The following is a 71760-nucleotide window of genomic DNA, read 5'->3' as shown; positions in this document are numbered from 1 at the left end:
TAAGAGATATATAAATATTTTATTGCAACCATAAAATACAAGTTTGAAGAATCTACAGCAAATTAAACTGTCAAGTACCAACTACCAACTGTCTATGCAGCCATGCTGCTTGAAAAAAAAAAAAAAAAAGATCATGACAGACAATTAAAGAAGCACAACTTCATAAGTTGCATCCTTGAAAGTAACACACACACACACACAACTGTCTCTGCATTTCAGGCTTCTTCCACCGGCCTGCTGGAAGCATCACCAACTTTCATATCGCAATTCATGGAGCAATTACGGCTCTTGAGGAACACATAAATTATGAAAGCAAGAAGCAGAAAGAGGAGGCCCCCAGCAACTCCTCCTTTAACAGCCAAGGATTGGCCTCCGGTGGCGAAGTCTTGGGCAGGCGGGTATAGGTTGTAGCCGTCCATAACTCAACTAATTAAAAAAAAGAATGATTAAAAGACAATTAATAATGCTCAAAGAGAGATTACAAATAGATAGGATTCATAACATTATATCATTACCTAATTCAGGCAAAAATGCAGGAGTTTAGCAGAAGCAAAGAGTTGGAGGGATTGTGGATATTGTATGGTAGGGAAAGTTGGCAAATTGAGGGCTTATAAATAGCCATTGCTTGACTGTATATCACGCACTATTATATCTTAAAAAGCACAAGCGCCTAACTTTTCGATCGGAATAACGTTTTCATTTTTATATATTTTTAAGTAAAGAACAACGGTGTGTTTGTGGGGCTCCTCAAGAAATACTTCCTAGATTCTGTACGACACAAACAGAAACACTTCAAAATTAAGCCAGTCCACACGAAAGCAGAGAGAGAGACTAAACAAATAATTGCTGCGGCTCCCTCACATATGGATAGAAACATCTATATTTTGGAATAGTCGTCGGCATGATTAGCTGTAGTGGCAGTTTTGCTCTTTTTCTTTCTCTTTCTTTACGGCTCCCTTGCGTGTGAATGGTAACCTTTAGATTTCCCACTTGACTGGTTTGAGCGATTTTGTTTCCGACGAGTGGAAAATTTGGAGATTTTTGCTTGAGGTTGTTGGGCGCGATAAGAGTTCTTCTGCCTTTTGACTCCGTTTGGCTGATTTTCCCCTCGTTTTCGTTCTCTTCTTTGCTGGTTCAGTTGACTTTCAACGTTAAGAGTCGGTGTTTATCAGTTCTCGTCGCCATTGTTTTTCTTCTCTGTATGTGTTTTTTTTTTATTTTTCTGGGGAGTGATGTCGATGATTATCTGGCTAGAGAATTTTAATTATTTTTTAATTGGATTTGTGAGGATTTGTCGGCTCTTTGATTTTGGTTGGTGTTGCTGGCTGGCTATTTGTCTCGCTGTTTATTGTCTGGTCTTCCTAGTGCTTACTAATAATTTATTCTTTGGCCCCTTTTTTCTAGAAGATTTCAATTCAGTCCTTGCAAACTAAATATTTTTACCGTGTGCTTTTTTTTCTCCTTCGGAAAGATATCTTTTCAATGAATTTCACTTTTTTATGAATTGAGATCTTCATCCAGTTTCTTTTCTCTAGAAAGTTCTACACGGATTCCTGAAAAACAATTATTCATTTTTGTCCCTGTAAAGACAAATTATTTACCTTTCATCCGGTCAACTTAGTCAAAATTCAATTTTTTTAAAAGAAAAATTATATCATTCTATTTTTTAAAAAAAAAATATTAAAACTATATGTTTTATATTTACTCAAATCAACCTTTATTAACTAAGTGATTCATTCAAGACTTAGGTACCGTTTGGGAACGCGGCTGCGGCCGCGTTCCCAAAAAATTTGAAAATTTTTTGTTTTTTTTTTTTACTAAAATTTAATATGGTTTGTACGTTTTGGATCGTTTTGATGTGCTGATGTCAAAAATGATTTTTAAAAAATGAAAAAACATCGTTGACATACATTTTGGCACGAAAAGTTATTTGAAAAGCACCCGCAACCACACTGCCAAACACGCTCTTAGTCTGGTGATGTGCGGACCAGGTGTAATAACTTTGTCTCCAAGTGTTGGTGCATATAAGGCTATCTGTCGCATAGCAAGTCAAAAACATACCCTCACCCTCACGTTCTTGGTCCATCATGATTGATTTAACTGTCAAACTACTGTATACACGTGTTTATTATGGGATATTTAAGAGCGCAGTGAGGGTTATTTTTTTGAAGATTTTTTTATTTATAAATATATTAAAATAATATTTTTTATTTTAAAAAATTATTTTAAACATTAACGCATCAAAATAATTTAAAAAATACAAAAATAATTTTAAATAAAAAAACTTAAAATTCAAAGAAACATCGTTTTTAATGCAGTTTGTTTTACAATTTAAAAATATTTTTGAAAAAATTAGAATTTTTTTATTTTAAATTAATTTTTTATATATATTTTCAAATTATATAATGTTAAAAATAACTTTTTTAAAATAAATAAATATTATGTTAATATATTTTTAAATAAAAAAAATTAAAAAAATAAAAACTGCAGGATGGGATGGATAAACGCTTCCAAATACACGTGCCTATTATATAAGATTTTAACTGTCAAACCACCAAATACACGTGCCTATTATATAAGATTTAACTGTCAAACCACCGTGTTCACCGCGGTACGAGAATTTAATGCCTTTACGAGCCGGTTTGGCTACGCGTTAGAGGTTATGTTTTTTCAAAAATATAGAAAGCAAATATTTGATTAACAAAAAAAATTATTTATTATGCATGGTCCTATAATAAATTGCGTGCAAAACACAGTAAGATGGAAAGCAAAAAAATACTACTTTTCTTGCATGACAAAATTCAACCATAATACACTATTCACTTAACAGTATATCATGTCTTTACTGTTCACTAAACAGTGGAGGCATGTGTTCACTGTTCAGTGAGCAGGAGAGGCATACTCCATTGTTCACTGAACAGCGAAGCATGTGAACAGTGTGAGAATTGCACTGTTCACGTGAAATTCTTTTTTTTTCAGTGTTAATTTTTTTAATATTTTTTTTTTAAAAAAACACTAATATAAAATGAATTAAATTCACTCGCACTGTAATATCAATTTTATACCTGATAATATTTTATCTACGCTCAAAAAATTATAAAAATTGTAGTTCTTATCAGATGAATTCTGTACATAATGGAATTATAAATAGTTTAATGGAATAATAAAAAGTATTTTTTATTTTATGATGTAATAGGAGTAATTAATTCTACAATATTCAAATTTAAAACCATTAATATTAATATATATATTTTTAAATTATTTTATAATCTTAATTTCAAAAGCATTCTTAACCAAACACATTAAATTATTTTTTCTTCAACCTCAATATCAACCACAGTTTTAACCAATCATCTATTTTTTTAAACTAACCTCAACTAAAATTACTTTTTATAAAATAATTTTTTTAAAATTATAACTACAATATCTATCACAATACCAAACACACTCTACATGAATTATAAGCATGGGGATCTCTACATGAATTATAAGCATGGGGATCGTAGACTCGGTCCACACATTTATCAACTTCATTTTACTTCATCATCTTTACAAAGCATTTTGTTACGTATATCAAATGACATGAGACTAATTGTACTTAACTTTAGCACTCTCTGTCTCTCTCTCTCTAAATATATATTTTTATTTTATTATATATAATATTTTTGAGTTAATTTATACATGAATAGCAAATACAACTTGTATTTCTCAACTCACTGTAAATATAAATATATAATTAACTAGGGATTTCAATTTGACCAATTTTTTCCTATGATTTAGCTCTTAGAAACAATTATCTATCACGTGAATAGTATATCCATGATATAGAAAAATATACTTGAATAGAGAATAATTTTTTTTTTTGAGTAATATAATGACTGAAATGATATTAATTATCGTGTTTGAGAGTGTAGTTGCGGTTGTTTTTTAAAATATTTTTTATTTGAAAATACATTAAAATAATATTTTTTTTATTTTTTTGAAATTATTTTTGATATTAATACATCAAAATGATCTGAAAATAAAAAAAAATATTAATTTAAAATAAAAAAATTAAATTTTTTTTAAAATATTTTTGAAACAAAAAAATAAATAGGATGATTCATCTTAAATTTTTAACTGACCGACATTAATCCGTCCATATCTGTCTCAAGCCAACACAGTCCACAGTCCAGCAAAGCTAATGATAAACTATGACACGAAAATATCAGTGCTTGATTTGAATAAAGAAAAAAATTACATTAACCAAAGCTAAAAAGAAAGGTTTTACTATAGCAGCTTGTAAATGAAAGTACTATTTACCGAAATAGTATTTTAACGGTTTGCATGCTAAAAATTTAACATTGACTCATTAATTATTACTAAATTGATGAATAATAAATATTTTATTATTATCTTAATTGTATAATGAAATAATTAAAATATCTTTGAAATTAAAAAATTTAGAATCAGAGTCAAGGAGTATTTTTTGTATTTTGACAATGATTTTATAATAATTATTAAGTCAGATGATTAACAATTTAATATTTAATCAGACATAAAAATAAAATAAAAATGTATAAGAAAACGATCAAATTATTCTTGGAAGCAAAAAAACTAAAATTATTCTCAATGTGTTCTTTCATATTTTTAGCAATTTAAAATTTTATCAAGCATAAAAAAAAAAGTTATGGCACATGTGACACACTTTCCAGCATGTAGGAGGCGCCCCCGCTTTTTAGGCGATGCGTGCAATGCCTTCTGATATTAAAAAAATCCTTCTACGGTATTTTTAAAAGGGCCGTCATGTTCTTTTCTTAGTAGTGTGACGTGTGTTAGTGATGATTGTCCACTTTATTGTCAATAGACCCCCTCCACTTTTTTCTCTCACATTCCTCAAAAAATACAATTTAGTCATTTTTATTGTTGATATTTTAACTTTAGTTCTTATTCTTTTTATTTTTAAATTTTATTCTTAGCCCCTTTCCTCCCTTATTTTCCATCACATTCCACCATCCTTTTGTTTAATTAATTTTTATTTTCAATCTCACCCTTCAATAAAAAAAAATTATCTTGATTTCAATTTTGATCGTCATCTTTTTAATTGATTTGTTTTTTGTTTCGAATCATTTTGTGTAATTGATATTCTTTTTTCAAGTTAATCCTTCAACATTTCACTAGATGATAATTGAGTTCTGTGGTTTTTCCAAATATGATGCTTCTGGTCTAATACCTTGGATTACATGTTTGGAAAACTAACACATGTTGAATTTTTTTTTCTACTTATGTTGTTTTCAACTCAGTAATTTCTTACATTTTCTTTTCCATCATATTATTTTAATTTTATGATTTAGACCATGGGTTAACTTGAATTAATATGCTTCTTACTCTTCAAGTTACAAATTTGTTATGCTAATTCGTATTGACTTGATTTGTTTTTTTTTCCTCGTTTTATTCTATTTTAGTTTTTCATATTTAATGGGCTACCAATTGAGCTACGCCATTTATTGTCATGTTTTTTTTAATATAATCTATTTGATAGTATTATTTATTTTTTATCACTTGATTAAAAAAAATCAATTTATTTATCTTTTATCTCTAACATGAATCGCAATATTTTTTCCTTTTAAAAATGCTTGCGCGCTACTTCAATATTATTTTTAACATAAAATAGAACTTGTGGCATAGCATTGATAAGCGGCTAGTTTATATCCACTCACTTAACTATTAACTATTAAAAATTGAAGTACACTTTAAATTTGAGAGATTTAAAGCAATAAATTATATATATAATATTATTTTAACATTTAAGAAATTAAAAATATATTATTTTAACTTATCGAGCTAATTTGTCTTGCCTCATGACACAAATTTTAGACCATATCATGTTCCAGCTGGGTTTAAATTATGCTTCAAAGCCCACGTACACTTTAATTGTAGGCCAAGACATGATATTTTTTTAAAAAAATTAATAATTCGTAGATATATCAATTCATTAAAAAGGTAGACAGTCAATGATATAACTTTTTGAAATGAATGTGAAATCTTGTTTTTTTTAAAAAATTATTTTAATATACTGATGTAGAAATAATTTTTTAAAAAATTAAAAAATATTTTTTAAAAAATAACTACTACGTTCCTTTTTAAACATTTTTTTAATAATTAATATTAAATAATTATTTTAATTATCTTGAAAATATTTTATAATTATAAACTTGCAGTGTAACTCATCAAGGGGTAGAGAAACTTTCAATTTTTCATATTTAGAGATGTGAATTTGGATAGCATGTTTAAAACGTAAATCTTAATTAATTTTGAAACGGTCTAGGTGCTTAAAATTTATTAATAGTTCAAATTAAATTAGTAAATAAGAGAGCTTTTTATATGATCCTTAAAAATAAACTTTAATTATTTCAATTCCAATTTTAACGAAATTCGTAGTTCAGTGGTAAAATTAATATTGTTAATTCATCTGTAAATGATTAAATTGTAATTTAAACAAATTCTTCGCACGGACATTTTTACCCTACATCAAAATTTATCGTGACTCTCTTACCCTTCTATTCCAATCATATTACTCTTCCAGTGCCTAGTACTCTCATCTAAAGAGCTTAATACCGACCCGTCGGCAGAAATAGAAAAATCATCCGCAAAAGGTTTGTGCATCGCTTTTTCTCTCTGCGAAACCCTAAATAAAAATAATCGCAAAATCAATAATTACGCTCTGTGAGTTTTCTGAGGTATTTCACTACTAATACTCTTCAATTTATTGTTGTTGTTGTAGTAGTTGCTGTTTCGTAATTGCAACAAACTACGCACAATCTTTTAATGAAAAAAATATATAATCGCGGAATCTCTTTCTTTATTATTGGTTAAATTCCAATTATGTTAATGTGATTTTGTGTGTTAACTATTTGTTTTATGAATTAAAGTTGCTTTCTTTTTTTATGGGTTTTTTCAATTCTGTTTATTCTTCAAGTTTTCACTTAGAAAGGCACTGCCTTTTGTTACAATTTCGTCGAAGTTTTATTTCTTGACATCCTTCCCTAGTGGAAGATAAAAACTATGTTAGTTTCATCTTGGGCATAAATCCCTGTTTTATTATGTACTTTAAAAAAAAATGAAAATTGATGTTTTTTATGGAGAAATTTGTGTTCTGATATGGGGTTTTGTATTGCATTGTTGGAGGGAATACAGATTATTGAAGTGTAGTGTCAGTTGGGGGAATAATGTCATCTGTATCGAGTCAGTCGCAATTCCGTCTTACCCAACCGCCATCGAAGGTGTTGCATTTGAGAAACTTGCCATGGGAGTGCACTGAAGAGGAATTGGTTGAGCTTGGGAAGCCGTTTGGTAATGTTGTTAATACCAAGTGTAATGTTGGACCGAATAGAAATCAAGCTTTCATTGAATTTGTGAGTGTAATTGGTTTTCGTTTCTTGTTGGTTCTTGAGAATTTTTTTGTTATTCCTAATATTGTTTGGTGGTGTTTTTTTAGGCGGATCTGAATCAAGCTATTGCGATGATATCGTATTATGCATCATCCTCAGAGCCTGCTCAAGTTCGAGGGAAGACAGTTTACTTGCAGTATTCTAATAGGCAAGAAATAGTGAACAACAAAACGACTGCTGATGCTGGTGGAAATGTGTTGTTGATTACCATTGAAGGGGCAGATGCACGCCTGGTCAGCATTGATGTCTTGCACCTGGTAAGAAAATTGTAGTTAGAAGAGGTAAAAACGTATTCTCCTGAGGATGTTGTCGATTCTGTTCTTGGGTTGTAGTTTGTCATGCTTTGGATAGCTTTTGTTTGACATGAATTGAATGGATCAGCAGGCCCATGTCAAGGGAATATCTTCGATGGCAGCTTAGTGCTTTGGGAGAAAGAGCGCATGTGTGTTTGTCTCCTTTCTCCTTTCCTTAACACTGCCTCTTTCCTCCCTAATCTTCCTCCTCAACTTCCTATTGCTACCATAGAAATAGTTTAGGATGCTTCATTTCTTTTCTCCTCTGCTACCCTCTACCTTTAATTTCTGCATGATCTGTGCTAGTTTAGAGGTTTTTTCTTGTTCGTGATGCATATTATTCTGCTGTTTTGTGTATACACAGGGTAAGTCTATATGATGTATTCATGTTTTTTAAAAATCTTCCTTGAAAAATTAGGATTTTGCGTCCAATTTTACGCCAGCTTCATGATGTTGATTAGTTATTTTAGATCCTAATTTTTTATTTATGTTGAATGGTTGGATAAAACCATGACTTCATTTTCTTGGACAAGGATACATAGGATGTTAAGTTTTTGTTTATGGTGGAGGATAGAAACAACTTTTAATGTCCTTGGATAAAGATTCATAGATCAGATGCAAGCAGTTTTTTGTTGGTGTTCAGAGTAATGTCATGCTGGTATTTATGGAAATGGTATTAATTTGATCCCTTGAATTGCATATTAGTTCTATAATCTGAAGTCGAGAAAGTAATTCATTCTGTGAAACCTTGGCATAAAGTGAAGTGGCCAACAACCATGCAAGCCAGCCATTCTGATGGGTAGCATTTATGGTTTTCTACATATGTTTGATCTTTTACTGTTCGTGTTATATACTATTGGTTATGGTTGGGCTTTTTTGGGAGGGATATTTCTGAGCTCACAGTAGCACCACCTATAGGATTTCCTAGCTTCGTCTTGGAAGTTTAAAAATTCTTCAGAGATCTTTAGTCTATGGCATCTATATTTTGATAATCCTAGTTTTCCACTGAATTGTATTTTTAATTATGATTGAAATGTTATGTAAAGTATATGTAGATGACAAAACTGCTGGTTTTACCTGTTTGTACAGTAGTAATTATTTATTATTATTATTATTGTTGTTGTTATTATTGCTTTACAGATTTTGGATCTAAGTAGCCTTCTTAGCTCAAAGATTGTTTTTGTGCCAGTCTAGTTCTTAAAAGAAAATTTTCATTGATGCAGGTATTTTCTGCCTTTGGGTTTGTTCATAAGATTACTACCTTTGAGAAGATGGATAGATTCCAGGTCTATATGTTAAAACTTATCCACAAATTATCTTGGCTTTGTTTTGGCTTCCACACAAGTTCATTTTGTGTGTGGTCTTTGTAGGCTTTGGTGCAATTCTCCGATGTGGAAACTGCCTCTTCTGCGAAAAATGCCCTGGATGGAAGAAACATCCCTAGGTGACAGTTGTTTAATTGTTTGACATGTTATTTAGTCTAATTGTTATGGGTGTAGATGAATTAAAAATAAACACTAATTTGCTATACTTTTGACAGACTGTCACCTTCGTGACAACCTATTTAACCTTGTTCAACACAGCTTTAAAAAACCACAGAATTATTTGCCTGAAAACAATGTTTCCACTCAAAAAGATGTCAACTCAGGCCATAAGTGAACGAACATTAAATGCTTCATAAATACACCTGTCCTTTTGATGTGCTTTATAATTGCACAGTATTTGTATTAGTTTTAACTGTCTGTGTTTGATGATCTAGTGACTTCTCTTGTCCTATGTTTCAGTTATCTGCTTCCTGAACATCTTGGGCCCTGTACTCTTAGGATCGCATATTCTGGTCATACAGATTTGAGTGTAAAATTTCAGAGCCATCGGAGCAGGTACTCCCTAGCCCTTTCTTTTTGGTATCTTGACAATTGCAGGTATTCTATGTGCAATGTATTTTTGCTTTGGAAATCATGTCTTGTTGGTTGTTACCATGCTGTTTGTGGTACTGCTTGTCCTCCAAACTAAAATTTCATCTATTTATGTTGTTTGTAGCTTGAACTCCTTGTTGTCATCCTGTTTTCCTGATTTTCTGTATTTGAACTTTTGTTGATTCAGGGACTACACTAATCCAAACCTTCCTGTTGCACAATCAGCTATAGATGCAAATGGAATGGTAAGATGCTGTAAACACACTTCACACTTCAAGAAGTGGCAGTTTGCTAATTCCATATAATGACAAGCCTTATGAATTTTTCTCTTTAAAAGTACCTGTGATTATGCATTTGGCGTTTTCACAAGGGTTATAGTGGCTCCATTTCCTTATTTTGCTCCAGCCTCCCATTTGCATACAGTTGTTTTTTTCATTTATGGGTTAATCATATATTGTGCTGCTCTCTTGACAGTTCTTAACATAACCCTCTACCATATTTTTTTAATTAAATTCATCCTCGTACTCTAGAAAACTAAGAATTTAGTCTCTATATCTACCCCTATCAGTAATAGTGTTACTTTTCTGTTAGTTTGAGAAAGGGAAGCACCTAAAATAAAATATACAACCATGATTAAATTTTTTTTATGTATTTAATAAGGATGGAGAAAAAATGAAGATTGCTATAAAAAGATCTGATAAAAGAAATGACTGCATGAGAAAAAAAAAGACTCCAATTCCCTCATAAACACATCTCTCCCCCATCATCATCGTTGTTGTCACTCTTCCTTGAATTGTTGTTACCACCTTAATTCGCTCACATCGTTGATGCATTCTTGCTGTGTTATTGGCGTCTATGGTTAGGTCAAACTTCTCTTTGATTGGGCAACTTTTCTTCTTCACTAGCTTGACAAAAGAGAGAAGTGAGGATCAAGGCAAACTGGGGAGAGCAAGATTTGTGGCTCATAAAGGCCAGTAGGTCCTCTATTGGATGCCCTGTTTTGTTTGCAGCCCGTAAAATCAAAATTCTATGGCGTCATATCTGTGCCTGGATTGGGTACTTGTGGTGAAAATGATTTTTATGTTCAAAGTTTTCTTGGCCAAGTCTCTTTGACCTGGGTATCTTTTCCTTCTGACAAACCTGCCTCCAATCACCATTACATAACCCTCTCTCAATTTTCTTTATTTCTAGTTTGATTTTTCTTTGTTTTTTTCTTTGGTAAATACTGATGAGGACAACATTTGGGTTTGAGCTTGCAACAACAATATTCTCCACACTGTGTAGGACTTCCTACATGGCTTCTTTTTTGCCATGAATAATGTGCCAAAATGTTAACCTGAGATCTTTTTTGGATCTTTGAATTAGAGGAGACAGAATGGGTACGCGTATCTTTTATAGTAGAAATTTTTGGTGAATAGTTTCTTGGTGGAGATATGGTAGTTGAACTGTGTTTTTGTGGTGTTTTGATGGCCTAGATTCTGTGGGAACTACTGGTAGGGATGGCTGTGGTGTGTATGACAGCAGACGGTTTATTTTGGGCCGCGATGGTGGTTATTTAGGTTGGGCTGAGGTGGCACACTGGTAGTTGAGGATCTTCATGTATTTCTATTTACTGAATACATGCTTTAGTTTCTGTCTTATCAACTTACTAAATTTATCTGATTTAATTTCTTTTATTTGGGTATGTTTTCTTTTCTAAATGTATAACTTCTTGTTTCTTTATTTTCCTCTACTAAATATGTATATATTTTTTTGTTATTGCTTATCTTTTGATACCTGCCTTAAAACTAACGGAAAGGTAACACTGTTAATAACCAGGGTCGGCTGAGGGACTGCATTTCTAACATCCCTTGGGTGGCGTTTGGTTATTGTCTCGAGACAGAAAAGATGGAGACAAACTTTTTTGGTTGAAGAGGCAGAGACAAAATAAATCTGTCTTTGTGATAATTTTAGAGTGAATTCCTGTATTTTCAAAACAAGAAGTATAAGGAGACATGTCTTATCTACCCCCACTGTCTCTGTCTCTTATGTTTCGATACAGTAACCAAACACTACCTTGAGTACAAGGATGAAGCTGATAAAAAAAATGTACGGATCACTTTAAGAAAATGTCAATGAGTCCAAGGATGGAATATACAATTATAAACATCATATGGCCCTATTTTCATCGTAAGATGCTTGTGTGCACAGAAGCATATAGTGACAATTTAACCATGCCATGGTTTTCAGATATAAATATGTTTTTTCAATTCCATGTACTTCTGTTAGCGCATGCAGGCATTGTTATCAAAGTTGAAAACTTCAGTTTGATTTTTTTTTCACTGCAGTTCAGCATGGGCCTTGATGGGAAAAAACTAGAACCTGAGAGCAATGTTCTTCTTGCATCAATCGAGAACATGCAGTATGCTGTCACATTGGATGTTTTACACATGGTATAAACACTCCTTATAACAGTTGTGGAAATTCCTAGTTCACCAAGCCTTCCTCAGTGCTGATATTTTTTTCCTTCAATGCTGTGCTAGGTCTTTTCTTCTTTTGGTCCTGTCCAGAAGATTGCCATGTTTGATAAAAACAGTGGACTTCAGGCTTTAATTCAATACCCTGGTATTGTTCAAATATCTAAATACTTTTGTTAACAGATAGAGTAATTATCAAGACGTCGAAAAGTGTAATTATCGGGATGTCCCAAATCTTATTGCTCTTGAAACACTTGTTTATACATGCCTGGGATTTAACAGTTGCATTTCAGAATTTGTTCAGGGAATGTTTCCAACAGCTAACTTTGAGAGTATTTGAGGTTGTGGATGTGTAGTCATAAAGTAGGTTTGAAGTCACAAACTGCAATTTTTAAGGTGGTTTGATCACCTTTCTGTAACATGGCATAAGTTTGTACCACTATTTTTGAAAACCCAATTTCAAAACATTTTTTTTTTTGCAAGGACATAGTAAATAGTAGAGGTAAGACTTGATGAGTTTCCATGGACGAAACTCAGGTGTTTGCCATAATTTTTTTCCCATTAGATGTTTTTACTAAATATGGATGAAGATTATAGGGAAGAATTGGCATTGGACTATCCCTTTGCTTTTTTGCTGGAGTTGGGGGAAACTGTCTTAGTATTTTTCTTCCTTTTCTTGATTTTTTTTCCAGATTTTGGAATCCAGTATGAGCAATAAGTTAATAATCTTAAATGCTGCCTTAACGAAGTTGACTTGCAGATTTATTGTTACTCTACATGTAATTCTGAAGATACTAAATTGCTGTTCCCATGTTGCCATGGGTTGCAGATGTCCAGACAGCTGTTGTTGCCAAGGAAGCATTGGAAGGACACTGTATCTATGATGGAGGATTTTGCAAGCTTCACCTTTCATACTCACGCCATAATGATCTTAGTATTAAGGTAACCAGCCATGCCTTGGGAATATAATATTATTTTTGTGCTCGCTATAATAGTGAGCACATTCTTATAAACTCACAGTGCTCTTCTGTCTAATTGTTTTAATCCTTTTGAAAGAACTGGGAGAAAATCTGATTCTAGACATACACGGAGATGTTTCTTTAAGTCTTTAGTTTAAACAGCACAGGCTGTATTTTTCAAAACTTGGTACATTGATTACAGGTCAATAATGATAGGAGCAGAGACTACACGATTCCCAACAATGTAACGGTGAACCCCCAGCCTTCAATTCTTGGGCAGCAGCCAGTTGCAACACATGGTCCTCCTTCTCATCTATACACTGGAGCTCAGTTTGCTCCAACTTCAGAGCATTCAATGATTCCTCAGCCTTCTTCTGGATGGGCCACTGGCTTTCCACCAGTACCCAATTCCATGCCTGGCCAGATGAATAATAATCCTTACTTGCCACCTGGAACTATGCCACCTCAAATGGGCCATGGAATGATGCAGATGCCTAGCCATGGTGGCCCACCACATACTCATGCAATGCCCCCTTACAGACCTTATCATATGCAATAGCAAGTACTCTATTCAGTTCTATTAATCTATTTCGCGTACCAGAGTTTGCAGAAGTGGAGGAAGCTATTCTGAGGAGAATACCACTGTTGAAAACCAGTTACTTACCCGAGATCTCAAGGTTTTAAAGCTGAAGTGCCTATAACATTTCTTCTCCTTCAGCTATTTTGCAGGTGAGATCGATGTAAACAGCAAGCTCCAGCACCTTCGTTTGGTTCTAGGATTGTTGTTAACTGCGGTTGTCTGTTGATTCCATTGTGAAATATTATGACTGCCACAATTTGTTTATTACTGGAAAGTTAATGGGCGTAAGTTGATAGAAATATTTTACTTTCTGTGCCCGCGAATGAGGCTGTATCGGTTGATTTTCTTCACCGGAAGCTTTCTAGCCAGCATGCATGAGTGTTATTCATTTTAAGTTATTTGTTTAAGCAAACTTCTATGGTGACATTAGGAACTGAAAAGTTTTCCCAGGACATTACCAGCCATTCAATAGGATCTTGAAGAGGAGTGGCTGTGGATTGTGATCTTGCTTTTATTTACACTTTTTGAACTCTTTCGCATTCCTTTATTAGCAGTTTGCTAAATACAATTTGGTATAAAACCTGTCCATTATTGATCCATTTCGATCTGTTTTGGTGGCCCAATAAGTTATGAACCTTATTTCTGGCTTGTGTAACAGGGCATCTTGCCTTGGCTACCTGACTAATAATTCTCATTCCGAACCTGGGTGGTTCATTTTTCTGAAAAGGGTAAGGAAAATACTTTAGAACATGCGAGCCAATTTAATTTTACACATCTTAGGCATCGCATTCTATTTTTATGGGTGGAAAGGGAAGGATTCTTTGTTTGGAATTTGGACAGGAAATGGGAAGGAAATGAATATAATTATTACCATTTTAGTTGGAAGAGAGAATGAAGTGTCAAGTAGCTGGTTAAATGAAAGATGATGTCACATATAAACCAGCTCCATTATTCTCCATTTAACCTCAATTTGGGAATGAGACTTCCACTCCTATGAAAAAAAAAAAAGCCTTCCCGCACAAGGTTAACATCTAATTCTTCTTCCTTCTCTATTTACTTCTTTCCTAAAAAAAATTGTTACAAAATCAAAGAAAAGAGTCTTCTTCAATTATACAAAATTATAAACTACTTGAAAATGGTTGGGATACATACATGTATAAAAAACCATGTCATTCATATGTTGTTAGGTTCTTGGTTAAGTTTACAGACTTTTTATATCAGATACTATTAATTCAATATTTTTTATCATAGTTTTAAACTAGGTAGCCTGCACTATACGTCGGGCCAGATTAATTTTTTTTCAACATAAAAAAAGATAATAAGATGATGCCTGAGCTTTTAAAAAATCAAGAAAAATATGAGATTAATGTAATTGAGTCAATTAGATTTGATAAACTTGGTTAATCTAATAATATGATTATATAAAAAAAAGACATCTAATAATATGTTTGTTAATGCCATGAAAATCTATCTTTTCAATATTCTTAACAGGTCTCTATAATCTTATTTGTTAACAAAAAAAAATTAAATAAGAACGAGATGACTATATAAAAAGCAAAATGAGAAAAATTATGAATCTTAATTCTTAGCAAATAAAATGTCGAACAACAAAATTGAAAAAAAAAACAAACCTAGTATATTCAAGCTAGCAAGCCAAATCTGCAATCTAGTTGTGAGATCGAGATAACTTCATAGAAAATAAATAAAAAAAATCATGAAGATTGATTCTCAAATTAATCATCGTTGAAGGCATGAAATAGAAAAATAATAATAAAACTTTCTAAAAAAGCAACGTAAAAAAGACATGAATCAACCCTAAAAAAACCTTCTAAATCCTTGATTTGGGACATGAGATTAGGATAAATCCATACAAGAAAAAATAAAAAAAAACAATGAATACAAATCCCCAACCAATATAATGTCAAAAGATGAAATTAAAAAAAAAATAATTTTAAAAAAGACTGAATACAACCTGGACTAATCTCTTAAATCCATGACATGGGTTATGGGGTCTCATTGAACCATCAAAATCAAACCCAAAAAAATCATGAAGCTAAATTCTCAATCAACCAAATAATAAAAGACAAAATTAAAAAAAACATTTAACAAAAAATGATCCAAAAGAAAATAGAATTGAAAAGAATGTGGACCAAATTGACATAACAAGAAAATTAAGTTAAATGTTTAGGGATGAAATTTGAAAAAAAATCAATCAAGAAAAGTAAAAGAAAAAAATAAAAATTAAGGAACAAATTTCATATAAAAATCAAATGATAAAGGATGAAATTAAAAAACAAAATATAATCAAATTTGATACAATCAAAAGAATAAGGACTAAAATTAAAACTTAAAAAAAAGCAACATAAAAAAAAGACCCGAGCAAACCCTAGTATATAGGTCGAATTTATGAACTGAGATATGAAATTGAGATAAGTCTATAGAAAGGAAAATGAAAAATAACGAATGCAAATCTCCAACCAACACAATATTGAAGTATAAAATTTTAAAAAAGACTGAATTCAACCCGGTTTAATCTCTTAAACTCGTAACATAAATCATAAGGTTAGATTAAACCATAAAAGGAAAACAATAAATAAATCATAAAGCTAAATTTTCAATCAACTAGATAATGAGGGGTAAAGTTAAAAAGAAAATCAACAAAAAAGATCCAAAAAAAAAAATAGAAGTGAAAATAATGAGGACCAAAATTGATATATAAAAAATCAAATTATAAGGGATGAAATTGAAAAAAAATCAACCAAGAAATGCATAAAAATAAGCATTAAATTTGATATAAAAATTAAATATTAAGGGATGAAATTAAAAAATAAATAAATAAGATAAATTATTTTCTTGTAGTTATCAAAATAAATAAAATAACAAATACAAATGTGTAGACATGACAATTGGCATAATCAAAATAAATAAAATAAGAACCAAATAATAAATGACCACACTTTCTTTTGATTTTTTTAAAGGATAATGTGTTTTTAAAGGTTGAAGAGAGAGAAAAAATAGTGAGAAAAAAAACATTGTTGTAACTTCACTGTATAGAGGGATGCGACATACACCTCACTGCTATGGTGTTTGGCTGCCAAGAAACATCACACACAACTCTCATTTGAATGCACGCGTTATCAACTTCTTATTTAAATAATATTATATTTTAATTAAAAGACTTAAATGTCCCTAAGTTAATTTTCCAATTACAAAAAAATTTATATGAAAATGATGAAAACGCCCTTAAACTTGACTTTAGGAAAATCTAATTTTAAGAGTAATATGAATATTTTACCATGCAAAAAAAATTAAAATGCCTGAAAAGCACCTCATCTTTAAGTTTAATTAATTTAGCTTTTAAAGGTAGTTTAACCATTTTACTGTGCAACTAGAATATGAAAAGTACTATATACTGCTATAAACTTGAAATTGACAATTTAATCCTATAGAATAGATCATTTTACCTCTATAACTAAGTTATAAATTTTGTATTATCATGGGAAAAATGATAATTCTACTATGTGAATCCAGAGTAAAATAAAAAAGAGTCTACAATGTCTAATCAATTTTATTTTTTAATAATAAATTTGATCACGATTGTAGTCATAGTGAAGGAACACAAACTTTCCTAGTATTAAATAATAATCACAACTATCATTCTCATGGATTCATTAGCAATTCCTAACAAACTTTCATAGTACATGATTTTTCTAATAATTCTATTAAAGAAAAAATTACCTTGAATATATTGTAGTTTGATTAATTTTACAGTTGCCAGCTATATTTTAAAAAATTACAGTTTATATATAAACTTTTTACACGCATTAACACTTAACATCCTTGCTAATAAAAAATTATATACATGATTACCATTATTTTTTATTTAATGATCAAATAATTATTTTGTGTTAAAAGAACGAAAATGCTACACATACTCTTTTCTTATTTTTTATGTTAAAATTATAAAATTGCCATAACTGCAATATATATTGCTATTTAATTTTGAACTTTTATCAACATGTGATTTTCATTGTGCCGAAGAATTAACTTTTCAGATTGTAGATTGATGGATCTTCAAACAAACATGCAAGGACCAGGTAAAGTCACGGAGTCCAGCCAATCTAGAGGTCTTCCATCATCACTTGCCAAGACTACGGCCATCAATGCATCAGCTTCCATGATCCATGACAGTGGATTCCACATAAAACCCACATACTTGAGAATCTTGCTCTAATTTTCATAAAACATGAAAGCTACACAGTACCACCGGGCGGCTCGCCTGAATGCGGAGTCTTTCTCCGCCGCCAACTCGACGTCGTCGTCACCTGCAAGCCATGGGAATCTTGCTATCCCGGTGAAAGCTCAAAAAAAGAGCACTCCTGTAACTGGCAAACCATTAATTCTGTCTTTTTCTAGATGTCTTCGTCACATTGAGTAACCCTTAAAACTAACAAATCCAAAGACATATCATTCAAAGCTTGCAAAAACAACTCTCCTCCTGACAAATCCAAAGACATGAGTTTTAAGGAGACATGCCAGCAGCTTATAGATCCTTCGCCATTGATTTCTAGAACCAGAACTTATTTCAGTCATCAATAACTACATAACAAGCCAATTTTATCTCTCCATTCCCTCTCTCAACTATTCAGCTTTTAATTTCTCGCAACTCCTTCTGGGATTTGATAATGCCACGCCACTTTGGACAAGCCAAAACACAGTTGCTCATAGGCTGTAGAAAACTCACCATCTCTTTCCTTGCTCACATTTTGCTCAGAAGATGACGAGAAGCTTGTCAATTAATGTAGTGAGTTCACAGACCAATTCAAAACTGACAAAACACCAGGGAAATTGTCTAGAAATAAACATGATCGCCAAATAATCACCACCGATGAGGTAGGAGAGCATTGCTTTCTTAAAATCATAGTCTGGATACATGGAGAGTCGGGACAGGCCCTCCATCGGAAATAACTTCCTTGATCTTGCATCGCCACATTTTTCAAGCAACGAGAACATATGTTTGGGCAAGAGAACTGGTCTAGAAGTAAACATGATCGTCAAATAATCACCACCGAGCATTGCTTTCTTAAAATCATAGTCTGGATACATGGAGAGTGGAGACAGGTCCTCCATCGGAAATAACTTCCGTGATCCTTGCATCGCCACATTTTTCAAGCAACGAGAACATATGTTTGGGCAAGAGAACTGTCTGTAAAGATTTTGGGTCCAAGATGGACCCGAGTACCTGATAAAATGTGAGAAACATTTTAAGCACAGAACTAAACTGAAAATCGGAAAAGAGTGAAAAACCAACCATCTGCAGAAATGAGTTTTGAGGACAGAACACTAGACCGATAAGAAATTAGGGTTTAAAGGAGAGATTAATGGGTGGATTAAAATAATTGAACATGATTAAACAAATTAGGGTGTTTCCTAAGTTTCAATTTGAGGTTTTTATTTTTTAAGTTTTTTTTTAAAAACATGACTAATTGCTTTTCAATAAAAAAAACATTAAATTTTGATTTTAATCTGGATTTAGATCATAAAAAAAATGATATACAAAGAGAATAAAATATGCTTGAAGAGAGGGAATTTTCGATATGATCTTTGTTTGAGTTTCTAATTTTCTAATATATTATATACGAGAGTATTTTGATATTTTTATTTAAATTAAAATTTTATATTGAAACAAGATATGAATTGTAATTTTTCATAACTATAAAATTGACCTTTATTAAATATAAAAGATAATTTTTTTCTTTATTAAATAATTTTTATCATTATTTTCTTTATTAAATATAGACAAAAACTATACTTTTAGTTGGTAGAAGTCATATAAACAACATATATTATAACTATATAAGTACGTGAAAAACATGAAAATATGAACTAATTAGAATACAAAGTTTTGCAAAAAAATAAAAAAATTCATTTTTGTAAATTGGTCGTTATTAGACCATATTTTCAATGTAATAGCCAGTAACAATTGTTATCATTATATATAACCGCGTTATAATCATTGAATCACCAATAACGTTATTATAAGGAAAAACTACCTTTAATTTCCAGTAGATTAATATATTTTTTATTTACTCTTATACTTTAAAAACTTATTATTTATATTATAAACTTTATACCCCTGATTATACCTAACATCCTCACAAAAAAAATATATTATTTACATCATTACTATTATTTTCTATTTAAAGGCTAAGAAGTCCTTGAAACAATAATATTATAATTTTATTATCAAACTAATATTAAAACTTTATAAAAAAAAAAACAGGTGTTGACTTAAGTTTTTTTCATTGATTTAACTTTAATTTTTTTTAATTTTTTAATCTTAATCTTAATCTTGTATTGCATTTAGAATTTAGAAGATTGGTAGAGATAATTATAATTCAAGTTTTTTTTGGATGTTTTTTATTTTTATTATTTAATATTAGATTATTAGATCATAATTTTTTCTGTTATTATAATTTAATAATCTAGATTTAATTTATAATTATTTAAATAATTTTTTTATATTAAAAAAAATTAATTTTACCAGTGGCTTGAGCGACCATAGTCTAGCTCTAATATCAAACAATAACAACAAATTATTCTAATAACTTGAATAAGAATTTGAGCGTGTTTGTTTTTTAGCTGTGATAAATTTTTTAAAATGTTTTTTTATTTAAAAAATATTAAATAAATGTTCTTACATGATTTTCACATTATCGTTAAAAACAAATTTGACCTCCAAAGAAGCAAATCACTGGAAAAAATGGCAATGCAAAATTGATGTGATATAATTAGAGTAAAAAAAAAAAAAACTCATCCCTGATCCCTGGAGATAGTTTGAGTTCCAACTTCCAAGGTCAACCCAAAGTGAAAAAAGAGACCAAACTAAACATAAGTAAAAGTAGAAAAGATTGCAATCACACAAAAAAGACGGCGCCAATTTCAATCAAAATCCAATTACAAGCTCAAAGATAAGATAACTTTCCTTCCTTTCCTTTCCTTTGTGGTTCTCAAAACTCCCCCCTCTCTCTTCGAAACCATAGAGAGGGAACCCATAATTTTTTTTCTTTGATAGATTTATTCATAAACCCTAAAAGTTTCATCGTTATCAACAACAATGGCTATCACTTTACAAGCTACCCTTCTTTGCAGACCTTCATTCTCTCTCTATTCTCCTTCAAAACGACGCAGCTTTCACCACCCCATCAACTCCCCTCTTTCTCTCTCTAAAACCCCATCTTCTCCTTCTTTAAACCTCCGACTCCGCCCTTTCTTAATACCTTGTACATTGCACCCTGACAATGCTGACCCTGTTTCGGAAACAGTCCCTCCGATTTCAAATTCCGATAAAACACAAGAGGTGGTGGATGTAGTGGAGAGCAATGAGAGTGGAAGGCAGGAGGAGGAAGGGCAGGGAGGTAACTTAGTGGAGGAGAAAGAAGGTGGTGGTGGGGTTTATGATAGTAATGGGAGAATAAGAGTGGCGGTGTTTTTAATGGGGTTATGGACTAAAATGAAAAATGGGTTTCAGAAATTGTTGATGTTAATGGGTTCTTATTCTTCTAATTGGTTTAGTTTTAGTTGGTGGCCATTTTGGAAACAAGAGAAGAAATTAGAGAAATTGATTGCTGAAGCTGAAGCTCATCCTAAAGATGCTGAAAAACAGACTGCTCTTTTAGTTGAGCTTAATAAGCACAGGTTTGGCTTTAGATTTTGATAATTTTGTGTGGGTTTGTTTTGAGCTTTGGTTTCTGTTTGTTTTATGGGAGATTGATAAAGGAAATGAATTATTGATAAAGGAAATGAATTTGATGGGTTTTTGTTGAAGTTATGAGCTTTAATATGTTTGGTTTCTGAGAAATTGGTAAAGGAATTGAACTTTGTGGTGTTTGTTATATTTTCGACTTTGCTATGTTATTTGCTCGGTGAATGAGAAATTGGTTAATTCATTAATTAAAATTACTGGTTTTTTTTTTTCTCTGGGGTTTCGAATTTTATCTGTATGGTTTATGAGAAATTTATAGAAGAATTGAATTTTATGGGCTGTTTGTTTAAAGTTTTAAGAGTACTTTTTTGGTTAAATATACTGTCTTCTTTTTGGATGCTTAGAAATTGATTGAGGAACATGTTTTGGCCCTTTCTTGTTAAATTTTAAGCCTTCTGTTTTTAGTTTAGTGTTTGTGTGATTGTTGAAAAATAGGTATGAAAAGTGAATTTGATTGTCTGTCTTTCATTTACTGATTTTTTTTAATTAATTTTTTTTTGCAGTCCTGAGTCTGTGATTAAGAGGTTTGAACAAAGAGACCATGCAGTGGATAGCAAAGGAGTCGCTGAGTATCTTAGAGCTCTTGTGGTTACTAATTCTATTGCAGATTATCTTCCTGATGAACAATCTGGAAAGCCTTCCAGTCTTCCTGCTTTGGTAGATTAAAGCACATGTTTGTTTGTCATTCAGTTAGTTGGATATGTGATGTTTGATGCCGCAGTTTTCTGCACTATATTTGATCGATTAATGTTTAATCTGTAGTTGCAAGAATTGAAGCAGCGTGCATCAGGGGACACAGATAAGCAATTTATGAACCCTGGCATATCTGAAAAGCAGCCATTGCATGTGGTGATGGTAAGAGTTAACTGTAAAAATGATTGTGCTGGAGACCTTGTATATGGAGCAAGGTGGTTTAATACTTTCTGCCTTCTATTTTAGAAGATAAATGTGAATAACTTGATGTTTCTAAAAGTTCTTTTTTTTTCCTGTTGGTTTTTGGTAGGTTGATCCAAAAGTATCCAACAAGTCACGGTTTGCTCAAGAGCTTATATCCACAATCTTGTTCACTGTTGCAGTTGGATTAGTTTGGTACGAGGTCTTGCATTTCCTCTTGCACTTTGTTTCACCATTCCCATCTCTATTTCTCTACCTTATCAGATACGGAATTCATTTTTCAGGATAATGGGTGCTGCTGCACTTCAAAAGTATATAGGGAGTCTGGGTGGAATAGGAGCTTCAGGAGTTGGCTCAAGTTCTTCTTATACTCCAAAAGAGCTGAATAAAGAAGTTATGCCAGAGAAAGTGAGTTTTGAACATTTTGTGCCTGAAGTATTTGGGGGTGTTTTTTAGAATCCTGCTACCTTCAGTTACACGATTGCTTCTTTTTTTTTTGTATTTCTTTAAGGGGTGGATAGCAGATCAATAGAATTTGTTTAACTTGTTGGATGTGTTCCTGTTCCTGTGTCTCTTAGTAAGGGAGATAAAGCAAGATTAGAGACATGAAGTTGGAATAGTAGGGAAGAAAAATGGGAACTTTGGTTTAGCGTTGAAACTTTTATCCCAGACCAACATTTACTTGATTGGAGAAATTATATCTTGGAAAGCCATATTCTTTTATTGTATATTACTCTTGTATTTAGCATATAATGGTTGGTCTTAACTTTTATTTGCAGAATGTTAAAACCTTTAAGGATGTTAAAGGTTGTGACGATGCAAAACAAGAGCTTGAGGAAGTAGTGGAGTATCTAAAAAACCCAACAAAATTTACTCGCCTTGGTGGGAAGTTGCCGAAGGTTTGTGCAAAATATTTTTGTTATCATACGTAACATGTGGTTTCGTGTACTTTGTATGAACCCTACAGCGTGGAATATACTAGTCATAGTTCATATACTAGAATGATAGGTTTTGTGTTCCAATTGTCATGAATAACTTCAATCATTTCCTTTCTGTTTCTATTCAGCAATCACACTCATTTCTGTACATGGGAGAAATCAATTACTATTATCTCATCTTCTTGTTGTACCTTTCTCTGTATGTAAAAAACTCATTACAAGAGAAGTTTTACTTCAGAATTTGAATTGTTTCTGAAAACATGAGTTTAACAACATTCCAATGCAGGGAATCCTTTTGACAGGAGCCCCTGGTACAGGAAAAACATTGCTTGCCAAGGTAACTTTTACTTGTATATTTTTTAAGATGGGTTTTTGACTTGTGCATTTCTTGTCCTTCGATATTTGTCTTTAGCTGTTGACCACTTTTATTTTCTGTTATTGAACTTCTATCTTTGAAGCTTGTGATGAATAAATAGCAACCCTTGTGTCATTTGATCATAAATATCAAAATGACGTGTTGAGAGAAAGTATAGATTCTTTTGGATGCTCACTGGAACAAATCAACCTTGTCTTTTCCTATGTTCAAGATTGTATTTTACAAATTGTCCTATTGGATGCTCATCCTTTTTTGAATTTATGGTCACGAGTACTAGTCATCTATGCTTATATTCATGTACTTCTTCTGATAATTGTATTATCTTGAACCTCAAGGCCATTGCTGGAGAAGCTGGAGTGCCTTTTTTCTATAGAGCAGGATCTGAATTTGAGGAAATGTGAGTCATCTTTACCTTAAATAGATTACCTCATTTACTTGTAATAATAAAAAGAGAATTTACATAGTATCTTATACCAATGCTGTTTTTTCTTTGGGAAAACAATGCAGCTAAGTTCTTTTATGCTCCAATTATTAATGGTAAATTTTTTTAAGTGGAATAAAAAATTTATATTTTTACTGCTGATTAATATCTGGTAGAAGTGGAGAATATGATAGCTATCTTACTTCGCAGCAAGAATTAAGAAAAGATGCAGTAGGGTGCTGGTGAGATGGCCCTGCCATGTTCACCAACTGTTGTCTGTTGAGTAGCACTCTATGATGTTTGAGTAGTTGATGCATATCTAGAAACAGCTAGAGATGAGTTGGTTCTTTCACTTGGTTGTGTTTGGTAGCAATCAGTGAAGTGTTGAAGAATTTGCTGGTGGCAAGAATGAGAAAGAAGTGATTTGGCTTGTATTTATGAGAAAAGCTGCAGCTTCAACATGTTAAGTTGCAGAAGTTGCTGGTGGTAGAGGATGAGGTGACAATGATTTGGCCATGTATTTTCGAGGAAAGGCTGCAGGGAAGCTGCAGAATCTGCTTTTTAAAGCATAAAATTGAGTGATGATATTGGGTTGAACTGCCATGCCATCATGGTCCTTTGATTCTCGTGGAGCACCTAATGGCCAATCCAACAATAAAGTGGCCACAGCATTCTGGCAACATTTTAAATTGAACAATTGTATCAAGTATGGATGGTTTCTTGGACAGGAAGGCTGCTGGATTGTGGCAAAGATTGCTTGCATTTGTTAGGGTGTTTTGCATGATCTGGAGGAGGGTTTAACAATTTTTGTTGGCGTCTTTTGTGGGTTTGAGAAGGTAGATAGATTATAAGATTTTAGGAAATGTGTTGTTACTGCAATATCTTGGTGCATTTGGATGGAGATGGGTGCAAGGTTTTCTGATGATCTTCATATTGAAGCAGTTGTTGGGGGATTGGATAGTCTTTTTGGCACCTCTCTAGTGGATAGATATACAATGGGATTGGAGTGCTTTGTTACTTTGAACTAGATTGTTGTTTCTTTTCACCTTTTGGAAGGATGTCTAATTCTCCTATTTTTGCTATTGAAACTCCATCTTCTAGTAAGATTAAGCTTGCTTTTAGGAGTAATCCCATCCTTCAGCATTCTCATATTAAAAAAAAAAAGTCTCATCTTACTTTTTGTACTGCAGGTTTGTTGGCGTTGGTGCTCGGCGTGTAAGATCCTTATTTCAAGCTGCTAAGAAAAAGGTTTGTTGTTCTGTGATGTTTTTTGGCAGTTTAGTAGGGGAGAAACAAACAAAAACACAGAAAAATTTAAAATCATCTTGGCAACCATTTGTAGGACTTCTTCTCTTCTGGCTGAACAAATATGCACTTCTGTACATGACATTGCATTATGTTTCTTTTATGTATTCATGATTTCCTAGACGTACAAAATGGGTCTCCAACAGGCATAGACAACTTTGAGGGCATTTTCTTGAAATAAAGGAGTTTTTGTTATGATATTGGAGATCTTTGCACAAAGAATGTGTATAAAAATTGGTGTTATCCTTTTCCCTGTCTGCTTGTCAGCTAACTGTGAATAATCAATAGGAATATACAAATATAGAAATTGTCTGCTTTGTTTTAGTGAAATTTATAGCTAGCTGTATAATGCTAAAAAAAAAAAAAAAAAAAAAAAAAGAAGAGTATAATTCAATAGGAATATGTTAGTTTCTAAGAGAATCATCTATACCTCGACTTTAATTACATTCATGATTGAAACTCTGAAATCTGAGCTGTATAGTGATGCCTTAATACTGTGCTTTTCCTTTTCATTGTATGATTAACACCATTTTTCATTTTTTAGGCTCCTTGTATCATTTTTATTGATGAAATTGATGCTGTTGGGTCAACAAGGAAACAATGGGAAGGCCATACAAAGAAGACATTGCATCAACTACTTGTTGAAATGGATGGTTTCGAACAAAATGAGGTATCTATAGATAAGCTTGTAATATAATGTGTCAGTTCACTGCCACCTTTCTAACCTTGTTTAATTTTTCCTCTGCAGGGAATAATATTGATGGCTGCAACAAACTTGCCTGATATTCTTGATCCAGCTTTGACTAGGCCTGGTAGATTTGACCGGCATGTATGTTGTATTATTCTCTAAGCTTTCAAAGTTAAAATGACATTGTGTTTTAAGGTGAATATGTTTTACTGAATCGTCATACTCGTGGTTCTACTTGTAAATTCTACTTTCTAGGTTAGAGTTTAAGGATGAGTTTCCATAAATGGTTTCACTCAAATAAATGCATGAATGATTGGACAAACCCAGAGTGTCTGTCTATGTGCTTATATGTCATCTATTTTTTATTTGAATTAATATCCTTGGTTATGACTGACAAGAACTCTTTTTAGATCGTTGTTCCAAATCCTGACGTTAAAGGCCGACAAGAGATTTTGGAGCTCTACCTGGAAGATAAGCCTATGGCTGATGATGTAGATGTTAAAACAATTGCTCGTGGCACACCAGGCTTCAATGGAGCTGGTGGTTCATTTGATTGAAGCTGCATATTTTGTTTTCTGGCAGAAGTTTATTCAATTTTACCAACAAATTTTTCCATTGCTTCTTGTTTTGCAATCAGATCTCGCAAACTTAGTGAACATTGCTGCTATTAAAGCTGCTGTAGAAGGCGCTGAGAAGTTAACTGCTGCACAATTGGAGTTTGCAAAAGATAGGATACTTATGGGTACTGAGCGGAAAACAATGTTCATTTCTGAAGAGTCAAAGAAGGTATGTATAAATCAGTCAATAGGCAATCTCTAGAGTTGTAGGTTTGGATGATTTCCTTGCATGGTTGACATTTTGCTACATATTCTTGGAACCCATCTTTTTAGTGCTTAATCTATTGGCCTAAGCTTGAACTATCTTGTCTCGTTCTACTTCCATTTTAAGTTTGTACAGACTTGGGGAGGGGGTTATTATTAATTTATTATCACATATGGCAAGCAAACGAGACCTTTGCATGCCATGCATAAAGTCTTCAGCAGTTCAGCTTACTTGGAAACATCCAGTGAGATTCATCACTGTTAATTGCTATGCTATTACACTTGTTTCCAGTTAACAGCATATCATGAGAGTGGCCATGCTATTGTAGCTTTCAATACCGAGGGTGCACACCCGATACACAAGGCAACTATAATGCCACGAGGATCTGCTTTAGGAATGGTCACCCAGCTTCCTTCAAGCGATGAGACATCAATTAGCAAAAAGCAGTTATTAGCTCGGCTTGATGTTTGTATGGGAGGAAGAGTTGCGGAAGAGCTCATATTTGGTCAGGACCATGTCACTACTGGAGCAAGTAGTGATCTTCACACAGCTACAGAGCTTGCGCAGTATATGGTATGTGTTTGTATGCTAAAGTCGCATTTCCTTTGGTTTATAGAGCTCCCAAACCACAATGAGTAAAATGGTTACATCTAAGTTGGATTCAATCCATTGACACAAAATGCATTCTAATGCTATCTTCATCTTTCCAAGGTATCAAATTGTGGGATGAGCGATGCAATTGGACCAATACATATTAAAGAAAGACCAAGTTCAGAATTGCAGTCACGTGTTGATGCTGAAGTATGTTTTTGAATGCCTTGTCTTGTTTATGGAATATTTTTTGTGAATCCCTGGTCATGGTTTCGGAATGATTGTGATTTGTTTGGTCGTTTCTGTAGGTCATGAAACTCCTAAAAGAAGCATATGATCGTGTGAAAGCCTTGCTAAAGAAGGTTTGTTCATATGATTCAGTATTGTTTATGAGGACACATCCACCAATATCAGGCATTACTTTTTGTTGTTTTTTCCCTTGGTAAAATGTGCACTGGGCACATTATGTTAGTGGAGCTTAGACAAGAGACTTGAAACGCCCCTAATATTCTCTGTCCAGCTCCTTCACCTAGAATTGTTTTGGAAAGAGTTCCTTTTGAACATTATCATATGGTGGAGAGTTCTGAATCTGTCAGCAGTTAAAATCTTTCTGCTGTTGTTCCTATGTACCCTCACTACATGAGATTCGTTGCTGATAGTTAACTTTCTAGTTTACTAGAATTAGATCCCTTGGGTGACAGGCCATTCTTATGCTGAACCTTCTATTCAAGTTGTCCTGTCGTATCTTGAAGACTCTTGCAAGCTTAACTAGTTTTGATGATTTTGAAGAAATAGCTTCTGTGTGCCTTTAGTGCTTGAATAGACTAAAGTAACCTTTTGAAGTTCTGTATAGCAAATTCTAGCAGTCACTGACATTCTTGTTTGATTATTTGCAGCACGAGATGGCATTACATGCACTAGCAAACTCTCTTTTAGAGTATGAAACACTTAGTGCAGAAGAAATAAAGCGCATTCTTCTTCCCTACCGGGAAGGACGGCAACCCGAGCAGCAAGAAGCAGCGCAAGAAGAAGGGGAGCTTGTATTGGCTTAATAATCATGTAATCTAATCGACCATGGGGGAGATTCTGTACAGTATATTTAAAGCAGTACAGGTGATTATTTATACAATCCCTCTCCAATCATCCGCCTTCATGTTTCGTACTACGATGTGCAATAGAAATTCTTTCCGTACACCCTCAACCTGACAGACAGCGATAGATCATGTACTATTTTCGTACATGTATTATTTGAACGTTTACCCCAACTGTGGGTAGAATTTTGAACATACAATATTCGATATTATAGGCAGGGCGCGGCAAGCTTTATGGTATTTTTTGAACTTAATCTTTAGCGCTCCACCCCTTTTACCATTTCTTGCGCATGATTTTGCCAAGATCGCTGTACTCCTTGCTGTTCACTATCCATTTTACGCGCTTCGACGAGGAAATTGTCACCGGACTGCCCCCTTCATGAACTATACACTAATGTGACCCTTTGAATTATCCAAACTGAGTTTTTCTCTACGGAGACACCACCCCCAAAATATTTTTTATCGTAATTATCGACACAAGGATGGTCTAAAGCTCACTGTCCTCCATCAATAATGCATAGTTGTATACAACATGCTTACAAAATAGCAAGATCACAAATATTTTCTCGAGCACACGCACAAATACCTCCAAATTAAGTGGAAGTCATATATTCTTTTTCCGTACATATCTTAGAGTATTTTTACTCAAGTATATATAATGAGATTATTAACATAACTTGATAATTTACAAATATTTTTCCAATGATGAAATGACCACAAGTATCTGAAATACAATATCATGATTATTATGATGGATGAAATATACCTATGATATTGAAAACGTTGAAAAATAGGATAAACATGTCTGCATTCATTACCACTAATATCTTTAATATAACTCTTGAAATAAACACAAATCATTAATCTTTTTCGAGTATATTAATACTATGCTAAATTTTTAATTTATTATATTCCCTTCATCAACCGATAGTAATTACCGTAGTGAATACCTTAAAACCTCATGAATTATACGTTCAATAATTTATTGATCTATTGCATTTCTCGAGGCCAGTGCTCATGTCAACCATACACTTGGAACAATTTCAATAATTATAGTTTGTGTTTTACATCAGTCATGTTCATTGATTTGTTTCATTACTCGTAATCTCATGCTACAAGGCATTATTGTCAAAGCAACAACCCCCTCCATTGCGGCCAGTTTAATTTTTACATAATAGCCACCGTCATGGTGGCCGGCTTAATTTCAATTAATAACCCTCGCCGTTATTACTAGCTTAATTTTAATTAATATTCACTGCCATTATAGCCAACTAGATTTTTCAAAGTATCCCCCTGCTCATGAAGCAAAATTAGTTTATATTCTGAAATTCGCATCGAGTTTATATTCCATACTTCACATTAAATTTATGTAGAAACAAATAGACAAAATATTTCTTTAAAAGATGAGGTATCCACTTCCGATGTCTCTCCTGAAGCTCCCGGGGATTGTGCTTCTCCTGCTGCAAGTCCCGCTTTAGCCGCATTACAACTTCGAGCAAAATTTCAACGAAATCGAGGAAATCCTTGACCAGGACACCATTGGGTGGAGGAATACCAAGCAAAATTTCTCCTGGTTGGGAAGAAAAAGGGCGGAACTTGATGATAATCTTGCCATGGCATTGACATCCCTCTTCCGCTTCTTCTTATTCTCCCAATATGAAGCAAACTGCTCTTTCCAATTGACAGTTCCCAGCCCTCCTGTCCCATCTCCAAACTCCTCCACAAATTTCTGCTGCCATGGATCATTGTTTGAAGACAAGCATTGCATCTCTGAAGAGACACTTTCCATTTTTGCAATATCAATGGCAGCTAGTGACTCTAAAATCTTGAGCTTCAGCTCTGTTGGGAGGCGCATCAAGCATGGTGGAAGAAACAGACCAACCTTCTTACAAATATCTATCAATAAAGGCAAAACAAGGCCATCCTTCACGATTTTCCACTACTCAAAATTTTCATTTTCAAGATACAACATGGATGACCTATCATTTTCATTCATCCCATCATTCTTACCATCTGCCCACACAAAATCTACACTGGTCAATTCTTGTGTCTCTAAGGTTTCTCCACTCCGAGCTTTTGAATCTAGAGATCCATGTCTTTCAATAACTGCATCACACGTATCGGATCCTCCAATCTCATGCTGCTCACCCTTCTGTCCTTGCACAAGCATATCCAGAGAAATTTCAGATTTAGTTTCTTGAGAATTGGCATCGTTGGCTTGAACACCAGCATGCCCACGTACAAACAAATCTTGGTTTTCGAGCTTATTAAAACCAAAAACTGACTCTGGAAAACTCATCAATTGATCAGGCGTAGGCTCTTGTACATTACCTCGATGACCTCGAGCCTGTTCTCTTACAGAGGAACAAGAACCTAAACACAGCAATGGGATTGACAGAGAAATAAGCGAGGTCACCAGACGTAATACCAAGAGATTGCAAAGAATCCTCTGGCGAAGATGCATTGAGCTCATCCTTTCTATTAAGAGACAAATATGAGCCTGCGGAAAAATATTGCTCGAGAGGGGGTTTCCTTTAGTTGCTGTAAAATACACGAAGCGGGCACTTCTATTTTCACAATTTCTTTAGATTGCACAGATCTCAATCTCAGTTTCATGGCTAAAACTGGTTAATCAATACAGAATAATTCTGAGATTGAACTACCAAAAGCGAAAGAAGAAACACAACAATCCTAAATGACAAGAAAGCTCGCAAAATATGAGAAAAAGACACTGATTTTCTCTAACTTAACCTAGTAATAAAATGCCATTCTTAGCAGCAGATGAAAAAACAACAGGATCAAGATTTTGGGTCATCAACAGTTTCGATTACCTTGCCGTCTCTTGGAACCAAACAAGGAATTCCATCTTTTATAGGAAAAGAGACAGCAATAGAATCACTGAAGAGAGAATTTGTTTCTTTGCAATACCTTAAGGGCTGTTTGGAGATTGGGCAGACAAGAATTTCAGATAGTGTTTTGCTGATTCCTTCTCCTGCTCGTTTTAACAAGGGCTTGCTGCTTAGCCTCATCCTTTTCGATGAACTCTCACTCTATCAAACCAGATCTCCAAATTTTCTCTCTGATTTGTGTTTATTTAGTTAAATTTAGACTCATCCACAAACACCTAAAACATTCAGCCCATAGATTTATTTATTCCGTCAATTACTATTGTACCCTTTTCCTCCAATTATTATTCTTGTTTGGATTTTCAGGGTTTACAAAATAAAACAGGATCTTTATAGTTTATACCATTAATTATAGAAATTTCCTCATATTTATTTGTTATCTGTTTTATTGAGATTTACACCATTATACCTGGCCCTCACCTTACACGATAAAATAAATTTAATAAAGAACAAAAAAAACCCATAACAACCCTTATCCTTTAAAAAATCACTGAAAATTCTCATAGAAAGAACAAAAATAATCTAATCTCCAACTAAATAAAAATTAAATCAAAAGGAGTTAGAATCAATCTGCTGAGCCGGTCTAAATTCTAAAACAACTTTCATGTAATCTTTATATAAGAATGAGCTTAAAAACATGATGAAATTGCAAAAAAAAAAATTAAAAAAAAATCAAGCTAACCCGACGAATCTTTTAATCCTGGATTAATATATTAAACATGTAATTCGTTAAATTCTAAATTCAGGTTCAATCAAAAAGCTCAACATCCAGTCAATTTAATGTTAAGAGATAAATTTAAAAAACAAATATTAATTTTAATTTTTCAAGGAAAAAAATAAAAATAAAAAATGAGGATTAAATTTGATGAAATTATAATAAATAAATAACTTTTAAAAACCATCTAAAATTAAAACAAAATCAAAAAAATCAAAACCAAATCAGCTGACAAATATTGTTTACATGCTAACCTTTTAAAAAAAAAATTAATTTCTATGCTCATAAAATGACCATCTCACCTCTGATATAACATGAGAATTACAAGAACACCATTATAAAAAGATAAAAACATAGCTAAACCGAAGCTTATTATTATTTTTAATTCAAAGTGCAATGAAGTGAATTTATTGTGCTAAAAGCCCTTTATATTAGTTTTTTTTTTGGGCTGCCAAGATTAAATGAGTAATTTCACCATACATAAAAGTTAAAACAACCGATTTATCCCAACCCACTTGACAATGACTAGTGGCTCCCATGGAAATACCAATAATACTCTCATTGCTTAGGCCATTGATTCTTGGAATAAGGAGCAAATTAGTAAAAACATTGTTCCAATCCACAAATGATCATTGATTTTTATTTTTGAAATGAGAAGTAAAATAGTAAAAACATTGTTTATAGTGTTTTACCTATGTGTTTCAGGTTTTTGTTAAAGCGTTGCCAATGCCTATATTTTCTTTTAGTGTTGATAAAAAAAATCGAGTCCAGACCTGCTGCGAAATGCAGGCAAGCGACTAATGATCTCTACTTTCCGACCATTCCCCAGATTTTCCCTCGAAGGCTTCATCAACACTAGTGTCACCAGACTATACATGGATGCAATAATGAATATGATTCGCTGTAACAATGCCTACAAACTGTAATAGAAAATACCAGGACAAAGACTGAAGGACATGACACCCTCGCCATCTTAAGTTTCAGCTGTTCTGGATGTTCACTTTACCAACACTTCTACTGTATTTTACACCCAAACACAAGGTAAAAACCAGAACACAAAAAGCCAACTCTTTACAGCATAAATTATGCCACCGCCATCAAAACCCTTCGATATCATAGAATGGAAACATAATCCTTCTTTTCCCCTTTTCATTCACAAGCATGAGAAACTTATAACAGTGTGGTTCTTTAGCTACTGAAGATGTCCAGCACATAATTTAATTAAAAGGGAATAGACAGCATAACAATTACAAGGAAAAAGAGCGCAAGAGCGTCTGAAAGATGGAAGAAAGTACTACTGCTGCCAGTCGGTCTCTTGAGCCTCCTATATACAAAAGCCCCGGTAGCTTCATCCTTTCACAACTGTAGCCTCCACCACATCTCTGGTCTGGAATTTTCTTTTACATACAATCAATGGGCTCGGTTCGGTCCTGCACTGCAAGGTGCTCTGAGACATCGGCTAGTGATTTGAGATTGCACTTGATTAAAGCTTCGACAAAGTAGCATGTTTCATCCTTCGTGTTCCCATCAGGCACATCCACCACAAAAGATTCAATCACCAGAGTCCCTGGTCGTCCATCAATGATCTCTGGATGGAGGGAAATGATTGAAGAATAGTTCTGGGGCAAAGTAGAAAGTAAAACCAGGTTGGGTTCGTTTGGGTTGATAAGAAAAGAAATGAGAGAACTTAGAAATCAAGAGTCAAGAAAGAGAACAGAGAACACGGACCTTAAGGTTTTTGAATATTCACTCAATTGCAACTACCCACCAACGAAAAATGATAATTTTTCTAAACAATTCAACTGAAGTCTTTATGACTTGGAAGCAAACAATGGCAGGGAAATCCAAAACTAGTTACGTTATTGGATTCCATTCAAGTGGAAACATTCATGAGTATAACTTCAAAACATGTCAACCACATAGACTAAATTTCAATTACATGATCGTTTTGAAAATTTTGAAAGGTAAACAAATCAACTTCCCTACAAACTCAATATATGTACTCAAGAATTGCAGATCACAAGGCAGAAGGTGCACAAAATTTGCAGTTTTCAGGAAGCTAAAACAAATTCACGGGAAATAGAGATCATACATGCATATCAAGAAAAAAGAAAGGAAAGAACAGATTCCTTACCTTAAGTCTGTGATCCCCGCCAACTATCCTGATGCTGAGGATATGTTCATCATCATCGAGAAGTTCCAATCTTTCAGTACTTGTGGTAGCAGGAAGCCCTGACCTAACATCTACTTCTCTAAGACTCCCAATCTCAAGATTTCCCAGCACAACACACCTGCTGATGAAAGGCTTGTACTTCTGTGGTTGATCAAATCTTCTCACCAATGACCAAACCTATTGGAATCAAAGAAATATTTCAGAAATGATTATGTAAACCATGAAAAAACAAGTGAAGGAAATTCGTTAACAATCAAATTCCAAAGAGAATAGAAACCGAGACATTATTGAAGGACAAATCGTTTCCACAGATTTACTCACTATTGATTCCCCTTTAAACCTGCATATTCTTTTCAAAAAGGATTCTCTAATACAAACCATCCAGTTGGCTGGTAAGAACAGTGCATGAAAAAGACATCCGTGGCACTTCCCAAGCTATTCGTCCCAATTAAAAAAATTAAAAATAAAATAAAAGAATAGCTGCAATTAGTTCAATTATACTGGACCACCTTGTTTCGTTTAATTCAAACTTGAACACTTTTCTAATGAACAAAACTCAAACTTTTGGTTCAGCAGTTTCAAGATTTTTCAAGAGTCTAAACAGTACAGTTTAGAAAAGAATGGCAAAAGTCATAGCTGTACCTGACAAAGACCTTAAGAAATCCTAACGAAAAAAGGAAAATTAAGCAGAAAAAACAACTGAATTTCATCAAGAAACGAGTGTTTCAGTTGATGAACAACTCATTTTCACTCTTTGCAGCTTGCCTTGAAAGGAAACCAAAAACAGAAGACCAATGCTTGCACATTCCAGACGAAAAGATGTTACATTGAACTGTAAAAACTACACTCACACATCCAAAAAATTGAATACGTATGTCTCTCCTCTTTTCCTGACTTTTCTCAGCATCCAAACAGAGGTTAAACGAAGAGGTTGGTTAATCAAACACACCAAAATGAGGAAAACAACTCCATGGTCCATACACAACCATCTAAAATAGAAAAAGAAACATAAAACATAGATCAGGACCAATCAAAAAATCCAAACTTGCAGAATCTTCACATACAAAACACACTTGAAATCAAACCATTGAACAACATAGAGAAAGCCCAGAAACCAAAATTCAAGAAGGAAACACACACATACATATCAATACATACAACACATATACACAAACATAGAATAATTAAAGGGGAAAAAAGTTAGAAACTTTACAAGTTGAACTGGAGCTTTGATATGCTTAACAAGAGCAGAACTACACTGATGGTCAGCAAGATCATCATGTGTATGGTGCCTTCTTATATATTCACTCTCAACACATCCTATCCCTCCTCTTCCATTACAATTTCCATTCATTTTCTCTCGTTTTCCTTGAAAACAAACACGCCCTTTATTTCTCTCTTCCTCTGCTAACCATCAAAGATATCAATTTAGTAAAAATAACCCACCTTGTAACTCTTCAAGGATGACTTTTCTCTGTCGCCGGAAGTCTTCTCTGGTCAATGGACGGTGGGAATTGTAAAGAGGTTTATGGCGGGGTGTGTGTGAGGAAATAACCTCAAGCCTCTCTATCATCTCATCACCTGAAATTAAAGTATTAAGAGGTTAACTAAACGACAACTTGGAAATATCGTGTTATTATTTGTTGACGGAATTGCCCTTAGCTAAAATAAGAAATAATTCCTTTTCAGATTTTTTACTAAAAAAGACAAACAAATCTTAAATCATTAGTGAAAAGTATGTCAATACATTGTTTTATTTAGAAATCAATTCGTTGAATTATTGTGAGCGTAGATTTAATGATATGATTTCATTAACATAATATATATATTAATAATGTAGTGCAACCATCGATATATATTTGCGTTCATCGCTTAAATCAAATAAAATTATTTCTTAAATTAATTTTAATAGCTTTATTTTATCCTTAATAAAACTAGAATAGCTATATTAATTATATCATAATTGTGAGAATATTGATAAAAAAAGAGTTAATTGTAGAAAATATTATTTTATTGATACATATACCATTGGATTAATGAACTAATGAAGAATTTTCTGTGTTATTTTGGAGAAAAAATGGTGTTTGGGGTTAATAAAAGCTGTCCATTTTATGGGAACATAAAGTTGTGGCATCATTTAATAAGGTATGATTCATATTGTTTATTGGTTTCACATTTGGGAGCTAAGAAGTATTCATTAATATTTATAATGCTAATTATTAGTTTGTAGGGTCAATGATTTTGCTCCTTTGACGTCTTATCTTTACCTCTCTTTGGATGTTGAGAGGTGGAATTAAAGATAGATTTTTCCATTTTTTTATACTTTTTAAATTCACCATATTATTTTTTATTCATATTTTTTACATCAATATATATATATATAAAAAACACTAAAAACTAAAAAAAAAAACTAAAGCATTGCCAAGCCAATGGAATTACTTAAATTATTCTCTCAAAACACTAGCACACTCACAATATTCATGCAAAGGATAAAATTGGCAAGTCAAAATATTAATAGCTACTTAAATAAATCAGAACTTATTAAATTGATTAAAAACAAAATTTTAGTTAAAGAGAGCCATCACTTAGTGGATTCATTCAAACAAATTTGACAAAGAAAAAAAAAGAAAAAAAATATAAAATTATAATCATTGATTAAACCACCCGCCCAATGCATTATACTTTGCACCTTTGCTCGCCAGCACATTTCTCGAACATTCGCTTAATGTATTGTTATTTCCTGGGACCCATCTTGGTCCAAAACAACAGTATAGTAGAAGTTACGTCTCCAAACTAATGAAGGCGCGTGTACAACACTCTCCTATCTACGAAAATATATTTTATCCTAAAGTACAATATCTATAATAGTTACGGTTAATTAATTCTTAATAAATTTAACTATTTTTATAAATAAAGTAGCAAATTTATTTTTTTAAAAAATCATATTTTAATCCGCGTGACATAATGGATGGCGAATAATGAAGACATTTTTTTATCAATTCATATACAGTATAGCATAAAAAGAGAGTATTTGAGAGTATAATAACGGTTGTTTTTAAAAATATTTTTTACTTGGAAATGAATTAAAATAATATTTTTTTTATTTTTTAAAAATTATTTTTGATATCAACACATCAAAACGATCTGAAAATAAAAAAATTTAAAAATTAATTTTTTTGTGAAACTCCGTTCCAAACACGTTCCCAAACAACCTTGAAATAAATGAATATTGGTTCCATTTAAAAAAAAATGAATGGAATTTATTGAAAATCATAATAAAAGTTGTTGTAATTCGGTATAGAATAAAAATAATATGAAAAGAGTGTTTGAAAATAAAATAATGATTGTTTTTTAAAAAAATTTACTTAAAAATACAACAAAATAATATTTTATTTTTATTTTAAAAAATTATTTTTTATATCAGTATATCAAAATAATCTAAAAATATATAAAAATATTTTTAAAAAAAACTTTGTTTCAAACATGTTCCCAAATAACTTTGAAATACATGAATATTGGTTCCATTTAAAAAAAAAACTGAATGGAATTTATTGAAAATTATAATAAAAGTTGTTGAATTAAATTATAATAATAATTCAAGTGATAATAAATGTTTACTCCTTTGAATTAATCAATTGAGATACATAATTTACTCTGAGAATTAAATAAAAAAATCAAGAGTTTATTGCACGCTCTACGAGAGGGAATTGAGAAAAGACTTTCCTTTTTTCAGGGGATAGTCACTCACGCGCATGTGACAGATATTAAAGAAGTGTTTACTCTACCCTAAGATTTAGGTGCATGTTACCCTAACACACGGTGACCTCAGCTCTTCTTACCAAGAAGTATGTAAATTTAATAATTTAGGTGGTCATCAGTAGTTATTTAATATTAAAAGATTTGTTTTTTTTTATATAATTTTAGATTTGAGTTATATGATTGATCGAGGTGCGTGCAAGTTGATCCGGACATCCATATTAAACTAAAAAAAAATAAAGTATGTAAATTTGGAAGATAATTTCGGTGCTGGTGAGATTAATTAAAATATATAAAAATTGATCTGAATATTTATATTAATAAAAAAGTATGTAAATTACTTTGATTTAATTATACTACACAAATACTTGTACATGAACTTTTGTATATTAAGATTAATTATACTGACACAAAAAGTTAGAGTATAGCTAATTGTGAAAGTAATTAAAATAAATGGTTAAGAAGATTGTTTATAATGGTTGCAAATAATATAGCCAAGAAAAAATCATACTTATAAAATCTATACTGTCCTGGTCTGATGGGTTGGGGCTGGGTTGAAAATAAATGAGATAAGAAATTGATTCCGCTTAATTTAATAAAAAATTTAAGTTAATGAGGTGAAATTTATTAATTATTTATTTTATTTTTTATTAAAATAATACTTTTTTAATATTTATTTTTAAATAAATTAACCCAAGTTAATTATTAAAACCCCAGTCTCACCATGGTAGCCCTTGACCTGGTTTTATCTATGAAAAAAAAAAAACAGAGAAAGTTACTAAATGAGAAACGAGAATGCCTGCCTCATTTAGAAGACAATACTAGTTTGGTTTCTACTGCTTGTACAAAGTTAAAAATATTTTTTATTTTAAAATATATTTTTAATATTTGATATTAGCACAATAAAATTATTTAAAAAAACCAATTTATTGATTTTTCAATTAAAAAATACTCTTAAAACACATTTAAAAATAAAAGATACCGCATTCTCGATTTGTCATTTCAATGAGAGTGTAATAATGGTTGTGATTCAAAATGTTTTTCGCTTGAAAATATATTAAAATAATATTTTTTATTTTTAAAAATTATTTTTAATATCATCACATTAAAACAATATGAAAATAAAAAAAAATAATTTGAAATAAAAAAAATAAAATTTAAAAAAGAACATGATTTCAAACACATCCCTCATCGGCACATGATTTTGTTTTTTTCCAACCATTGACTTTAACTAATAAAGTGAAGAATTGAGCTCATGTAATTCTGAAGAGTGTAGCTGAATTGATTATGAATTTTTAAGTTTGTTTTTTAAAGATCACCAGTTCGAGTTTTACAAACCTCACGGCCACTAAAAACTTATATTGTCATTAATTTTAAGGCTTGTAGGATTCATTGAAGTGCGTTTAAGCTGGTTTGGAAATCCTAGGTAATTAAAAAAAAAGAAAAAAAAAAGAAAAAGAATTGAGGTCATGCGCGTCCTGAAGTTCATGCATGTTTCGCACGGGGATACCTACTAGGGTTAAAGCATGTCTCAAACGTCAAGCAAGGTCCTATTTCACTCGGACAAAACCCCATCCGGCGTACAAAAGACAAGAAAACAATCAAGCAAAACGGCATATAAAAGACAAGAAGGCATGTCTCCCTATTCCTTCTTCCCTTCTTTCTCTCTTATATATTTGATATCTACAGTGGAATCCAGGCAGCAAGCAACAAATTGTCCTCGATGAGTCGTGCTTTTCAGTGTGTTTGGTATTGCGATAACTGTTGTGGTTGTGGTTTGAAAAAAATTATTTTATAAAAAATATTTTTAGTTGAGGTTGATTTGAAAAAATAGGTGTTTGGTTAAAACTGTGGTTGAAATTGAGGTTGAAGAAAAAGTAGTTTAATGTGTTTGATTAAAAAAATGCTTTTCAAATTGAGGTTATATATATATATATTGATGATTTTAATTTAAATATTGTAGATTTAACTACTGTTATTATATTATGAAATAAATAATATTGATATCAAATATTTATTATTATTCCATTAAACTATGTGTAATTTCATCACGTACGAAATATATCCAACAAGGACTATATTTTTCATGGTTTCTTAAGTGCGCAACAACAAAAACTGATTTTTTTGTTACGTCATCAAACGATATCCTTCTAATTTTTTGAATAAAACACAATTACAAATAAAGATAAAAACTGATTTTTTATAACTGGGTCAGACCTGGTAAGAACATATTTTTTTTTAATGTAAGTAGTTACTTGCCTGGCACTGTTCACGTGAACAGTGCCAAGGTGACTTATATTTAGCTGGACACCTAGGTGAATTATATTCACCTGAATGCAGACGTGAGAAGCAGCTCTCAGCTGTTTCTTATTAAACGATGTTTCATCAAAAATATACATGGGTCCTACATGAAAAACTGGTGAGTTTTTATGTTATCAAACATAATGTTTACACGGTAAGCTTTAAAAGTAGAACTTACCGCGTAAACAAACACCCTTTCAATGAAGCATGTTGAGAAGAGGATTTACCTCTCTTTTGAGAAAGATAAATGTTGAAAGGAGAGTCATCACAAGGCCTTAATTTGAAGGGATTGTGAGTAGATATAATGCATTTTCTACTTTTAATCTGTTTTCTTTTGTTTTTGTTTGTAAGGAATTTTGATGTTTTTTTTTTTAATTAGAACCATTAAAAACAAAAATTATTCAGTGATAATATCAATGAAAACGTACATAGAGCATAAATAATTAGGCAATGAAATGGAACAAAAATTGTATATATATCGAAACTATACAATAGCTGTATATATTCTTTCTCAAGGTGGATTTACATTACATAAATTAATCTAAATTAATTAAGCCTGGGCCTTAATGATAAAGAACTTGCATATTTATACTTTAAATTGAAATAAAAATGACGGAAATAAATGAAATGGAAAATAAAAACCTATATAATTAACTACTCTTGGCCTTATTTCATAATTGATTCACACTGAAATTATATTACGATTTACCACTTAAATAATTTTATGCAATATTAACATAGCTAGCTTGAAAACTAGATGATAAAAAGAATGAAGAGTAGTTTTATTTATTTCTCATGGTATCTGTAGTGTTCACATCAAGTGTATATAGATTTTGATTGCCTCATTTAGAAGACAATGCTAGTTTGGTCTCTACTGCTTGTATGAAGTTTTATCGATGTTTTTTAAAAATATTTTTTAATATTTGATATCAGAATAATAAAATTATTATAAAATAAAAAAAATTAATTTATTGATTTTTCAATTAAAAAATACTCTTAAAATATATTTAAAAATAAAAGATTCTGCATTCTCGATCCGTCATTTCGGAGGTATTTGAAAGTGTGATAATAATTGTGGTTCAAAGTATTTTTTACTTGGAAATATATCAAAATAATATATATATTTTTTTATTTTTTAAATATTATTTTTTATATTAGAATATTAAAACGATCTAAAAATATAAAAAATAATTTTAAATAAAAAATTTAATTTTTTTTAAAATACCATTTTAAACACCTTCTTCGTCCGCACATGGTTTTGTTTTTTTCCAACCATTGACTTTAACTAAGAAAGTGAAGAATTGAGGTCATGCGCGTCCTTAAGTTCATGCATGTTTCAGAAGGGGATACCTACTAGGGTTAAAGCATGTCTCAAATGTCAAGCAACATCCTATTTCACTCGGACAAAACCCCATCCGGCGTACAAAAGACAAGAGAACAATCAAGCATAACAGCATATAAAAGACAACAAGGCATGCCTACCTTTTCCTTTTTTTTTCTTTTTTTTATATACGAATTTACATGTATTTGGATGAATTATATAAACTCTAAAATTAATAATCATATAAATTTTTAGTTGTTTTAAAAAAACTTGAATTCATAACTATTAAAAATTAAATTTAAGATCTTACTAGTTAAACTACTTCTCAGAATTTCTACCCTTCTTTCTCTCTTATATATTTGATATATACAGTGGAATCGAGGCAGCAAGCAACAAATTATCCTCGATGAGTCGTGCTTTTCAATGAAGCATGTTGAGAAGAGGATTTACCTATCTTTTTGGGAAAGAAAAACGTTGAAAGGAGAGTTATCCAAAGGCCTTAATTTGAAGGGATTGTAGATATAATGCATTTTCTTAACTTTGGTCGTTGTCTGTGTTAATTCTTAAATTGGGTTTTTGTTTTCTTAACTTATTCGGCAGAAATGAAAGAACGAAGAGGGATTTCTTTCATAGTACTCGTTAATTACCTTCCTTTCCTTTTCTTCTTTTTATGAAAGTGATATATAGTTAAACTAATCCACGACTTTTTCAAATAAAGTGAATTTATATTTCAACTAAATTTTGTTACACTGTATAAAATTGAAATTTGGAGTAATTTTCCCCATTAAAGATCCATTAAATATCGAAACTATACAATAGCGGTATATATTCTTTCTCTAGGTGGATTTACATGACATAAATTAATCTAAATTAATTAAGCCTGGGCCTTAATGATAAAGAACTTGCATAATTATACTTCATAATTGATTCACACTGAAATTATATTACGATTTACCACTTAAATAATTTTATGTAATAATATTAACATAGCTAGATAGCACTTCTAAGGAGTGTTTGTTTACGTGGTTCAATTTACTTTAAGTTGTTTTTCAGTTTTAAAAAAATTAAATTAATATTTTTAGGTGTTTTTTATAATTTTAATTTATTAATATAAAAAATAAAAATTTCACTATTAAAAAATTAATAAATACAAACGAAAATATCGACAACAACAATCCTGTCGGTAAATTATGGTGAAATTTACCAACGAAATATATTCTTACTATGTCCCTCGGTGTATACCAATGGAATTATTGTGGGAAAAGAATAAAGAAAAAAAGAAAAAAAAGACGTGTCATTGAAACAAACAGTATTGCTGATGAAATAAATTGTTTCTAATATTTGTCGGTAAATCCATTAGTAATATTTAAATTATAACTTAACGAGCGACCCTCCCTCTCCCTCATTTCCTCTTATTCTTTCATTTTTTTCTATGCAAATAACAACAAAACCCTTCATTTTATCACAGTTCAAACTCATATTACCACAAATCCGGCCATCTCAATACTCAATCTGTTAGTATCACTATTCTGGTTTTTTTTTTTTTTAAGAATTCTTCACTTCAAGTAAACAAAACTATTTATTTTTTTAAACTTATTTTCTTTTTCACTCTCAACCTCTTCCCCTTTCACTCACTCTATTGAGGTCCCCCCACACTAGCAAGGAGAAAAGTTTAGGTCAATCTCTTTCTTCTTTCTTTTTTTTTCCTTTTTAAATTGTCATTGTGTTTTTACGAAATATAATTTTTGAGGCTTAATTTATAAGCCTTGTAGTCAGAGTTCTTGGATGATTTCCATCTTCTTCTTTTTTTTTTTTTAATTTGAGGTATTTTTTATAATTAATTATTGTTTTTCATTGTTATTTGTTATGGGGTTTTGACAAGATGTTGACCCGTTATACTTAGATTTTAGTCCTAAAAGAAAAAAGGGAAAGGAAGGGAAGTGCATTTTCGGTAAAAGAGAAAATGGTTTAAAATTAAGTAAATTTTTATTTGAGGTTATATGTATTTTATTTGTTATAGTGAGTAATTTAGGTCAATTTTGTTTTCTAATGTACATTTTTAATTAAATATGTTATTTTGTAAATTGAATTTATATTACCTGTGTAATTGTTTTTGGTTAAAATGGTAATTTATATTATTGTGAAATTAATTAATTATACGAATAAAGTTTTGGTTGAAGACATGTTCAATTTAAAAGTAATTTAAAATTATTCATAAAACTCTAATGAAATTCAATAGCAAATTATCGCAAGTTGCATTCTATGCAACATGCATGTGGAAAAAATTAATATACAAAATATAATTTTTGTGATGGAGTTATGATAAAATTACAAAGTTTTGTTGAAAATTGGCTGAATTGTTAGTTTATATAATTTGGGGAAATTTTAGAAATTAACCTTAGAAAGAATAATTCTTTAGTGGATTCCTCACGTTATTAGGGGGTTCTTTTTTATTTAGAAAGCAATAGTAAAAATGACTTGTCATAAATAAAATTAACTGATTCATGATTATATATTATTGATATATATTTGCAGCCCTTAAATTGGAGGTAGTCTCTCATGAATGGAAGGTGATATCAATTTTTTTTTAAAAAAATAAAAATGTTTTTAATTTTTTAATTTGTATAAGTACCTGCCATAAACAGGTACAAATAACCTCTCTCAAAGCAGGTTCGTCAAGTGCGATGATACTTCGTTGAGGTGGGATCTATTCAGAGTATGATATATTTATACACTAAAAAGTGTATTACACTTAATATTTTTTTTATATATATATTTAGAGTGTTGATTGGCAAATTTATTTTTTATATTATTATAATAAAACAATTTAAAAATATATTTTAAAGCTAAAAAATATATAAAAAATGTGGTTGGATTACAATGTTAAGCAGAACCAAAGTATTCAAGTACTGGCCTGGGTGGTTAGGGCTCATTTTCAAGTTTTCAACGTCAGCTTCAGCATTGGTTTGCTGAATGCATGACTTTTTGTGATCTCCGTACAACATCAAGTTGGTTGGGAGTTATTTCCATAACTTCATTTTCGCAACAATTGTCTTTTAAAGGCTTTGGGAGACGATCTAATAATGAATCAACCAGGCCACTAACAGGCGTCTGTTAAACGTAAAATATTTTACAATAAAAAATAAAATTTATGACATCACTAAATTAATAAGTAATAACATAAAAAATATAAAAATAATGAAATAATGCTGATGATGATAATAATAATAAATGATATTTTGAATTGGTTATTGTTTATGAAATTTAAGTGTTTAAAATGTTTTTCATTAATTGAATTAAGTTTGTAAATTAATTATAAAATATGTTGTGTTCACTAGTTTTGTTATAAAAACATTTAACCCAAAACGAACAGAAAGAAATCAAATGTAAATATTATTTTATGCAAAACAAAAGAAAATATATTCAATTGAAATTTCTTTCTTTCAACCTGTTCTAGACATATTTAATATTAACAAGATATATATAGGTCGTGGGATTTTCATTTTATATATTATGGATTATTACAGGGAAATTATTATACCTTGAGTTGAAAAACTAAAAGCTTTGGTGAAGTCTTTTAAAAAACTTTAAAATAGTAAAAATACTTATTTATCTCTAAGATAAGATAAAATAAAAAATAGAATTGCTCACCAAGAGCTTTTTGGTTTTTTGCTTCTTAAAATATAGTAAAAAATACCTTTAGAAAAGCCAAAAAAAAAGAAAAAGACATGCTTCTTGGGGTGTCTTGTTGATGATGGGTGTCTTGTTGAGGATAGGTGGTAGTTGTTTTCTTTTTCTTTTTCCCTAGAGAAATTTGATGTTTGTGCTCTTTTCAAATGGAGGTTGTAGCCACATTCATAGATTCTTAGGGACCCTTTCCCGACTCTAAATTCCATGGGTGGAATCATTAATGGGTACAATTATAGGGTACGCAAGGGTTAAGATTGACCACTTCAAGACAGATGCCATGCCTAGCTAGAAGGTGAGGAACCATATCCATTTTCTAGTTGAAGGTGGAAGCTTGCATTATTGATGAGCATGGAGTCTGGAAGGGGAGATGCATGCATCCACTATATTCTTCTGGGTCAAATGTGCATACTGTAGAAAAGGCTTACGGGAATATTTCGGAGTATAGTAATAATTGTTTTTTAAAATATTTTTTATTTATAAATATATTTTAATAATATTTTTTATTTTTAAAAAATTATTTTTCATGTTAGCTCATGAAAATTAAAAATACAAAAAAAAATTATTTAAAAAAAAATTATGTTTTTTTTAAACACAAAAACATGAACTCCTAGCTAGTAACTGCCTATATGTGGCTACCTATTGGGGAGGTGCATGATGGTGGGCGTAGATTCAATTTTTTGCTTGCATAGAGTGGGGAATGAAGAATTTTAGAATGCCTATAACTGCCCATGTGGCTACCTACGAATAGTTGTTCCCAATTTCGTCGTTATTAAAGAGGTGGCGATTTTGATTGATGGGTTAACTATACTCCATTGGTGGATCTAAATGAGTTTATAGTCCAGGCAATATATATATATATATATTCTTTATTTTTGTGTTTTAAAAATATTTTTGAAAATATTTAATTTTTTTACTTTAAATTAATATTTTTTTAATTATTTTAATATACTGATATCAAAAATAATTTAAAAAAAATATTATTTTAATATATTTTTAAGTGAAAAGTACTTTGAAAAAACAACCGCAACTACACATAGGCTCATTTAGATGAATTTGATTGCTTTTAGAAATGTTAGTTAATGACATCCTGATTGAGGATCAGAGTAAAATATCTTGAGTTGTTAAGTTTTTAGATAGATCATCAGGTGAATATAAATAAACTAATTTTTATTAAAATAATGTTATTTTGTTTTTTAATAAGAAAAATCTCTTGATATTTATCTAATCAAGTTTGGTCGATATTATAAATCAATTCATTCGATTATTATTTAATTTGATTACATCGATCTAAAAACAAGTTTAAATAAAAACATGGTCTATATTAGGCTATGGAACATGAGTTTTTTGGAGCAATTTATTGGATCAAACCTGGTTTAATTAATTATCAATTTAAATTCTTTATGAAATGGTTCATTTCAAGCCCAATGTTATGTTGTACAGAACTTGTTTGTATAGATTAGAAAAGTAATAAAAATATGTTTAGTTTATAATCATAAAAATATATAAAAACATAGTAATCATGAAATTATTATAAAAAAAACATCTAGCATGCATATTAAACAAATATATAAACTTAAAAAAATTATTGAAAAAACAATCATAACATGCTAGCGAAACAAGTATTGAAAATATACATAAACAAAATTAGTTTAGAGTACTTACTTGTTGAAACTCTTAAAAGATATCTATTCTAAAATTTTATTGTTATCAAGGATATTTTTTATTTTTAAGGTTTTATTACTCTTCATTTGATGCAAAAGAATTTTCTTTAATAAACTTCTCGAGATTCCAACAACTCTTTTTTATTCAGGTGCATTCATAAACAAGGTTCAATGAACTCAAATGAGTAATACTCAAAATTTATCTCTACGTACAATAACCAAACCTAAGCTCTAGAATAGAAATTAAAAAAAATAAAAAAAGAACAAGTTTTTTAAAAAAACCAACAACAAATAGAGAAAAGAACTCAAGAAAAAACTTTGATCCTTTTCTATCAATCCAAGACCTATTTATACGACTTAGAAACCAAAACATTAGTACTAGTAATTTATGAATCTTTATAATTCATGAATGTTTTATTGACTAGAGTGTATGTTTGTTGTTTATGAATTACTTATAATTCATGAATATTTATATTTCATTAATTACTCATGATAATATTTATTCTTATCACATAATTAATGTATTAATTCATGTACTAAAAAAAAATTACTAATCAAACAAGAACTTTATCAATAACGAATATTTTTTATTAATCAAACTCAAATTCCAAGATTCAACACACAAAACTATCTTGAGCTTGTAGTTTTTTGCTATTTAAGTATTTTTTAAGAACAATTTATCATTTACCCTTAATTAATTCTTTAAAAACATTGTAATATTCCATGCATGTTGAAGTACTAAAGTTGAATCACTAAATCTAACATGGTTTTAAACATGTAATTTTACATATAATTTGATCTTGAAAAAACCCACTAAGTATTTTATAAACCAATCCCAACAAGTGTTAGCAAGGGAAGTACTCCACCAGGTTTCTTTCTTGCTTTTCTTGTTCTTCCGGACATCAAATCAATTCCCCAACTCAGATGGGCACCCACGAATTCCACAGGTGTGAGAGAGAGAGAACAAAAACGATGCATGCCTTGTAATTTAATTAAGAAAAAGACAGCAATGAGTGATGGTTATTATCAAAAAATAAAACTGAGTGGAGGGATCCACAGGCCCTGTAGCCAGCGTGCTTCTTTTCAGAGCATATTGTGGAATGGCTTCCTGCAAATCGACACGAGAGCTCCTTCAAAATAAAATATATATAAAAAAATGGTTAATATTGACAGGAGGAGATGAGTATCATGAATTAGTTAGGTAGCTAAGTAAATTATCAAAGGAGGGATCTTAATTTGGAGGTGTCATTAGCAGCTTAAGAGAATCATTATGACTTAAACCCATCAAAAGGAATCCCACTTAAGTGATATCATTTCATTAATTTAATAATCCTCGGAAATCTTTATCATGGTGAGAATTGGTGTAGATCGGCCACTAGAAACTACAAATTAAATTCGAGGCCGTGCTATTGCGAATCTCCACAATTTTTATATATATATATATAAAATCTTGATTCCAAGAGATAGTTTATCTGGCAGTGAGATATTTTAGGCCACTAAAGAGCTCTCGTGGTCATTTACCAAAAAAAAAAAAAAAAAGAGGGTGTATGATTAGTTGATTGACTCGATAGCTGCGACCTGGAAATTTTTGGTAGGGTTATTGCATTTTAAAAAAATATTTTAAAAATTATACATATGAGACTAATACATAATTATTTATAAAACAATTGAGAATATTGTCATAAAAAAAGCCCTAAAAACACTGGCATAATTGGAGAATCTCTTAAATATTATTTTAATAAATTGATTCAAAAAACTTATTTTTATCAAAAAAGAATATTTTAAAAAAGATTAGGCACACTTGACACGATAAAAAAGACCTAAGGTGCTCAAGAGAGTGAAAGTCCAGGTGTATGCCCATATACACCTGGTTGGTTTTTTTTTCTACAAATAAATGAAACATTATTCAATTTTATTTTTTTGGAAAAATGATCACTACTAACATTCTATAGTTTAATTGAAATATTTATTCAAGTTTTGAAAAATTATAATTTATATTTTAAATTTTATACACACGTTAACATTTAACTTTCTTTTCAAAAACAAAATCAACAAATAAATCTGATTACTTATATAAATGCTATTATTTTTCATTTAAAGATTATAGAGTTCTTATATTAAATATTATAACTTTGCAATTAAATTAAAAATAAAAAAACTTAGCCACCACCTTCAACATTTTCTAAATCCTAACCCTGACACTAAAAAGCAATTTACAAAAATTCAACCCAGTATCCAAAAGAAGAAGAAGCAAATCCTCACTGAATTCCCACCATCATATTCGAATATTGGCTTTGTTGACCCTTTCCTTTTTCCTATTGTTTTGCAGGCTTCAGTAATCTCCATCATTTTTGTTCTTTCCAATTTACAAATAGCTAGAAAGCGACGTCGGTCTATGGATCTCGGTCCCTAATTCATTTGCCAAATCGAAATCAACCCGTTCTTGAAATGTCTTAATTTCTCTTGCCATTGTGAATGTGTATATAGTTCCTTCAAATTCAATTGCGAAAATAACTTATTCTATAAAATAAAAAATTAAATTGAATGTAGCACCATCTGTAGAACACATAATAAGACTGAATTTTGAATGGAACAACCGTAGCATATGTCCTCACTTTGATAACAATTATTTGATAGAAAAATTGAAACTATGTAATTGAAGGGAATTTCTAAAATTTGTTCTAATAAATTGTTTAGTGTGACATGCATCATATTGTTTTATGATGGGAAAGTGTGGCTAATCCGCCAGTGCATTGAAAGATCGAGAATTACGGAGAGTATTGGAGTGTTTATTTTTTTTGTTTAAAATTATTTTTTAATATGTTTTTGGATTGTTTTAATGTGTTATTGTAAAAAAGTATTTTAAAAAATAAAAATATATATTATTTAATTTTAATATATATATTTTCAATTAATTATAAAAAACTTTTAATAAACAACAGTTATTCAACCGGTAAATTTCAAATACCCCCTTGAAAGTAAGTAGCTAGTATATTGAGAAAGTTGACATGAAAATGAAACAAAAAGAGTAAGAACTCACTGTTGTATAATTACTTGGCATCGTATTGAGATCCAAATCTTGGTATCTTACCCATATATATACATCTTTCCAAGAATAACAGCTCATCTCTCAAAACTCGTGTGATTGCCTTTCTCAACTCAAATTGTTTGGCAAACTGGAAGCCCGTTCCCAACGACCAAGCATGTTCCAGTGTCATTTGGAGACAGAGGTACTGGCGTGATGTTCTCTGGAGTGATCAGTAAAACAACAAGCATGTGTAATGTAATGATGTCATTTTTGTGATGGTTCGTTGCTTATATATAGTTCAATTGCCATCGTCCTGGAGGAGTGAAACCAGGATAAGATGATCCTTGTACTCTGTTGGTGGGGGAGAACGGGAGGAGGAGGAGGAGGAGGAGGAGGAGGTGAAGGGCTGTTGTGTGTTTGGTGAAGGAGAGAGATGAGGGGATGACAGTGGCGAGAAGCTAGGGTTTGAATGAGAAAGAGAGAATGGGGAATTCTTGATATGGTATATATATATATATATAGGGTAGTTTTTACTTTTCATTGTTTTTGAAAATTTGTATTAATCTAAGGTATAAGTTGTAATTTTTTTAAAATTTGATAAACAAGTATAATTTTGACTAAATTATAAGATATCAAATATAATATTTTTTATTTTTTATATATAAAAAATGATGCATTGATTATCTAAGCAAACAACATCAATTTATTTTCATCTAAAAACAACTTTAGATATTATAGCTAATTAACTAAAAAAATGACCTAAAATATTCTTAAAGGTCAAGATCTATATTTTACCACATTTTCAATGTGAAAAACCATTTTTATTAAACTCTTATCTTCAAAACAAAGCTATTGACATCAACATCATCCTTTTTGGTTATCGAAATATGATTATCCAACCATGTTTTTTCTCCTCTTGGTTTTAAAAAACTAGAATGTAAAATAAATGAAATTTAGGAGTACAACGCTAAACACTTCATATATAATAAGGATTTGAAATTAAAAAAAAAAAACTAAAAAATGCAATGACCAAAGTGTACCTTTTCATTATCCACGTGCATTAAGAAAAAGATACGGGTAGTTTTTGGATTTTATGTCAAATTTAGTTTTTATTATTGAATATTTTTAATAAATAAAATAATTTTTTTATATAAAATCTAGGATTTTTTTTTGATATCATAAACACAATGTAATATTCAAATCAAAATAAATTATCAAGGCTGGTAATCATATAATTATAATATGAAAAAATAAAATTAAAAAAAATAATTATTTAAAGATCATAAAAAAAAAAAAATCATAATCAAGTGCACTGTAGCAATCCAAGGTGCAGAACAGAACCTATGTCTGAGTTTATTTTGTAATGTAAAATGAACGACGCACTTGACTTATCTTTCTCCTTTTCATGACAATGTGATATTTTTGTGTTTGGTTTGACATTAAAAGAATAACTAAGATTAAATTTCTCCTATAACAATTTTAATTAAAACACCCCCCACCCTTCTTACATTGATTTGGTGCGCAATAAAAAGAATTTAATATTTTTTTTAAGAACTGGCCGTAAAATTTGAACCTAAAAAAAATAAAATAATAAATGTTAGCAATTATAATTAAGGTTAAAAATCCCTACCTTGTTAAATTGAATGATAAGTTTAACTTAAGTTAACAACACTTGTCTCCTTGATTTCGCATGGAATTTGACAGAGTTCTCTTTATAATTAGAGTTTCTTTAAATAATATTTCAAAACAAATACACACACATATAAATTAGAGATAAAAACTAAAAAAAATTATAACAAATTTAATATTGTTGGTGTACTAATAAAAAGTAATCAAGTCCTTTTTTTTTTTACTTTACATTCTTTCTTGTTTTTATTAATTATCTTTTTTAATTAATTATAACTAAGGGCATTTTGGGTTAAAAAATGGTTCACTACAATATTCTATTAAAAATAGAGAGGGTATTTATCAAATCTCTCGATCTTGAGTGATCTTATTAATTTCATGATATCTTAAAAGAATATTGTTATTTAACTTTCGATATTTTTCATGACTGAGAAAATAAGAGTTACGTTTTAAGATGACAACAATATCACTCCATAACTTGGTTAATGTATTCATCTACTTTTATATATCATATTTATTTTTTCATACTTCTTTTTCAGAATTTTTGATTTTTATATACTAATTCTTGTATATTGATAGTTTCTATCATATATCAGTTCACTAAGTTTTTGGATGGAAACGCCCCTTAAAAAACAAAAACTAATTTTCAAAATATAAAGAAATTAAACTATTTTTTCAAAACTCAACAAAAATTTGAAATCCTGTAAAATAGAGAAAAACTACATGAACTAGAAAAATTAAAAATCTAGAAATGTAATAAACAAATTGTTTGTTTGTGGAGGTGAGTGAGAAATAGACTAGATAAGTAGGACGGGTTGGAGGCAGGGGGACAATGGAATGGATCATCTTCAACACAAAATAGTTGTCAAAATCTAGTTTTTCCAATCAAAAAAATGGAAAATGAGAGAAAAACAAGTGGGAATCCTCTTGGAAAACCTAGAAAATAGAGAATGAGAGTGCTTAGTGGCAATGGACACAAGAAATGTGGGCTGCAGAGGAGTGGCAGTGAATGGATTTCAGAGTTGTCTTGTGACAAATGGATCGGTCATATTCAATTTTTCCAGCAGTGAGATATGGTTTGGAAACAACACAGTGATGGGCTTCGAGCTGAAAACAGACGAACACCTTTTGACGAAGAGTTGAAATTGTGTTTTTCATGCTATGAGAGTCTCCGATTCAATCACTGAATTGTTCTCTTACTCACATTTCTTTTCAAGAAATTATTCCATCCTCCTGATATAGTGTTATTTTACTCACGTAAAAATAGGTTTTCCCGTCATAACTATGCATGGATTCAGGATCCTCCTGCTTTCATAAGAACAAAACAGCACTGTACCATCTTCAACTCCAAATCATCTTATCAGTATTTGACTGTTTCAGTTCAAAAATGAAAAAAAAAACGAGTAGTAAGGGGCGAAAGGAGTAGGTAATAGTTTTAGGAAGTTCCCAAAACATAGAAATTGAAAATGGTTGATGGTATTGGGCATGGTGGTGGACTAAAAAGAGTTGTGAAAGGATCTAGATAGGAAAGGAAGAAGATATATGTTTTTTTAGGTTATTTTTCAGGATTCTATCTTAAAAAAAGCTGTAAGAGGTTTATAATACTCAGTGATTAATAAGTAACTTAACTTAAAAAAAAAAGATAGATATAAGTTGAAGAGATTAATTTTATGTGCAAATACTTTTATTATTTTTTATGGGTTATTTATTATATTTTTTATTTACTGCTTTTGTGTTTGTCTCTTTATTCACAATAAATCCCATAAAGTAACTAATAAAATAATAATTATAAATTATTTTTTATGGTTTAATGTTATTTTCATTAAAAAAAAACCCCAACATTCCTTATGTTTACCTTTGCATTTTTGCATTCTAGCTATAAAATTTAAAAAATACTTAGATAGATTGTCGAGTAGGTAAGCCCATAAAAGAGTGTTCCCAATACGAAAACGAAAGGACAAGTTCCATGACAACAATAATAAATTCAAGATAGTCAAGAATCTAGAAGGAGCTTCATGTCGCATCGAGATAGGAATTATATTTCAAGATGATTTTTTTTGGCTGAGTTTTTCTGGTTAGAAATGTGTTAATTTGTTCACATTTCACATAGAATTTTCGTACATGCTGACCACCTAAACATATTAGTAATGGATTATGATGGAGTGACAACCATTGTTTTGTAGATATTTTACGAGAAATTTGATGGTGTTCTTCATTAATTAATAATATTTTATTAATTATTTTTTAAATTTATTTTAAAAAATAGGCACAAGAAAAAAAATTTAAACTTATGACTCATTTAAAATTTATCACCACTATTTGTATCTGTTTTTTTTTTTTTTTTTTTTTGCAAATTGAGTCGATAAAGTAATTAATACGATGCAATAAGTTATTTCATTAAAAGGATGAAATTTTTTATATTTTAGTTGATTTTAAAAGGAAAAAACGAATGAATTTTCTTTTTCTTTTTCATTTTTCCAAAATCAATTTTAATGTTCTTTTAAATACAGCAACCCATTATAAAATAATTAGCTGAGGATATTATCAATAAATATCTCAAATTTATTAAGGAGCGGAAAATACTGTAAATAACAGCTAAACACATGGATTCACATGTTATTAATTGAATTATATTATATATATTAATGAGTTAATCATCTATATTAAAAATATACAAGCATTTTAAAGAGCATACTTATGTTGCAAAATTATATAAGTTTTACGAGAGTCCATCCTAGCTTCTTCTTCTTTCTTTCATAACAACAATAATAACAAATTTCATCCAAAAATTTATTTATTTTTTTTAATTCAATGATAGGAGGCTCGTATTGCATTTAAGATGGCAACTGTATTTTGAGAGATTTTCTTTTTCTTTTTCTGGATGGGATTTTCTTATTGAGAATATATTAATGTGTTCACATTTCACATAGAATTTTAAGTCTAACGTCACATAGTATGGGCCAAGGCATTAAAAATGTAACATCAGTTTATAATATCTTCATATATAATAATTAACTAAGCATATTAGTTTATAAATTATGATGGAGTGACAACTAATATAGCTATTGTACTAGTACGGTGGCTCGCGCGTCATGTCACAGACCATACCAATTTTTATACTAACATGAAAACAAATATTTAGATGATGATAACATTTTTAAAAAAGTAAAAGAAATTAGAGAATCGGGTTAAATCTTAATTAATTTGATAATATGATAAAAAATAGACAATAACAATAATAAATAAATAAATAAATAAAATATTAGGGGTCAAACTGGGTTAACACACAAAATCTATGAGTTAGCACATGAAATTAGAATAACCTCATAAAAAAGATTGAATAAAACAAAATTAATTGTAAAAAAAGGATATTAAAAAAATTTAAGTTAACCTGGTCAAATCTTTCACACTCATGACCTGAAAAGTTAAAAAAATTTTGATTAATAAAATATTCCATGACAAAATTGAAAAAAAAAGTAAAAAAAATTAAAAACAAAACAAATAACAATTATAAAGAATAATGATTAAATCTGATATAAAAATAAAATAAACTAAAACATTGAGGGATGCACGTGAAGATATAATTTATAAAAAATAACAATGAAAATAATATGAACCAAATATAAAAGGAAAAAAAATTGAATTGTTACTTTGAAAATGTACAAGGAAAGTCTTTGAAACCGAAGAGGAGAGACGAAATAAGGAATTAAAAAAACAGTTATTATGAAAAAACTGATATATTTTTTCCACAAGTGCCATCAAAGAATAGAGGAGACGCTGTGAGGATTAAAAAGTCATCATGAAAGCTGAAGTTTGGTTGTCGGATGACGCTGTCCGAAGAACACGAGAGCACCCGGTTCACGCGTAATCAACCTTTCAAATTAAATAATATTTTATATACGTTAAAATACTAAATTGTCCTTGGTCAAATTCGACAATTACAAAAAAAAAAAAAAACAAAATGAAAAGACAAAAACACCCCCTTAACCCAAGACAAAGACAATTATGATTCAAGGGCATCATGGTTATTTTACTGCGTAACTAAAAAGAAAAGGTCGAAAGTACCCCTGCCTGTAGGTGTTTTAATTTTTGTCTACAAGAGCATGCTAATTATTTTATTGTGCAAATAAAAGCAAAAGACTATTATATCCCCACTTTGAAGATCAATTATGTTATTTTTACAGTGATAAGAATGCTATTTTATTATTCCAATCCACGGTGACAACTACTCCATGTGAACAAATAATAAAGCAGCGCATTAAGTTCCGTGTAATAATGTTTCAACCCACAATGACATGGGTATAAAACTACACTGAAAGCTGGAGCCGTTTTACAATTTTCTGGAGCCGTTTTACAATTTTTAAGGATGTGTTTGACAGTGTGGTTGCAGGTACTTTTCAAATAAATTTTTATGTCAAAATACATGCCAACGATGTTTTTTCATTTTTTAAAAATTATTTTTGATATCAGCACATCAAAACAATCCAAAACGTACAAACCATATTAAATTTTAATAATAAAAAAAAATTTCAAATTTTTTGGGAACGCAGCCGCAGCCGCGTTCCCAAACAGGAATGATAGATATTTTAGTTGATTTTAAAAAAAAAAGATAACCATTTTTTTTTTTCTAAAATACTATGAGTAACCACTAATAAAAACATGAAATCACGTATTATAAATTGAATTATATTTCATACATGAATGAGTTATTTATCTATATTTATACTTTACACTCATTCTAAAAATCTAAAAACTATCTGTGATATAAAATTATAAAATTATAAAATCTAAAAAGCAGCCTCATCTTCTTCTTTTTTTTCGTTTTAGTATATTTTGTAATGATGTATTTGCAAATAATAATAATAATTGTAAATACATTAAAATAATATTTTTTAATAAAAAATAATTAAAAAACATTTTAAAAAACAGTTTAAACTAGAAAACACAAACACATTGTTAATGTCCACCTTAACTCTGAGTGATACATAGACAATTTTTTGTTTTATAATTTTCTAGCAATTAAAAAGTCACGGGTTACTTCTCTAGAGCATATATAATTGATAGATATACTTTGTCCCCCTTTTATATTCTTATTTATTTTTTATAAAAAAAGATTCTTGTTTTTGTTTGAATACCATGCTTAAAATCAAATCTAATTTTTCACGTAGGAACATGCAATATTAACATACTAAATTGAAAATTAACCTAATTTTATGCTTATTATTTATTTATTTCATTTTTTTCCTAGCACGTTAAATTTTTTTGAACACGATGCTAACTACTAAAATCATCTTTAAAAAAGAGCTGTTATCACATATAAAAATAAAAGTTTCTATGTTTGAAAATACGATATAAACCGTGTTTTTAAAAATTTTAATTTAATTTATTTAAAATAATTTTTTTATGTTTTCAGATTGTTTTGATGTATTGATGTAAAAATTAATTTTTAAAAAATTAAAAATTTAATTTTAATATATTAAAAAAAAACATTTTAAAATCGTGTTACAATCCTAAACTGGCCAAATATAACAGAATTTCTGATACAAAATAGCTAAAAATATATGCCCTAACAGGGCAACTCGTGGCATGAGAAAAACAGAGAGGGGACAGGTTGACAGAATGGTTAGTTGTTTTGGCAAGTGTTTAAACCCAACACAGTACTATAAGCCTCGGATTATCCATCAAGTAACTTGATTTACCCGGTTCGTCCAGATTAATTATTATTTTTTATTTTATAAAAATATAAAAATAATATTATTATTTTTTTAAAAAATTAATAATTTCAATTATATTTTAAACAGGTGTTTTTTTTTCAGATTGACCGAATTATATATCAACCCATGAGGTCATCATGTTATATTTTAAAATGGTGATCGAATATAACGTTTTTTTTTTTTTAATTCCTAATAATAGTAAACATTATATGTTAGGAATATTAGATTCAACACGGTCCACACTTGTACGAGTGGGCAGATTCGGTCAAGAGTATTCAAAGGAGGGAAGAATTGGATGAGTCAATTTGGTCATTATCCTATATATGTCTAACAAATCTTATGGGATTTTTTTAGTAGTTAAAGAGATATGATTTTATTTGAATTCAAAATTTAATCCAATATAAGGATAATTTATTGATTTTTAAAAAATAAATCAGGTTTTTTCAAATAACCCCAGGCTCTTTTAGTTGATTTTTGAAAAAAAAGCGAAAAGTACTCTTCTTCTTCCTCCTTTTTCCCCCTCTAAAATCAATTTTAATATTTTTTTTTAAATACAACAAGCCATCACATAAATATATCTTCAATTAATATCTCAAATACAATAATGAAAAATAATTACCTATTATAAATATCATTAATCAATATCTTATCCATAATTATAAATAATCATTTATAAAAGCATGAGATTATACATTTCATAAATTAAATTAAGTCTCAACGTTTATATCCGAACTTTACCATATAAATTACAAATCATAATTTTTTTTAATTGAGTTTCAGCTTCATTTTTTATTCCAATAACATATTTAAAAGTGTTTGTTAATCAACACACCTCACAATTTTATATAAGTTCTACTGAAAGATTTATCTTAAAATCTTAATTAAAAATAAATTATAATATATAGTTTATCTTAAATATATTTTTCAAACCGTAACTATAACCATGAAAACTAATACAATATTAAAATAACACTTAATAGGTATTAACGTAACCCTACTGGCTACTACAGTACCACGCATGTTTTTGGTTTTGTTTAAAAGCCTATCTGCAAGAGGAGTCAACTCCAGCCAGCAACAAACGTAGTGGAAACAAAAACGCAAGCACAGTATTTCCTTTGGTTTCAATTTATAATCAACAGAAAATAAATTATTCTTCCTGCACTCTACTCTTCTCCTTCTACTATAAACCCTAAATCAAGATTCTTCTCTTTCTTTTACTCGCTAAAACCCAACTCTCTCTCTCTCTCTCTCTCTCTCTCTCTCTCTACATTCCCATTGCAGCACCCGTACAATCGCAGAATACTGTGATTTTAGTTTTTTGCTTAAATTTGCATGATTAAGTGAGATTTTTTTCCCTTCAAACTTTACTTCCTTTTATACTTCAGATTCTTGCTCTTTTTTACTGGGTGAAGTGTTTATTTATTTTAATTAATTTTGTGATTTTAGCTGTATTTTGTTTGATTTTATTGTTTTAATTTTAGGTCTGGTGAGGAAAAGAGGATTTGTTTTTTTTTTATTTTTGATTTTTTCCAGCCGTGCTTGTTTGATAAGTCAAACTGTTGCATTTTGTAGTGCTTGTTAGTGTTTTTAATTCACTGCATTTCAATTGAGAGCCAAGCAGAGTATAAATGAACGCCTGCCCATGTGAATGAATTTGAATTTTGTACGTGCTTGTGGTGTTCTTTACGGTGCTCAAGAGATTTAGATGGATACGCTGGAGTTAATGCATTTTTTATTCTAATTTGGTGACATTGTTGTAAAAAATGAGTTGTATGGTTTTTTCCCCCCCAACAATCTTTCGTTTTTTATGTCTTATTTTGTGGTCACATTAAAGTCAATAGTGCGTATGTGCTGATAGCAGGATACCCGTTGCGTGATGGAGGATTTTAGGCTCAAACCCGAGAAATGACAGTGCTAAGAAAAGGGCTCTAGAATGTAGAATTCATCTTGCATTGTTTGTTTTACACTTGAGTTGGGACTAGTATTATTCTGAATATCTATTAGTAAGTGAATGGATGTTGTCTTGAATCTGTCAAGATTAGATCTTTCTGTCAAATTTGGCAAAGAATTTGCTGATTTTGGGCGAGTGATTTATATCTTGGTGCTTTAATTTCCTGCCAAAATCAAACAGTGGACATGTATGTTAGCTTTGGCTTCCTTTTAACTTTCTAGCCGCTGGTTTATTGCCATCTGAAGGTTATTTGTTGGGTGTAGATATGTGTATACATGCGTACTATATGTTGGCATTTTCTGGCCCGTATGATTTGCCTCTTCAGGTTTATGTGCGGGTTCTTGGCTTTTTATTGATCCCTCTGTCCTATGCATGTGTTTGCATGCTTTATCCTGATATTCTTCCTGGTAGAAATGGATGGCAAGTGTTCTGGAATTTTAATTCCTTACTGATTATAAGGATGATATTTATTGGTGATGATCTGTTCAATAAAATAGAGTTAATTTACTTCCTCTCTTTTCCTAATATTTTGAGACATGCTTATAGATAATTTTTCTCTTGTAATTCATACAGGTTGGGATTGCAAAGGGTCAGTATTGCATGGGTGGTCTAGAGGGCTGGGTTCAGCCCAGTGGCTTTTCCCCTAGTGGTCTCTTGCCTAATGAAGTTGCCTCTGTAACTCAAGCACTTGAGCCAGAGAGATGGGAAACTGCTGAAGAGAGAACTGCAGAGCTAATTGCTTGTATTCAGCCCAATCAACCATCCGAGGAGCGCCGAAATGCTGTTTTATGCTATGTTCAGCGCCTTATAATGAACTGCTTCCCCTGTCAGGTTTGGATAATTTTTCCCATTCATTTATCTTTTTAGTTACATGCTAATTTTCTTGAATGCTGTTAAGTGTTGGGTTTTAGACTGGATTTGAGGTTTTAGGATGGAGGTTGTCATAGCTTTAGCCAAACACTATAACTTTCTGCCATTTTGTAATAACTGAGTGATGCACGTCTTCACTTTGTACACAACTATAAACTACCATGCTACTTTCTTTGATGTTTTATAGATGCAAAACTTGTCCCAGAGCAAGGATAAGCGGATAAACTTCTGTGCATATATATTTTTTTTAATATACACTTAAATAATAGCAAGGTAATAATTTTTTTTAGAATGTTTAATTAGAAATAAAATGATGATATTTGCTTTCATTTTATCATTTTATCGTCTCTCTCACATTTAGAATTAGAGGTTTCCTGGAAAGAAATAAGTGATTGGACGTGGTATGGGGAAATATATTTGTGATGAACAAGTTATCTTTTTTTCCCAGTTATGAAGGATTCCTCTGTCTTCTATTGTAGGGTTTTCACTTTCTTTTGAAAATTGGGGAAACAAAGTGTTCAATATGTAGATGGCCAAAGTGAAACTTTAAAATAAACACCAACATCGTTCAAAATAAATTCAGAAGATAGATGAGCAAAAGATATATATCCATTACTACTGGACCACTTACAACTCTATTTTGAAATTTCCACATGTGGGCACTGGCAAATATTTGTCAAGTTTGCTTATTGATGTCAGACACTGAGAGGACAATTTGTCAAGCTTCCTAGTTCTGATGACTCAAATTGAAAAAGTTTTCCTGCTTCACTTCATCATACCTTTATATTTTTTTATAATCACAGGTGTTCACCTTTGGGTCTGTGCCCCTCAAGACCTATCTACCTGATGGAGATATTGATTTAACAGTGTTTACTGAGAACCAGAATTTGAAGGAAACATGGGCCAATGAGGTACGGGATATCTTAGAGCACGAGGAGAAGAATGAGAACGCTGAATTCCATGTGAAAGAGGTTCAGTATATCCAGGCAGAGGTATGCCCTTTGAGTATATTGTTGATGCTTCTTTCCTAATAGAGATAAACCCCTCTATTTTATTTGATTTGCATTTTCTGCAAGTATGGTTAACCGAAAGCAACAGTCCAAAAGGTTCAGGCAGGGCATTTTTATTGTTCCAACTTCACTACCATAGTATTACCACAAGAATGGCTTGGGCTGAAATAATCACGGTGTGAATTTGAAACTGGTTAATTGCTGCTTTAGAGGGCTCAAGATACCTAGACATTTTGGTTGTTCTGCTGAATGCCATACTTTCTTCCCTGCCAAAGGGAAATCAAGAAATGAAGTTTCAGTGGTTATTGAAAAGAGCAATGACCATGTAGCGAAGGAAAAGAAAGGGAGAAAAAGATAAAAAAAATTGTTGTGCTCATTTTGTTATCTCTCCTCTTTGTTGTTGAGCAGTTTCTACTCTTGGTTTATTCATGTATCATTGCATTCTGGCCTATTCAACTGTTTCTGTGGGTATTATGTGTCGCGTGCTTCATTTATTTTGATATAAATCAATTAAATCTGATGTTTCTTTTGCTTGTATCCTATTCATAAATAACTTACTCTTTGGTTGTTCTGTTCAAATACTGCTGATATAGTCTTTCCTTCCACTATTCAACTACAAATTAGCACCTTCCAAATATTCTTGATTGTAGATTCCATCATCTTGCAGGTGAAGATCATAAAGTGTCTTGTGGAAAATATTGTAGTAGACATATCCTTTGACCAGCTTGGTGGTTTGTGTACCCTTTGCTTCCTTGAGGAGGTGAAATATTTTACTCCGGGACAGAGGTTCCAAATTTATTTTTGTGATTTTTTGAGTGCTCCTCTCGCTTTCTCTCAGCTTTTGCTAATGTCAGCTCTCACTTTTTAAGGTTGATCAATTGATAGATCAAAACCATCTATTCAAGCGCAGCATTATATTGATTAAAGCTTGGTGTTACTACGAGAGCCGCATCTTGGGTGCTCACCATGGCCTTATTTCAACTTACGCTCTGGAGACATTGGTTTTGTACATATTCCACGTGTTCAATAATAAATTTGCTGGGCCACTTGAGGTGACATTGTTGTTTCTCTTAAATTTTAGTTTTCCAAAGCCTTCGCTGTTTTTACCTGAAAATCTTGTTATTGTATCTGCAGGTGCTCTACCGCTTTCTGGAATTTTTCAGTAAATTTGACTGGGAGAACTATTGCATTAGCCTCTGGGGCCCAGTTCCAATTAGTTCACTTCCTGATATGACTGGTACATATGGATCTTCTGAATGATATCTTCAGAATTCATTTTTTTAAGGATGTTTCTGCTAGTTGTTTGGCAATAGCTGGTTCTGAATTCACTTTCTGAAATGTTACAGCACTCTCTCCACGGAAGGATGGTGGCCAGATACTTCTCAGCAAATTGTTTCTAGATGTCTGCAGCTCTGTGTATGCTGTCTTTCCTAGCCGGCAGGAAAATCAGGAGCAATCCTTTGTTTCCAAATATTTTAATGTCATCGATCCTTTGCGTGCAAATAACAATCTTGGCCGTAGTGTCAATAAGGGTATTGCTCTGAACTAATGTTAGAATAACATTCTAATTCATGTTGAGTTAGCGAGTTGTTTGCACATATGCATGTGTGAATGAATGTCTGTCCATATTCCATATCCCTGCAGACACACTCTCAAACACACACTATGGCTTTGATATCATGAAGTTAACATAGAGTTTTGCCCAAGATGGAATGGAGAAAAATGAACCATGGCCCCATATAGCCATCTCAATTTGTTGTGGAACTGAGGCCTAGTTGAGTTTATTTGAATAAAAGCACGCCTACTGTTTGTCAGCTGGAGCAGTTTCTTAATTTGTCTTTAAGATCTGTTTTGTGTGGGTCTCTCCCTATTTTTCATGGATTGAAGTAGTTTCAGTGTTTGCCACATGCTTCTCTTGTTAAACACAATCTTGGAAATATCAGATTGGAATCTCACCTTTTATTTATGCTCATGTTTTCACTTATAGTGTTGTCTAACTGCTTTTTCCAAATATTTTTGCTAGGTAACTTCTTTAGGATTCGCAGTGCTTTTGCTTTTGGAGCTCAACGTCTGGCCAGATTGCTTGACTGTCCAAAAGAGAACCTGCTTGCTGAATTCAACCAGTTTTTCTTGAACACATGGGACAGGCATGGAAAAGGTCATCGCCCTGATGCTCCAAGTTCCAATCACGTTGTTCAGCGACCAATCAGGTATAATGTAATTGATGGGTCTGAGACCATCATAAATTATTCAAGCAGCAAAAAGATAAAAGAGGATCCTTCTGGCCATCAATCTAAGGTCGGGGTGACTTATGCTGCTCATGCATCTGACAGTGTTTCCTCCCAGCATGATAACCGCAGTTTAAAACGAACATCCAGGCCTGGTAATATATCAGCTATTTCTGGCACTCGAGGCCAGAGCATGCAAGCCAACTTGACTAACTCCACGGCCTCTCATCAGAATAATAAAAAATTAATATATAATAGTTTGAATGAGAATGCACATAATGAAAAGATGACAAGTTCCGGAACATATTACTTGGGGAATGAAGTGAATGCTAAGTATCAATTTGCAAGGACTCAATCCAGTCCGGAACTAACGGATACATCCAGTGAAGTCTTATCTCGAGGGAGGCATAACAGGGCATCAGAGACAGTAAATGGGCAGACTGCTCCTGCAAGGTCACACAATAGCAGGAGAAGAAATTTGGTCCCTGAGGTTTTGGAGAACCATGGTGCAAGATTTTCAACTGAAGACTCACTATCTTCAAGGCATAGCCTATCCCATCAGAGCATTGATGCTGCTGTTGATTCTACTAGTGCTTCAAATAGCTATTTTGGTGATTCTGGCGAAGGAACCATGGAAGACCACCTTTCTCTCTCAGAGACAACGCAATTGCATCAGGAAGAGCAAGACCGTGTTAGCGTGGCATCTTTCAGTGGTTATAGTGTCAGTGAACAGGGTCAGATGCCCATGAATTTAGCTTCTGGTCAACCACCTTTTGCTTTACCACCTTCTGTATTAGCTTCCCTTGGATATGCTCAAAAACATATGACTGGTACAGCTCCCATAAATGCTCCTTCATTTGAGTCCCCTTGGGTGTCGAACATGCACTATCCTCAAGGTTTTATTCCAAATCCAGTATCCCAATATTTTCCAAGCATGGGAATGACCTCAGATCAAGAAGTAACAATTGAAATGATTGATGCTAAATTGGCATCTACAGAGTTGAGTCAAGAAGAGAGTGATCATGGTTGGTCTAAGCCAGATGCAGATTCTGTAAGACATCAACAGAAGAACAGAAGCTCCCAATCTCGACTGCAGGAGCATATGCAATCTCTTGCTTCTGTTGAGTCTAACCATGTCCATTCATCTCGTGTAAGCAGGTCCGGCAGTTTCTCTCCAAGGGATCGCGGGTTAATTACAGAAGACAGAGGTCTGTTTAGGGAAAATTACAGTGACGATGCTCAATATCAAATACCTAAAGAGTCTGATGCTTATTCCTCAGCTGATTTAAGATTTGTACCTTCTTCAGAAGCATCGTCCTCAGGAAGCAAATCTGAAGATAATGGTGATGGATTACTTTTGAGGACTTGTAAGTCAACAAAGGATCGGCGGGGAAAGAAATCTGTTCCTTCTACAGATTCTTCTATTGCATATGGGATGGATAAGAATGAAAGGCAACGTGAAGAAAAATCAGTTGATCACATATCTCTTCAGCCAGATGATGACAACAGAGAGTGGATTTCACTTTCAACCATAGGCACTGAACTGTCAGAAAGCATGGTTTCTGGTGTTGGTGCTTCACATGTTTGGAATCATCAAATGCAAAGTTATGATCCGGCATCAGTGAACAGATCAAATTCAATGCTTTCAGTTGCTCCAATGTTTGTGGGTCCCAATTCTCATCAGAGACCTAATGATAACCATAGAGCACTACCCTTTGCATTTTATCCCACAGGACCACCGGTGCCTTTTCTAGCCATGGTTCCAGTATACAATGTTCCAACCGAAGCAGCAACATCTAGTGTATCCACCAGAAAACTCGATATGGATGAAGAATTTGATAGCTCACAAAACAATCACTCGAACCAAAGTTTGGATTCATCTGAGAATGTTGATTGGTCAGAGATTTTAAATACTTATACATCTGCGAATAATGCTTCTTCCTCCGTGCATTCTGAACAGGGCAGATCTGAAATTTTGAATAGTGATTTTGCCAGCCACTGGCAGAATCTACAATATGGGCGGTTTTGCCAGAATGCTCGAAATAATGATTCCTTGCCTCATCCATCTCCTGTTGTAGCACCGCCAATGTACTTGCAGGGACATTTTCCATGGGATGGTCCTGGAAGACCTCCTGCAGACATGAATCTCTTAACTCAACATATGAATGGTCCTCATCTTATTCCAGTCGCTCCTGTCCATCCAGGATCTATCAGGCAGCCTGGCTTTTATCAACATTATGCTGATAATATTCCTAGATACCGTGCTGGAACTGGAACTTACCTGCCCAATCCGGTAATGGACTTTTCTTATACCAATTAATTCTGTTGGTAAAGAACCATGCCTGATATCTTCCATCTGTCTATGTAATTTGAGGACCAGGACATCAACAATAATTATTTCCATGATTATTGTTCCATGATACCTATTGAAAGTTAGATTTCAGTGTTTGTAAAATTAGTAAGTTTGGTCAGTTGCCTTTTCTGCATTTTACAGCAAGTTTCAGTTGCCAAAAATGTTTTTCTTACATGGCTTACAATGGATGCCATTCGAGGGAGGCATAAGGAATTTTTTTTTTTTTTGAAATAGATAACATTCATGTAGGTGCTTAAGCTTGCTAACCAAGTAGGCTATATTCCAAGCATAAAAAAAACCGAGGGCTGGATCTTATCTTGACACGTGCCATGATTTTTGTTATCTCAGAATGCAGTAGTTTTAAACTCCTTGAGTCAAGGGGTTGAAAAAACCAAGTTTTGTTGGTGTTCCACGAGTCAAGTTTTATGTGGGTGTTCCATGAGTCAAGTTTTTTGTTAATTATTTCTCATTAGTTCGTGAAATGTTACAATCATTGAGGACATAGTTCAGAAACTAGAAAAGATGAAAGGAAGGTTGTGTACAGTGAAACTACCTGTAGAAACCACTCTAAGGTGTAGAGAATGTGGCCAACCTTTTGCTTATAGAAACTCTTCTAGTTATTTATTGCTGTTGAAAGAAGTTTTTAGCATGCCTGCATAACCATGGTTGGATTGATTTTGTTCTGGCAATGAATATTATTTTGCCTCACCCAAAATGCTGGCTGTTTTTTTAGATTTAATTAATACCTCATTCTTTATACTAAAAATCGTCTCTGTTTAGGAGTGTGTCCTTATGAGCTGATGCAAGAGGCAGGAATATAGGTCTTGGGTCGAAATGTAATTATGTGTTATAATGCTGTGGTAATCTCTATCTTACAAAACATATTAACTCTTAAGGTTCCGTGAAGAAAGCTTTCTTGAATTTTTGGCCAAGGGTGATTAGTGTTTTTTTTTTGTCTATGAATTCAGTTAATACTTAGTTCATTTAGAAAGAAAAATGTCAAAACTCCTGTAGACTATCCAAGGTCATCTTCATCATACATGCATTGCTAGCTGTGCTGAGTGATGCAAAATAAATGTCAGATATGCTCCGTAAGAAGTATGAGAATGGAAAAATAGTTGTAAATAACTCTGAAGATGTGGCTCAATGCAGCTGTAATATTTTCTAATCATGAGACATGCTTTGAGCCATATTATGCTGCCTTTGAACCAATAGGATCTCTTTTAATTTGTGATTTGATGCTGCTTTTATTTGAATTTGTGGCTTTCTCTTCACATTTTGGCTTGATCATGATCAACCTATTTATTTTTCATGTCCTATTGACTTTGATCTCTGTTTTTTTTTTTTGGTGGAGTTTTGTCTTGTCTGTTTGGCAAGGATAGTAATTTATTATAAATTTTTCTTCTCTTCAGAAAATATCTTACAGGGATCGACAATTTTCCAATTCCAGAAACCATAGGGGAAATAACAACTATGACAGGAAGGACCACCATGATGACAGGGAAGGAAACTGGAATAACAACTCAAGACCACGATTTGGTGGTCGCAGCCAAAACCAGAATCAAGCTGAGAAGCCATCCTTTAGGATGGATAGGAGTACACCAAATAATCGTCGTTCTGATAGGTCATGGAACTCAAAGCAAGATCCTCTTCCACCACACCATCCCCGAAATGGTTCATTTAGTTTCTCAAACTCCACAAACCGAGGTTCTACCAATGCGGCATATGGCATGTATCCGCCAATACCAGTTGTGAATCATAGTGAAGTTTCTGCATCAGTAGTTATGCTTTATCCATATGACCGAAACATGGGCTACAGTTCTGCTGGTGAGCATGTAGAATTTGGGTCCCTTGGGCCAGCTCATTTCACCGGTGACAAGGCATCACCTCATCTTGGTGAAGAGTCATCAAGAGGCATTAATGAGCAACAAGATTTTCAAAGAGCTTCTGATCTTTCTTCTCCAGATCAGCCAGCATCACCCCAGGTTCACAGGTATTCTCTGTCTCATCAAAGACAACACATTCAATAGGCTTGCTATAAAGTTTAAGGGATCTCTAGGAAGAGCTTTCAAGTTGTTTTACAAAGTTCTGTCATTAAAAGTGGACTTTCCTTACTGAGGCCATGCATGCTAATTATTTCAAGTAGCCTGGCTAGAAATGTGCTCGATAGGATTCTGTTCATGATTACCTGGTTGACACAAGGACAATCCTATTTTTGAAGCTTATACAATTTTGGCAGGCAATTTTTAGTAACTATTCAACCTGATAGCATTCTTGCCAAGCTACTTATTAATCGCCATTTTCATTTTTACCTTGAATTTGTTGATTTACACTTGTTAGCTGTCATTCCATATTTCATCAGAGCAGTTTTTGATATGTTTAATGTACTTATCAGGAGGGTTTAATTAAGTGGCTAGATCAGCACGTCAGAGAATGATTCAGTCACAGAAAGCAGATTTTCCTCTTGCATAACCAAACCGGCAGATGATGTGGATGGGGGAGGAAGAGGGGCTACACAGGCAAGCCTCACTTCGCCCCCCCCCCCCCCCCAGCTTGGCCCTCTTAGGGGAAGGTTGATCTTTTGCTCACTGGTTTACACCGTCTTATCCCAGCGTGCTCGTTGCACATGCTTTACAAAGGATAGATACCGACTATACCCATTCTCATGAAGACCTGAAAGACGTGATGAAGAAATACGAGGAAGGGAGTGCACAGAGTGGTAGATGGGCGATTGAAACGATGGAAAGTCAAGAATTTTATTATTTTGAGTGTCCCCCAAATGGTTCGAGTCACCTCATTGCCTCGGGGTCGTAGATCAGTAAGCACAGGTTGGACTTTAGTTTCTTCAATATAATCAATGGGTCATTCTTATCCATTAGGTTGACGTGAACTTGTTTCAAATGTTATAGCATAAAAACAGTCAGAAAGTTCTATCCTTTCAGTGGCAATTTTTTCACAAGGGTTCAAACCAACTATTGGAAGCTATTGATGGCTAATCACCATATTTGGGCATGTTCAGTTGTATGAAATTCAGGTTCTAATTTTGAAACAGTATAATTTTTCTCATTTCTTTAGTCCTCTCAAATCCCAATCTCTGTTTTTTTTTTTTTAACATGGCCCGTCCAATCTTGTTTAGTTTCTTTTGCTATTACTAGTTTTATAATTCTTAAGTTAGTTTCTAATATAGTATTCTAGACATGATTTTAAGTTAATTTTCAACCTCAGAGAAGGAAGAAACGTCAACATGTTTTTTCTTAATTGAAGAATAGGAAGATGTTTATTTTTAATAAAACAAAACAAAACATAATATATACTAAATCATTGGTTTGGATTTTGTAACATAACGAGGGCTGAATTAATTTTTTTTAACATAAAAAATGTTTAGTTATTATTAATATTTTTTTTTTTAGTAAAAAAAATTTAAATCGAGTGGGATTGATCTGGTATGACTCGGTCAATTTATAGTTGAAAGGCTACTTGGATGATAAAAATATAGTTTAATTAAAAAACTTTATTCAATAAGATATATAAAGCAAATCAAAACAAATTATAAAGTCTCAATAAACCCAATATTGAAGGATGAAATTGAAAAAAAAATCAATTAAAAAAGAACAAAAAATGACTCAAGTTAATTTGGGTTAATATATTAAATTGCATGTCGGGTCATTAGACCATGAGAAACTCATATAAAGCAAATCAAAACAAATTATGAAGTAAAAAAAAAAATAATATTAAAGGATGAAATTAAAAAAAAAATCAATGAAAAAAGGATAAAATGACTCGAGTCAACTCAGGTTAATCTTTCAAAATCGCGATCCAAATTATGAGATTAAGATAACCCAATTGGAAGCAAATTAAGAAAAATTATAAAGCTCAATCCCCAATAAATATAATATTGAAGGATGTAATTGAAATAAAAAAATCAATTAAAAAAGATTACAAAAAAATAATTAGAGTTAACCTGAGTTAATCTTCTAAACCCGTGACTTAAGTCATGAGATAAGGATAACCTTATAAAAAACAAACCAAAACAAATCACGAAGTCTAATTCTCTATTATCCCAATGTTGAAATATAAAATTGAGAAAAAAAAATCAATAATAAAAAAAAAATTAGAGTCAACTAAGTTGACTAGTTAAATTCGCAGTCTAGGTTATGAGATTGAGATAACTTTATAAAAAGTAAATCGAAAAAAATCTTAAAACCCAATCTACAATAAATCTTATATTGAAGGATGTAATTAAAATTAAAAAAAAAAACCAAAGAAAAATTAAAAAAAATTACTATTCAAGACTTTCAAGTGAATAGTTTTTGTTAGGAGAGGTAAAGTAAAATCCCTTTTTCTTTTAGTTTTTTTTTTGTTAATGAATGGATAAATCGAAAAAGATTTGTTGACTTTAATTAAATATTAAAGTGAAAAGCTAATATTGTTTTGAAAAAACAAAAGTTAGACGCATGTGTAAATATTTAACTATAAGTGTCCTTTTTATTTTTTATTTTTTAATTATTTCATCTTAAAAGTTAACTCTGGTTGCTAAAAGCAATCATCTTTTATAAATATATCATGAAAATATAATTTATTTTATAAAATAAAAAATAAAAAAATTTAAAGATAAATTGCAATAATTTCTTTGAAGCATTTTGAAATTAAAAAAAAACAATTAGAAAGAGTAATTGTTATTTAAAAAAATAAACTAAATTTTTTTTTATTTTAAATAAGATAGATGGCATTGAATAAAATTTAGATTAAAAGATTAATCAAAAGTAAAAAAAGGAGAGAGAGCATTTAGTAAAATTTAAATAGAAAAAGTTAATCAATAGTAAAAAAAATGCTAGGCATTATTGGGCCTGGTGACTGATTTTTTAAGGACTAATTGTATGTTTGGGAGCGTGGTTGCGGTTGCTTTTCAAAGTACTTTTCATTTAAAAAAGTAAGTCAATAATATTTTTTTATTCTTTAAAAATTATTTTTGAAATCAGTGCATCAAAATGATTTCAAAATATAAAAAACATATTAATTTAAAGCAAAAAAAATAAATTAAATTTTTTTAAAAACGTTTTTAAAACACAATGCCAAACATGATCATGACACGTCATTAACTCTATTTTTTATTTTCTTAAATAAACAACATTTTGCTAGCTGCATACTTTTTCAATGCATCTGGTTACCGGAAAATCAGATAAATTGTGCAATTAGCATAATAATTAAAAAAATTGTGAATTAATATAAGTTCAAAAAATTTGGTGAAATAACAAAGTTTGATCATGCCATACTTTAGAAATATGACTTTTACTAAATGTCGCTATTCTAAAATGCGACAAGATAATTTTGGTGAAATTGCACAATATGTTGTTTTTGGCTCAATTGGTTCCGAAAATAATAATAAAAAACTCAAAACTAGGAAATAAATGAACAATATTTTACCAACTGCATAATTTTTTAGTACATCTGGTTATCGGAAAACCAAATAAATTGTGCAATTAGCACAATAATTGAAAAAATTGTGAATTGACATAAGTTCAAAAAGATTTGGTGAAATAACATAGTTTGACCATGTCGTACTTTAGAAGCATGAATTTTACTAAATGTCGCTATTCTGAAGTGTGACAAGATAATTTTGGTGAAATCGCACAGTTTACCATTTCTGGCTCAACCAGTTCCAAAAATAACAAGGAAAAACTCAAAACTATGAAAACCGGGGGGTCTCAATTCCTGTATAATTTTGAGCGCGATCTAAAAATCAGATAAAAAGTTATGACCATTTTGAGATGCTATTTTGGTTTAACGCGACCATACCTCCTCTTGGGTCTAGACCTATTCCACTGGTCTATAAATGCATATGCTAGGCCATCTACGTAATCTGTTTGGAGCAAATCCTTATTTAGTTATGGCAGACTTGAGTGCTCAGAATCCTCCACCACTATATGATTAA

At 31.5% G+C, this 71760-nt stretch overlaps 5 protein-coding genes, 1 long non-coding RNA gene and 1 pseudogene across 10 annotated transcripts; 3 read left to right on the top strand and 4 right to left on the bottom strand.

The window, feature by feature from the left end:
* Positions 1-6547: 6547 nt before the first annotated feature.
* On the top strand, positions 6548-13945 carry LOC133675970 (polypyrimidine tract-binding protein homolog 2-like). Of its 5 annotated transcripts, none has more exons than XM_062097546.1 (11): positions 6548-6635; positions 7177-7394; positions 7478-7687; positions 8947-9009; positions 9094-9167; positions 9508-9603; positions 9827-9884; positions 11967-12071; positions 12162-12243; positions 12925-13037; positions 13257-13945. In XM_062097546.1, the coding sequence occupies exons 2-11, from the start codon at positions 7209-7211 to the stop codon at positions 13611-13613; spliced, it is 1344 nt and encodes a 447-aa protein (XP_061953530.1). In that variant the 5' UTR covers positions 6548-6635; positions 7177-7208; the 3' UTR covers positions 13614-13945. The 5 variants fall into 5 exon arrangements, with proteins under 5 accessions (XP_061953530.1, XP_061953528.1, XP_061953529.1 ...); XM_062097544.1 differs by having other exon boundaries at positions 6595-6719; XM_062097545.1 differs by having other exon boundaries at positions 6595-6719; positions 7168-7394.
* Positions 13946-20604: 6659 nt separating this feature from the next.
* LOC133675957 (ATP-dependent zinc metalloprotease FTSH 11, chloroplastic/mitochondrial-like) lies at positions 20605-28765 on the top strand. Its single transcript, XM_062097528.1, has 17 exons — positions 20605-21332; positions 21903-22056; positions 22162-22254; positions 22403-22488; positions 22578-22701; positions 23073-23192; positions 23518-23568; positions 23943-24004; positions 25219-25276; positions 25878-26003; positions 26082-26162; positions 26432-26561; positions 26659-26807; positions 27135-27416; positions 27555-27644; positions 27743-27796; positions 28331-28765. The coding sequence occupies exons 1-17, from the start codon at positions 20752-20754 to the stop codon at positions 28484-28486; spliced, it is 2397 nt and encodes a 798-aa protein (XP_061953512.1). The 5' UTR covers positions 20605-20751; the 3' UTR covers positions 28487-28765.
* Positions 28766-30028: 1263 nt separating this feature from the next.
* On the bottom strand, positions 30029-31141 carry LOC133675994 (F-box protein SKIP22-like; annotated as a pseudogene).
* Positions 30458-31554, bottom strand: LOC133676227 (uncharacterized). Its single transcript, XM_062097853.1, has 2 exons — positions 30857-31554; positions 30458-30677 (listed from the first exon to the last, which is right to left on the bottom strand). The coding sequence occupies exon 1, from the start codon at positions 31552-31554 to the stop codon at positions 31324-31326; it is 231 nt and encodes a 76-aa protein (XP_061953837.1). The 3' UTR covers positions 30458-30677; positions 30857-31323.
* A 1705-nt stretch (positions 31555-33259) lies between these two features.
* Positions 33260-35893, bottom strand: LOC133675309 (abscisic acid receptor PYL8-like). Its single transcript, XM_062096652.1, has 4 exons — positions 35766-35893; positions 35533-35687; positions 34281-34496; positions 33260-33765 (listed from the first exon to the last, which is right to left on the bottom strand). The coding sequence occupies exons 1-4, from the start codon at positions 35890-35892 to the stop codon at positions 33547-33549; spliced, it is 717 nt and encodes a 238-aa protein (XP_061952636.1). The 5' UTR covers position 35893; the 3' UTR covers positions 33260-33546.
* A 12121-nt stretch (positions 35894-48014) lies between these two features.
* On the bottom strand, positions 48015-50540 carry LOC133675124 (uncharacterized). The gene is made up of 2 exons (XR_009835346.1): positions 50089-50540; positions 48015-48178 (listed from the first exon to the last, which is right to left on the bottom strand). It is a non-coding gene; the product is annotated as an uncharacterized LOC133675124 (long non-coding RNA).
* A 7931-nt stretch (positions 50541-58471) lies between these two features.
* On the top strand, positions 58472-68894 carry LOC133675798 (uncharacterized). Its single transcript, XM_062097280.1, has 10 exons — positions 58472-58756; positions 59941-60198; positions 61041-61229; positions 61915-62007; positions 62117-62299; positions 62382-62484; positions 62594-62779; positions 63271-65768; positions 67241-67821; positions 68224-68894. The coding sequence occupies exons 2-10, from the start codon at positions 59968-59970 to the stop codon at positions 68231-68233; spliced, it is 4074 nt and encodes a 1357-aa protein (XP_061953264.1). The 5' UTR covers positions 58472-58756; positions 59941-59967; the 3' UTR covers positions 68234-68894.
* The last annotated feature ends 2866 nt before the right edge of the window (positions 68895-71760 follow it).

Source organism: Populus nigra, chromosome 16, assembly GCF_951802175.1.
Source record: "Populus nigra chromosome 16, ddPopNigr1.1, whole genome shotgun sequence".
Classification (NCBI taxonomy): domain Eukaryota; kingdom Viridiplantae; phylum Streptophyta; class Magnoliopsida; order Malpighiales; family Salicaceae; genus Populus; species Populus nigra.
This window is presented reverse-complemented; position numbering and strand designations above follow the sequence as displayed.

What these genes read in the sequence shown, in the direction of transcription:
- LOC133675309 (XM_062096652.1), bottom strand. Translation starts at nt 35,892, where the DNA reads ATGATAGAGAGGCTTGAGGTTATTTCCTCACACACACCCCGCCATAAA. An exon ending in CATCCTTGAAGAGTTACAAG is followed by an intron (nt 35,688 to 35,765) that starts GTGGGTTATTTT and finishes TTTGTTTTCAAG; the next exon opens with GAAAACGAGAGAAAATGAAT. An exon ending in TCAAAGCTCCAGTTCAACTT is followed by an intron (nt 34,497 to 35,532) that starts GTAAAGTTTCTA and finishes TGATTCCAATAG; the next exon opens with GTTTGGTCATTGGTGAGAAG.
- LOC133675798 (XM_062097280.1), top strand. Translation starts at nt 59,968, where the DNA reads ATGGGTGGTCTAGAGGGCTGGGTTCAGCCCAGTGGCTTTTCCCCTAGT. An exon ending in TGAACTGCTTCCCCTGTCAG is followed by an intron (nt 60,199 to 61,040) that starts GTTTGGATAATT and finishes TTATAATCACAG; the next exon opens with GTGTTCACCTTTGGGTCTGT. An exon ending in TGGCCGTAGTGTCAATAAGG is followed by an intron (nt 62,780 to 63,270) that starts GTATTGCTCTGA and finishes TATTTTTGCTAG; the next exon opens with GTAACTTCTTTAGGATTCGC.
- LOC133675957 (XM_062097528.1), top strand. Translation starts at nt 20,752, where the DNA reads ATGGCTATCACTTTACAAGCTACCCTTCTTTGCAGACCTTCATTCTCT. An exon ending in GGATCTGAATTTGAGGAAAT is followed by an intron (nt 24,005 to 25,218) that starts GTGAGTCATCTT and finishes TTTGTACTGCAG; the next exon opens with GTTTGTTGGCGTTGGTGCTC. An exon ending in TGAAAGCCTTGCTAAAGAAG is followed by an intron (nt 27,797 to 28,330) that starts GTTTGTTCATAT and finishes GATTATTTGCAG; the next exon opens with CACGAGATGGCATTACATGC.
- LOC133676227 (XM_062097853.1), bottom strand. Translation starts at nt 31,554, where the DNA reads ATGAGGCTAAGCAGCAAGCCCTTGTTAAAACGAGCAGGAGAAGGAATC.
- LOC133675970 (XM_062097546.1), top strand. Translation starts at nt 7,209, where the DNA reads ATGTCATCTGTATCGAGTCAGTCGCAATTCCGTCTTACCCAACCGCCA. An exon ending in GCATTGATGTCTTGCACCTG is followed by an intron (nt 7,688 to 8,946) that starts GTAAGAAAATTG and finishes TCATTGATGCAG; the next exon opens with GTATTTTCTGCCTTTGGGTT. An exon ending in GGCTTTAATTCAATACCCTG is followed by an intron (nt 12,244 to 12,924) that starts GTATTGTTCAAA and finishes CATGGGTTGCAG; the next exon opens with ATGTCCAGACAGCTGTTGTT.